The sequence below is a fragment of the Schistosoma haematobium genome, chromosome ZW (assembly GCF_000699445.3).
Source record: "Schistosoma haematobium chromosome ZW, whole genome shotgun sequence".
Lineage (NCBI taxonomy): Eukaryota > Metazoa > Platyhelminthes > Trematoda > Strigeidida > Schistosomatidae > Schistosoma > Schistosoma haematobium.
The window spans coordinates 20756732-20825382 of record NC_067195.1 but is presented as its reverse complement, the minus strand read 5'-3'; the positions used below and the strand labels follow the sequence as shown (position 1 = coordinate 20825382).

The following is a 68651-nucleotide window of genomic DNA, read 5'->3' as shown; positions in this document are numbered from 1 at the left end:
GTTGTGATTTTCTTAACAATCTTATTTATTTATTTATTATTTTCTTGTCAGCTCTGTTGTGTCCGCCGTCTTACTGGTTAGAAACCAGGAACCGTTGTAATCCCCACGAGGCCGATTACAAACACAGAAGATTGGTTCAAATGAAGATGTATTGACTGTTCAAAAACACATACTCAAAATAAGTCATCAACATTGTCGCCATCAAACCAGAACCTACTCATTTATATGCCAATTTTTAAATATAATAATAGCAAACATGGGAAAAAATATAAATTATTTGCACAAACTCACTAAATATAGTTCACATCAAATAATATAGGGTGTATAAATATTGTACTGAGAACTCACACCTGTCAAGCCAGACGACACCCATAATGAAATATAAAATAAATGTGATCTGGATTGACATCGCCTTTTTATTCCATTATATCTTAGTCCATCTGTTGTCAGATCTAAATATTATATCCGTCATTTGAGTTCACTGAAAAATACCTAATTAAATCCAGATTAGCTTATTACTATTTCAAACGACTTATTGACGTCTAACCTCTTTGATAACAACTTAAGCGCAAAGTTGTCATGTATTGAAAAGCGACAGAACTTGTTTCATTAAGAATAAAAGCTACTTTCTAACTTCATAATCTATAAATTACAAAATAAAGAGAAAAACGCATACTGTTATTAACTTATCATGCAGATATTGGCTGGAAAGAAAGATAACAAAATTAGGTTATTGAAAGTTAATGGAACAGCAGAAGGCTGAAAAGATTGCTCATAGTTGTCAATCATTTATAAGATAATTAGATGAATATTTTACGGAAAAATATAACATCTGTGAACCGAATAGTGGTGCTATTCATCAATGCACAAAATTTTAACGTTGTGAATAGGTCGAACCTAATAAAAAACGAATAGAAACGAATTCGCTACATTAATAAATTTATATTATTTTAAAAGGAAATTTTCCCATTTCATTTGTAAATTTTTGAACTTTTCCGTTGTTGTTGTTGTTGTTAAAGACTGCAACTGGTCAATCTCTTTTGAAGTATATACATCCTGTAAGAGTTTTCTCGATATTTCTATTAAGACGGAAAATTTTTCAAACAAAGTTGGGTAGCGGCGCAACATAAATACTACCCAACTTTGCTTAAAAACTTGTTTTGGTTGGGTCTAAACAGGTATACTTTCACCTGAGTGCATTTATTAATGCGAACTGTTCATAAAATTTTACACATCACGAAGAAAAACTGTGTTACCAGTTTCTCTTCACATTTTCATGAATGTGACTCTCAAATATTTTGCAGATTGACAATCAGTGAGTCATGGACAACGTTGCACCTGACGAAAATGTGTGTATGTTTAATTTGCTCAATTCACATTGTTCTAATAACAGAGAAAATCGTGATAATTGCCCCAAATGCCCTGGTTTGGCTGAGAGTGGAGTGGGCTCGCCCTCCCTCTCGAAAAACTCTCACATGGCCACGCGTATGCAGCCTCTGTCAGGGAAGTCCTACTCACTGCCTTCTCGTGGCATTAGTGTTGTTTACGAAAATGAGAGGACGAAAAGCGAATGTCCGGTGCTTTAACCGGATCACAAACCAAATCAGTGGTGCACATGGGCTCCAGTATCCTGCGGGAACAAATAGCGTATGAACCAATCGTTGGTCACCGGCTACCATGGGATTGCATCTCCTCACAATGCTCCACTGCCATGTAGGTTAGACCTTTAGGTCAAATGCTCGGGATGTGGCCCCCTAAGAAAACCACCTGCTTCGGTCTGGGCACCCGGGCAGTATCACAGCCCACATACAAATAAAATGAAAATGACGATATTTACTGAGAATTCTATTCACGCTTCGATTAACAGTCAAACAATTCACATTATTATTATTATTATTATTATTATTATTATTATTATTATTATTATACCACGTCACTTATTCACTCTCTTTTATTCCTACTCTGTCTATGCTTATTTTTCGACTTATATAGCAGCTCGCCTATGGTGGAAATTCGACTCTATCTAAACGTTCTCGAGTCACTGTCCGGTTGAAAATTGTATGTTACCACCGAATATGAGTACTGAAGCAGTTTTAATGAAACCACGTGCATCATTCAAACTGGCTGCCTTCAACCTTCGCACACTTATGCAGGTTGGACAACAGATAGGGCTGGCTATGTCCTTAGAAAGTCTTAATATCGATGTCTGCTGTCTATCCGAGACCCGTATTCAAGACTCTGGTGAAGTACTACAAATTCGTTCTACATCTGTCGCTTCAAAAGGCTTGTTTTACGTGCGCTTATCCGGTGACCCTGTGGCATCTTCGTCTGGTGTTGCTGGCATTGGTGTCGGACTAAGCGCTAGAGCTGAGGCAGCACTAATCGATTGGATCCCCATTAACAGTCGGTTATGTGCTGTTAGAGTAGAGAGTTCCATCAAAGTGAGAAGAAATCGGCGTGAAAAACGATGTCTTTTCGTCATCTCCGCCTGTGCCCCAACAGATTGCAGTCCGGATGCAATCAAGGATGAATTCTACCGCCAGTTAGCAGTTCTTCTCCAGAAAGTGCGTTCGACAGATATTGTAGTACTAGCCGGAGACTTGAATGCTCAGGTCGGGCATCTAGGCACAGAAGAGAGTAGTTTAACCGGCCGATGGGAACTTGCTGGTCTCAGGACAGATAACGGGGACCGTCTACTGCAACTGTGCGCAGACCACAACCTGTTTCTAACTAGCACTAACTTTCGGCACAGTCATCGCCGATGTGCCAACCGGCGTCCTCCCTCCGCACCTCAAGCCTGGACTCAGATTGATCACATCGCGATCAGCTACCGCTGGCATGGTTGTGTACAAGACTGCCGCTCCTTTTGGAGTACCTGTCTGGACTCTGAACATGCCTTGGTCTGTGCCAATCTTACCTTTTTCAGTGGCCAACGAAGTGACCGCCTTCAAAGGAATAATGTCAACAAGTTGGTTGTAACTCCTATTGCTAGTAAGTATCGAATCGAGCTAGCTTCTGGGCTGGCCACCATTCCACCAAAAAGTATAGATGAGCATTGGTTGCAATTGCATGACGCCATCAAAATGGCGAGTAAAGTCACTTGTGGGTTCGCGAAACGTCCCGCTTATAAGCACCAGGTTTCTTCTGGTTCCTTACAACTCATTGAAGCCCGTCGGTCTACTCCGGGTGACCGTGAGTTTGACCAAAAACGAAGGATGTTACGTAAGGAAATTGGGAAAAGCTTGCGTAAGGATCGAGAAGTCTGGTGGTCGGAGCGTGCTAATGAGCTGGAAGCAGCAGCTGCATCTGGTAATTGCCGGAAGCTCTTTCAACTTACCCGAGACACTGGTAGCAAGAAGTCTGGTGTGAGCGAAACAATCTGCGAGGATGAGGGGATGTCAACCACTAACATCCATCGACGTCTTGGACGATGGGCTGAATTTTCGAAGGGCAGTTCAACTGGCCTGCTGCTCCGGCAACATCAGTCAGACTGTCCTACTCTCCATGGCCGGTGACGACTGATCCACCAAATGAGGCGGAAGTCCGCAAGGAACTCCAACTCTTGAAGCGTTACAAATCACCTGGCCCAGATGACTTACCTCCGGCTCTTTTTAAAGATGGTGGTGACTTCCTGACAAAGGAATTGACAACGTTGTTTACAAAGGTTTGGGAGCTAGAGAGTGTGCCGTCATGGAATAAATCGGTAGTTGTCCCTATCTTTAAAAAGGGTTCACGTCGTTCCTGTAACATCTATCGGGGGATAAGTTTACTTCCGATTGCGTCCAAGCTATTGGCTTCCGTCATTCTTCGTAGGCTGTTCAAAACGCGAGAAAGATTGACTCGCGAGGAGCAGGCTGGGTTTCGTTCCGGTCGAGGATGTATTGATCATATCTTCACCCTCCGCCAAATGTTAGAACACCGCCATACTTATCAAAGGCCAACAATCGTAGTGTTTCTTGACATTAGGGCTGCCTTCGATTCGTTGGACAGGACTGTTCTCTGGGATTTTCTGTTGAAGAAGGGTGTGCCTGAGAAGTTTATTAACATCCTAAAGGCCCTATATACAAACACCTCAGGCAGAGTGAGGGCATACAACCACCTCTCTCCATTGTTCCATTCGAGCAATGGGCTTAGGCAGGGTTGCCCAATCTCACCATTCCTCTTCAACTTTGCCATCGTTGACATTCTGGAAACAGCTCTGATGAATGTAAGTAATGGGGGTGTGGATCTGTTGCCTGGAGAAAGACCTCTCGACCTTGAGTGTGCGGATGATAATGTTTTACTCTGCGATAATGCCCAAGGCATGCAATCCGCACTTAATCAGTTGGCAATCAGTGTCCGTAGGTATGGTATGTGCTTTGCACCTTCCAAGTGCAAAGTACTTCTACAAGACTGGCAGGATTCTACTCCTGTACTGACCCTGGATGGTGAGCAAATAGAAGTTCGTGTATCTGGGTAGCTGCATAAGTGCTGGTGATGGCGTGAGTGATGAGATCAATGCACGAATAGTGAAAGCCAGAGCGGCTTATGCCAATCTGGGCCATCTTTGGCGCCTTCGTGATGTTAGTATGGCTGTAAAAGGTCGGATCTACAACGCGTCGGTGAGAGCAGTTCTGCTCTATGCTTGTGAAACCTGGTCTCTCCGAGTTGAGAATGTTAGACGACTCTGTGTTCGATCATCGTTGTCTCCGAAGGATTGCTGACATTTAGTGGCAACACCATATTACGATAGAACAATAAGAAGACGGAGTTGATCTGAAAAATGTGATGTATTTGCGCTATACATTTCGAACAATCTGGTCACACATATACTTGTCAAGGCATTTTTATATGAAAATTAATTGAGACGGGACACAAAATTAACATTAATACAGCATTTAGAACGTTGTATAGAAATTGTCTAGGTCGAATTCTTAAATTTATTGAAGCCTTAGCTATTCGTAAATTCAAACCCCCCTTATGTGTACAAAAACAATTTGTCGTAACCTTGAATTTACCTTGGTAATCCTTAAGTCATTCTATGGCCTAGGATAACGCGACAAATTCCTATTCTTTCTCCCTCCTTAGTTATCTTAATTGTACTTTTATTTGTTTGACCTTTATTAATTTTCATATAAAAATGCCTTGACACGTATATGTGTGACCAGATTGTTCGAAATGTATAGCGCAAATACATCACATTTTTCAGATCAACTCCGTCTTCTTATTGTTCTATCGAAATTTATAAAAGGGACTAATTGCTTTAAACACCATATTAGTAATGCAGAGGTTCGGCATCGCGTGTTCGGGCACAGAAATGATAATGCAATTGGTGTCACCATCTTGAAACACCGACTTCGGTGGCTTGGACATGTTCTCCGAATGTCGTCCCAGAGAATTCCACGTCGTGCATTATTTGCCAACTCTGGGACTGGTTGTAAAAAGCGGAGAGGTGGTCAGTACATGACATGGTGTCGTGGTATGAAAGAAAGCTGCAAAGGACTGGCTTGTGTCGGTCCTTCACGACTCCCTGGCTGGGGTCCGAGAGACGGTGCTACACAGTGGCTAGAGACGTTATCAGATATGGCTCAGAATAGAAGCCAGTGGCGATCCTGCTGTAACCTTATTTTACTTTCTTCGTAAAAAGTGGTTGTATCTTCCTTAACTGAAGGATTTCTTCTGATTGTACTTTCCGTTCCCCCATTATTACTATTATTATTGTTACACTACCTTATACCAATCTTTTCGTTACCGTTCTCCTTTTTTTACGCTCCCTACCTTTCTTCTTTTTCCTTCTCGTTGTTTTGTGTGGCGCATATATATTGGCGCTCTCTTGTACCAATATTTGTGTTCAGATAAATAAATAAATATTTTATATCCCTAAAATAGATGTAGTGTACCCAACACTAGTCGCTTTTCCTATAGGAAGCGAAATAAATTTATTAAGAGAGCAGATATGACAAGTCTATGAGTTAACTGAAATAAATTTCCCATTAAAATTTAGTGTAAATGGATGTATGTACATGTAAATAGTAGTAGGATATTTCACTAACAAATGAACGCAACCGCTTAGTCTTTATCCATTAATTTCTGTGCGATCTAATCTCACATCTTTAGCTGATGTGCTTAACAGCTACAAATTGTAGCATTGGTTAGATTACAATTAATTCATAAATAATTTATATGAATATTCATAATCTTATTCAAGTTGTACAATTGCAAAATATCGTAATTTCAACTGCCTTGTATAAAGTAAACATTGTATTACAGATTGCTATCCTCAACTCTTCGTTCTCTCACATAATGCTAATAACCTACTAGGTCTTTAAAATACCTGTTGTACACATTTTACTTAGGAACTCATATTATTCTGGTTGATTGATCGTCACAATATTCAAGTGTGCACATTGATTTAGATCTAATATTATTTGCATAAAAATATGCGGAGTAACAGTGCCTTACAAACACGCAGATGATTACTACCTGTAAGTAATATTTGTACTGGTTTCAGTTAGCAGATTGTAGATTGGATTAAAGCACATTCCGCGCAAAATTGTGTTGTGGAAGGCTGAGTGGTCATTTCCAGCTCAATCAGCACTAGCAGATAATTAGAGAAGACTCAAAAATCTCGTGTAGAATCACAAATAACGTTTCCCTTGGTGTGAACACTACTTCCATCCAACCTTGTTTATTTGGAATATAATTTCTGTTCATCCGTGTTTATTTTTGTGACTAGTCGAGTGAATACCAAGCAACAAGAGTAGCTGCGTTGTAAAAAGGAAGATGTTAACAGTTTCAATAAAGCTCATTCTCAGTAATGGAGTTATTATTTTGCAGACTTGGTTTTAGACTTCCAAAACACTAAGTGCTGAGCCTTGAACTTCTTTAGCTTAGGTTGATACTATTTATGTATTATATCGCAGATTCTGACCCCACCTTTACAAACAATACTGACAACTCAGAAAAAAACCGTTTAGAAAGGTGCTAAAATTGAGGTGTCATATCTTTCCAAAATATAAATACAATGAACTCACAATCCCTAGTTTTTTCTAATCAAGTCGTATACTAATTATCATTGTAGTGTTTGAATAAGACACTTATCTGAAAGGCTTATACATTAATTCTTAAATAGTTATGTACAGAATACCAGGTCAGCCAGTTGAAATTCACGTGTACATTTAGAAGTGAGATCATGTATGTAAATGTCGCTAAGCATAACTACTCAATTAACTAGATATTGTCATATGAGCACAACTACGCCAGTTTTAGACCAACGAATACGTGTGAAATGATAGTAAGCTTAGGTGTTCAAGATTCTGGGAGTTTTTCATGAACTACACCGTCCTTAACGTTCATCGGAATATTTCCATCTTACATAAACTTGAGGAAGTCATAATATTAGATAAAGATATAACGAGTTGTGTTCAGTGAATCTCATGTAGCAAGAATTCACCTTTTCATATAAAAAAGATGTGAATTCAAGAGAAAATACAGGATTTAGATGTTTTCAACAACTTTTAAATATTTGTACGGAAATACGATACAATCAAAGAGAGCTTTAGATAGTTAAAAACCTAACATGTGAAATGGCAAGATTTGGCTAGAATCTAAAACTATAATCAAGTCATCAGAAACAGTAGTAAGGAATAAACATTACTGTCAAAATGACAAACGAACATTACTACTTACAACCACAAAGTATGATGTCTACAATTAATACAGAGCCACCAGGAACAAAACCAATTCTGAACAATACCCTACAACCTTCAATGTATGATTTAGAGGAACCCAAGCTCATGTGATTCTAGCTCACCAGCTTTCTCATCTAGTCACTTTACATACCTTATAAAGTCTCCGACTATTATGGAATAATCTGTAGAAGGAAATGCACTCGAAACTAAACCTCACTTGAATGGTTGTATATATCTGATAAATTTACGGGAACTGACAAGTAAGCAAAGAGATAAACGGAAGGGTTACATCCTACACGAACAATCTACTAAAAGATCTTAGGGAAGAACACGCAACGGAAATAAGTAACTTAGCTTCACAAACATGCTTATCAGTCACGAATAACTGTAGGAAATGCGACGAACCACCCAATAATAAAGCTATGGCAAGGCTGTTATTCCTTCACTTTAAGGCACCACAGACACCGAAAAATTTTGGATTCAGTAATCTCTCACGAACACGCATATCTTTGGTGAAACCTGTAGACCAAAAATAACTTGTATATTCGTATAATTTGTCTCCTCAGCCACTAACGAAACCAAATTAAATCACATTCGAATATTCAAGTCACTGATGTTAACCTATTGTCAAATGGTCGACATTCGATTGCCTTTGTCAGATAATAGAACATGGCTTTATTAGATCCATGCAGACCAATCGACCAAGCAGTCTCGACGAAAACACTGTAGCATTTATGGAACATTTGAATCCTAGGATACGACGTTCGGGGAATCAATCTAACAATACGCCAAAATAAAAAATAGAAGGGTTAGACAACTGCAGCAAATATTGCATTATTTCTTCACACCATAAATAACAATGCGCACACTGTCTATAATAGCAATAAAAAGAAACTGAATAGTTTTAAACCCGCCGTTTACCCAACATGCATTCTGAGTCATAATATAAGCCGGAAAGCATGGGGAACCTACCCTACAAAACATGTCTAGGTAATCTCAGACCATTCAAATCTCCTGAAAAAAACAAACTGATGACTTGTGAGAAAATGAGCACGACCATTGTTTTGGGGTACGGAAGCATCATAAATAAGGTAGATAAAAGTATCAACTGCGTCGGTTGAAAGCATCTCGCTGCACAAAATCTAAGCCCCCGCACGTTTTCACACAAGTTGTCTTCTCGGCAGTTTTTCTACATATTTGAACTACATTTAAAGGCATTTTGTTGTACATGTGGACTAGTAAACCCATATAGCACTCAACAGTCACATGACACTACTTGTTCTCGACTAACTCAACTAACTAATCGTCAAAATAGCGTATTGTCTATCACTTTTACAACCTACACAAACGTACGACAATTAAAAGAAATACAGACCATTAACAATTATATTTGATTTAAGCAATGAGTTCATACGGTAACGGATGGACAGTGACAACTGGATTATTTTTGGTCTTTACGAAGTGAGCTATCCTTGGCTGGGCAGGCTAAGACAAATATGATAAACGAAAATGGGACAATTTACCTGTCGCTTCAGTTGGACAAACACATTTCTTTCTTTTGCTTCCCGTCTTTTTACGTCATTCTCTTTCACACGACGGAGGAAATCTTCTCTGCACTTACTGGGCTTCACATGTTCAATCCTTACATTTATTCGTTTAGGAATTATACGATTACTGTAAATGAAATTTAGTAAGCCAAAACAATTTACCCGACACGTTTATTGACGATTATTCCAACAGCATGTGGAGTGACGTTATAGACGCGACCAGTTCGACCATGATATGACTTGTGGGGCATACCCTTTTGGACACCACCATCACCCTTTATATCTACGATATCACCACGTCGATACACTCGCATATAAACCGAAGACGGCAGAGGTCCATGGTGCCTGAATTTTCGAGAGAATAAGTATCTTGTGCCTCGACGATAACCTTTGGTGTTTGTCATTGTGTCACCTCGTGATCAGAAGTTCGCCAAACGCGGCCCCGCTCCTTGAATGTAGAAAAACAAGACACATTATTCAGTAGCATCCAATATTCAATAGACAGAATACGAATATTACGAGTTTGCAAAATATGGTTGATTTCCATGAGCTTCATTATTGCTACTTCTGTTTGGTTACACGTTTTTCCTAACCTCCGATTATTGTTAACTTTGCTATTGAGCTGCACTAATCCTGAACAGTTCGTTAAATGATGTGGGTTTGTATAACTTATGATCTGAATGAGTTCATTTCTCTTAAGAAATTAGGGTTTCTGACACCAACCGTCAACAAATTACCATATAGAAGGTAGATTAGTTGAGACGTAGAAAATCATAGAGGAAATTAAAATGCAGCAGAACTGAGAGCAGACGATCTTCTGAAGGAGTAATTAGATAAATAAATTTATCACTTAGCAATCTGACCGAATTATGAGAATAAAGTGGGGAGCGGAAATTATAATAAATGAACCAAGAATAGAGTAGCATATGTGGTGATTGCAGTGGTAGATGAGTTACGCGACATCAATTTGTTACAACTAGTTCAAAATGGAGATAATAATTCATTACGAAGTACGTAATTATCAGATACCCTCCTCAAGCTCTCTCCATCGAGGCCTGTGTCTGCTTCGACTAGAGGAGAATTTCAGGTGGAGGTTATTCACTTGGGTATTCTTACCAGGATGTGTAATTTTTCGAAAGTCACCTCATGAAGCACTCTGGTGATTTCTGATGTGATGGTTGCATTGAGATGACCTACATTAATTAGCATGTTGCGTGGCATTACCAGACCACCTCCTCTCGTAGTAGAGTGAAAATGATCGCAAGCCTTGAGATCTATCGCCGTACAGTCTGTTTCTCATTCTCGTCACCTACTTCTTTTCCCGTCCATATATTCGCACTAAGAGATTTACGCCTCCTTTGAGGATAGATAGTGTGACAATGTTCTGATCGTCCTGTTTAGACCGTGAGTACGTGTCAAAGCGATTCAAAAAGAGTTCTCGAGAGATCACGCCGAGTTTTCATCTCATAAAGTGAATGGCTACATTTTCAGTGATAGCATCATCAATGTAGTTTTAGCTTGTGTTCAAGCTCTCTATGGTTGATAGTCATCATGAGGCAAAACGTTCAGGATATGACATTTTATAAGGTTGAATTGTAACCAAATGTTCATCCCGATTCCTGGTTGTTGTCAAGCAATCCGGAGGTCTGCATGAATTCTTATCGCTTCTTATGGACCCCCATATTCCGACGTCATGGGAATCAACGAGATTTACGTTAAGGCACATAAAGCACATTGTTTTTATTCATGTATTCCCTCATTCAGTCACTGACAAGTACTTCCATTCACCTCGATACCACTGGGAGTGATGCAACAGGTCTGTGTCAGGTTAGATCCTTTTTCTCCTATTCTGAGGCCTGCAGAGGGCGTATCCTGTTCTCATTCAGCGCTATTTCCAAGTTTAGTTCTCGATGTGGTTGTGTATACATGAAAATAATCTTCATCAAACTCATAAACCGTCGTTCCTGACACTCACTATGTTCCAATCTCTATGTCCGACACTTCATCGTGGTTAAACGTCGTCAATAGACCCTGATTTACCAATACTCTCAGTTTATTGTGAGTCAGAAAGAAATTCATAGGTGCTTCGTCGATAATGTCATCTAAATTTGCTGTTTCTCTGTCCATGTCGATAAACTCTTACGTCTTATTAAACTACGTAACCAAAAATTCCACGTCGGCTTGAAATGAACATCCATCGGCATCCTTCGTCACGTCGTCCAGGAGCAGCTTCAGGTACTAAACAATGTATGGAAGTACGTTTACATGGCTGATTGTCCTGATCCTCCACTACCACTTAAGACTAACTTTCATAATTAAATTGACAACATATGTGTGCATTCTCCTTCTATGGTCGACGTTTGGAAACAGTCGCCTTGACTGCTTCATTACGGTTTGTGCCAATTAGCTTTCAATTTCCATTAAAGTGCACTGATTGTTTTGATACATATATTATTGATTGACACGCAACATTCCACCACATCTGCAAATTTAAGGCTGGTGGCGATGTTCCAGTGTTTAACTTTTTGTCCTAGTAAAATTCGGATCCGATTTATCCGTGGGTGAGACTGTATTTTCGTCCTTGGAAGTGTATAGGGAGTGAACGGTCGAGTTCCCTTGTCGTATAACTGAAGATTGTGAGTCCCTGATTCTTCCATTTATTCGTAACAATTGATTTCCTAGTTGAAGTTCCAGAACAGACCTCCAAGATCTCTGCCATCCATATGTTAGGATGGGCAAAGTCATCTTCTTGTTACGCTAATGCAGAGATGAACTAGGATGTGGCGACTCCTCTCCACTGCAGAGAGTCAACTTTTTCACTAACATCACCCTGGCGAAAGAAGCCTAATGTGGTGTGATCTCTAATGCGATGGCCAAAGTAATGTGCATATATCCCATTCAACTTACAAAATGGTTTCATCATACTCTTCCCAACTACCACTCTTGTTTATTCGCTTATGTAGGATACACTTTTTATTTACTTGGCCTATCTTTCTAACATTTATGAAATAATGGTCCATGTAATGCATTGTGCTTAAACAATTTTTCAAATGAGAGTATGAACCAGCAATGTAAGATGTAATTCGTAGCATTGTGTTGATATGCTTGCGGGTTTGATTCTATACGTTAAGAGGAAATGTGTATTCTTACAAGCAGAGGGATTTAAATACACCAATAACATATCTAGTAGCTCGTATGTGTTTGTTTGTCCAACAATTTGAACTGCTCATAACGAGTTTTTTTTCAGGAATTTAGCTGGTAGGCTATTTGAAATAACAGAAAAGTATGTACGTAAGAAGATGTTTCAAAATATCTTAAACCTAAAATGTTGTAGTTCAACTAAACTTGTGTGACTTATTTTATAATGGGGCGGTTCAGTAGGATTCAGAGAATATGGTAACTGGTATACAAGCGTGATGCAATAAGTAAGGTTGAATCTAGCTCATCTTCTTCAAAGAGGTTACAGTCCTAGTGTGTCAAATCATATAAATCAACTCTTAACACAATCCATTCTCGAAGACTTCTTTGTAATTTGCTGCTGTGTTCCTTCGACACTCAACCTGCAGCGTATATGGGGGTTGCTGGGGTTAAGTGAATAATGTTGGAGCACCGAATAGACGCAGACTTAGCGTAGGACTAGCTCAGGCTCATACTTATTGAAGTAATAAATTACAGAACCCATAAGTTTGAATTCTTTCGCACTAATCGAGGCTATTTGCTCGGAAAGTGATAGATCATTCGGGCATTTTTAGCAATGGCCTCCGTATCACGTACATGTATTGGCCTTCCGCACAATTCAAAGTCTGGTCCATATTGCTGCTTCTGACACCAACCCAGCTACTTTTGTTATATCCAAACTGGAGTTAGTAATTTGTAAACCATACTTTTATCCTGTTTGATTCCTGTAAAATAAACTTGATTGTTTCATTTATTCTGTTTTGGTGGCATGTGTAGAATACTTGCAGTTCGCCAGTGTATAGTAAATTTTTCTCTTAGTCAAGGCAATTACGAGTGCTAAAAACGTTCATTACGAACGAAAGAGTCCATAGTATACTTTCTTCTACAACTTAACTACTTACACACGTGCTGATGTTCATATTTAACTTCGGTAATTTGGTACCGACCATTTATATTTGCCGAAGTTACGAGTTATAACTGTAGAATCCAAACTACGGTTTGGATAGAAGAATAGCCGACCGGGGAATTTAGACACGCGCCCTTTCCCGTCGAAATCAAAACAAGTAATCGGGTAAATAGCGGTTCTAAACAAATATTACCACCCGGCTATTCAACCAATAATTGTTCAATCAATCAAATCAGTCACAACAAATGAACGTTATTCTATCCTGACTGGATAGAACACACACAAAAGGAGGAGCAAATCAATATGGCTACCGCCAAGAACAAGTGTCAAGTAAAACAACACAGATGCAGTTCGGGAAGAAACACAAACTTAGTGAATGCGTAAGAAAAACAAAAACTGTAATGAAAAATACAAGTATTAACAATTCAATGTAATCAAAAGACAACGATGTACAACTAAGGGGATCAATAGGAACAAAGTACAAGTATATACATGGAGGGATTTTCACCAACACAAAACATTCACAATGGATTTTACAATAACTATCCTACTTGATTCACAACACTCAGTTTAGTGATCGTAGAGCTAGAAGCCACATTATACGCGACCTCAGTTATGTGAACTCATGCAGCGATTTAGAAGTAAGTATTGACTTAGCAAGTAGTCAAGGGTAATTCTCCACAGTCTTCGGCTTGTTTTGTCAAATAACAAGAGTGGCGTTTTTGAATATTAGTCTTTAACTTCCCCCATGTATTTCTTACATATGTGTCCTCTGCGAAAACGTTTCTAGCTACTTGTTCTAGTGCTACATTTATTTGCCTTAAACTCTTCTTTACATTCGTTTCGAGTACCTAGTTGCCAAGCAGATTCATAAGCAACTAACTTTGTATGCAAGAACTAGATGTCATTAGAAATATAGTATTTAGAAAAAATTATACAGGAGGGCTTGAGGCATTTGGCCGATTGAAAACCTTTAACCCGAATATTAGTAATTTCACTGTTTTTGGATGTATTTGTTCTACTCAGCCTCTTTGTCTTCGAGAATTTTGTTTTCTCTTTGTCTTTGGTTTGGTATTTGAAAGATTTTGCTCCAGGAACATGAAAAATTGAAGGTTTGTATTGTAAATGTTATTATTATTAGTAGAATGATAGTTGGGCTGGCTATTTTTAAATTTGAGAATAAACTTTGGTGCTTACATTAGAATTTGGTTCTGTTGTTAATCTGGATTCGTTAGTCACAACTAGATCGACATACTGTGCTTCAATAACGGAATAGAGCAAAAATTTGAACGTAACAAAAAGCCTTCTTATTTTTGCATGGTATTTACGTTAGAAGAATCACTTATTGTGATGAGTCTAAAGAATAATACAGGAGCTAACGTATTCAAATACGACAACATAGACCTATAGTTTACAATATCTTCTGATACTGGCTGTAAAAATCATAATAATTGAGTGGATGTTGACGGTAATCTAACAGGCAACGTCAACTGAAGTGTAAACATTCATATTATTACACCACAGTGTCAACACTGTTACAAATTGATAATAAGCATGTTCAAATGACTCCATAAGCAATGGTCGCTCAAGATCTAAATCTATGGTGAATGATAATAATTGTAAATCAACAAGACTAAGACGTTCCAACCCTACAAAAATTCGAAAAAGAACACTGATTAGCAAGTGATACACAGAAATGCAACCAAGGTATATCTATAAAAATGTTTTCAGAGAGATGTCTTACAAAACTCTCTGATTCAGATCTGGGTGGGATCAATCAGAAATAAATATGGGTCGTAGTCAATGTAAGCAGATTTAAGTCTACTTTTTAAACGTTAAGCTTAAATTTGGCAAGCGCAAAACTACGCTAAAACCATCTGAAGGCCTGAGAAAGAAGCATTATATGGATACGTAGTCATTGGATATTATCTGAACGAGTACAATACTGTCTGAATGTTATTATAGTGAGTTTGACGAAATTTTATGAGTGAATCGGAAAATAAAAAGTCGTTTTAGTGCTGGACATTATTATAGATAGCTAAGATAGAGTATTTAACATGTGTACCAAAAACCGTAATTGCTGTGCATAAAACTAGTGTGTTATTCTGCAATGTTAAGGATGGGATTGCCAACTGTTTAGGTGTGGATTGCTTTGCTTGAGCATCATCTCATAGTAAGAAAATGTAATCCGAATACTCAAGATTGAAAGATCTTTCTCCAGTAAAAAGATCCACGCAACTATTACTTTTTCCATAAGAGCAGTTTCCAGCATATCATCGATGGGAAAGTTAAAGAGCAACGACGATATTGTCTAACCCTACCTAACCCCGCTGCTTGAATGGGACAATGAGGAGAGATAGTTATATACTCTCATTCTGTCTGAGGTGTTTGTATGTGAGAAATTCAGGATGTTACTAAACTCAGGTACACCTATCCAGCAGACAATACCAGAGCACAGTACTGCCTAGCAATTCGAAGACGGCTCTGATATCGAGGAAAAGAACAACTGTTGGCCAGTAATAATTATCGGGTTGTTCTAAATTCTGGTGGAGGTTGAAAACATGATCAATACATCCTCAACAAGGATGAGAACCATCCTGCTCCTCGTGAGTCAATCTTCAGTGGATTTCGGACGATCTACGAGATATGGTGAAAGCCGAAAACTCGGACGCATCCGGAAATAGATGTATCCCTCGTTAGTTGCTGCATAGGTGACGCGAGCGTTTTTAAATGTAAGGACGACTGTCTCTTGATTCCTGGATGTTGCAACAGTCTCTATTTGCCAATCGTTTTCAAGTAGCTCAGTTTCCTAAACAGAAGTTCACTTCCGTCCTTGTAAAGACCTTGAAATAAGTAATTTGAGACTGGTGATTTATATCACCTGAGTTATTGGAGGTTCTTGAGAACTTGCACCTCATCAAGTGGATCATTTATGTTCGGCTGCTAAAAAAGACAGTACAGACGACATCGTCGAGGCATCAGACTGGCCCAACTACTCCTCCAAAATTATGTTCATCATCCAAGACATCGAATAATTTTATTGGTTGTGGTTCAATCAACTTTGAGATTTATTCTTACTATTAGTTGCTGGGATGATTCGGCCTCCTTCTCCAAATCGTTGACGCACTCCAACAACCAGGTTCTCGGTATACATACAAGCATTACACAACCATTCTACGCCGTTAGAGGGAGTAAACCGACATGCTTCATGTTGTAAAGTGTTTGAATAAGCCTAGTGCATATGCTCAGTATGTTTCAAGGAGACACAAGTGACTTCAATATTCATTTTTGTGGCATTATGAAGATCCAGCTAGTGCTCAACTACATCCAGACCCGAACATATCTTGGCCTACAATCTATTTGCAACACAAGCTGTAGCCAAGTTGATCACATTACTTTGTTTAGAGTGATAAGCTTTTCGGTCACTGAGACGCCAGATAAGCCTAGTGACAACTAGAACATGATAAGAATCCAGACAAGTAACTCGATAGTATAGGGCATCATGCACACAGCCACAGCGGCGTTAGCTGATGGCCAGGTGTTCAATTTGAGTTAAAGCTTCTGTTGCGGATTAAGGTGCCAGCTCGCACGCTGTTGGCTACTGTACTGTAAGTCGATCTTGACCAGAAACAAGTTGTGGTATGCACAAAGCCGCGTGAGACAATCACCGTCCTTTGACCGAAGAGTCCTCATTGTCCATAAGGACAATGCTCTTTTGTTCTTAGGCCTCTGACCTGTGCATTCAAGCTACTGGTTAGCGTACAAAAGATGTTGAATCTACCTTTCTTAGACTATTTAACATTTGGTTGCATTTGAGTTATAATCTCTCTTGGTGGATAAGCATATAACAGAAAGACATATGTTTACATGAAAGTAGTTCATTTTCATACTGAGATTATTACCACGTCCTACAAACTCTGTAAAAATGCTTTTGACCAAGTCAAAGCATACGTTTTCAACAATAGTAGTTCTTGTAGTGCCTATTCTCTACAAAGTTAGCTTATGAGGACCAAACGAGTGAACAACAAATTGAACGATGACAATATTCCAACGGAATTTATCAAGATTCAGTTCTGTAGTCAACGTTAAACATACTAGTAACATGATGGTCAAAAACAATGTCTTAACCGTTTATAGCACTGTAAGCTCAAAAATCTATTACAGCAAACTCACCAATGTTCACTCGTAAAAATATACGGGTAGTCAAATTCATTTAATGAAAACAACGTCAATTTATAAACGCCGTAATAACAAAACTTTAAGTCACTTAGCATCTAATCATCTTTAATATACCTATCAATTATAACAAGTATGCTAGATAGATCTTCATTCATCATCTCCAGAGTCGGGTTATGAAGGACATTTCTCGACTTTGACCCACGACATTGACTGAACGATGAAATAATTTTAAACGATAAACTGAAGTCCATAACTTGTTCTTGTATATAGCGAGTATTGTGACTTAGAATCCCAATTTGCACTCACCTCCATTTGTCTCTAGTTACCAAATATTTTATAAGCTAAACACCATGAGATGCACTGTCTTATGTAAAATCGCCTTGGTGTATCTAAATACAGGATATCCAATCATGTCTTACATTTACACACGCCAGAAAGATATATAGAGGAAGCTATTGTTTAGGAACGAACAAGCCAATTCAAATTTAGTGAACGGGATGTCTTTGTTTCGCAATGACAGTAAAACAGGAATCGGAGATGGAGTAGACTCACACTTGAGATCCTGCCTGGCGGTACATCAGGCGCACAACCAAGAGTTTACCGATATTCATGAATCCGTATGGTGCTCAGTAAGATTATCTACCACCTCGAGATGTAGTAGTCGTCTTCAGAAAACCCACTGTTGTCATGGAGTATGACAATCGTTTGCTGGAAGGATTTTCCCTCTCTACTCGTCTTGCATTCACTCATATTTTGATTCTAGGGGGCTTCAATCTTCCTAAAGTCAATTTCGCGGAACATAAGTATATTAGAGGTGAAAGATCGCTTCTTCAACTTCGCTGAGGATCTGAGATTATTCAAAAATGTGAAGTCGGCAACTCGTTGGAGAAAAAGTCCGACACTCGCGCTTAGACTGTGTACTTACGAACGAAAAATTCCTGTTCGATAAACTCTCACTCCTTGCTCCTCTGAAGAGAAGCGATCACGCCGTCATAGCCTTCAGTTTTATAAGCAAAGGCATCCCACCAACAAGACGCGCTGGAATTTCAAACGGTTGAATGTATCATCTTTACAGGACAATCTACAACAGGTGGATTGGGAAATTCACACTCAACTTGATGTGGATGCTTATTGCGATTTCTTACTGCACACGATCTTCTGTACTACAAAGCAGTCTGTTCATCAAATGGTCCCCAAAATCTACATCCAACCTAAAGTCATCAAGAACAGCGCTCTTCGTTTGCTAAGCTGTGAAAGGAACTGTTGGGAGCAATACAAACGAACTGATATCAATGGCGTGTACAAGCAATACAAGTATATAAGGAACATATGCACAAAGGCAATAGGAGAGAACAGGATTCAATACCAGATAAAGCTTATCGATAAATTTGTCCCTAATCCGAAAAGCCTATTCCGTTATGCAACCTCTCTTCAACAACCCAAACCTGACGTTTCGCTACTGCTAGGTCCTAATGACCAGACCAATAACGACGGTGAGGCCGCTAACCTTCTGGCTGAACAGCACTCTCGGACATTTCAACCGACCCATATTAAGTATATTGATGAGAGCTTCATCTACAACTGCACATGACTTTCAAAAGTGAACGTGAGCGCTGACTTGGTGTTCCGGAAACGTAAAAAAAGACATTCCTCTTGGTCTGGATATGGTCCATTCTCCTATACTGAGGGAAGCAGCTTCAATCCTGGCAACACCGCTTAGCGTGATGTACTCACACCCGCTAAGCCGATGCAAACTACCGGAAAATTGGAAGCTGGCTCACATCACACCAATTTTCAAAGGAGGTCGATGCAGCGAACCTTCAAGCTACCGACCGATGGCTCTTCCATCTATACCATCAAAAATTATGGAGTCCCTGATATTCCATGGTATACATGACTGTTTACTATCCTTAAACTTCTTTTCACCACAACAGCATGGTTTCAGGAAGGGTCAATCACATATAACCAACTTGATGACTGCGGTGGACAGATAGACAACCATCCTTGATCGCAAGCGGAAGGTTGGAGTCATTTACATTTATTTCTCAAAAGCTTCTGATAGGGTCAACCATATATGTCTTATCAATAAGCTCCAACGATTGGGTATCAAACCACCTCTAATTGATTGGCTCACTTCATGTTTAAAACATCGACGTTTTTAAATCAGGGTAAACTCCTCTTCTCTCGGGCTATGACATGTCCTGTGGGGTACCCCAGGGTTCAGTACTTGGATCCTTCTCTTCCTGATTTATATAAACAATCTTCAACAACAGGTAACATCAAACTTATTACTTTTTGTTGCTGATGTGAAACTTTGGATAGAAATACACAAACAAGACGATATACAGGCACTTTAGTAGGATCTGACTCGACTTCAAAGTTATGCAGATGACAATGGACGTACCTTTGACACTTCCAAGTGTAAAGTTGTTCATCTGAGACATGTTGGTGACTACATTTACAAATTAGGAACTCCTCTTTAGAAGTATACCAAGTTGATAAAGGTTTAAGAGTGCTGGTACTTTGCCATTTGAAATATTACGCTATCTGTAGCAAACCTTGCACTGGTAACATTGGTAATCTTTTTGGCCAGTTTGACGGTAGAACTTTCCACATGATCTTCAAGTTTTATTCTTCCTCATTTAGAGTACGGAAACATAGTATTTCCTCCTCCACTCCAAAAGGCTAAGGACACTGTGGATCGTGTCCACGAAATCAGTTCGTGGACTCAGATTCAAACCTTATGAAGGACGCCTTTAGTCACTAAACCTTTACCCATTAGAGTACATGCGTCTTAGATGTGAATTTCTAGTGGCTTACAGCATCCTAAATACTTCTGGACATCTCCTTAAAGATTAATTAAGCTTAGTCCCAACACAAACCCAAGGTGTAACACCCAGAAACTAGAGACACAACACAGCAGGACGGACTGCAGATACATCTTCTACTCCTTGAGAAGTGTCAAGTGATGGAATTCGCTGCCGGCCTAGCTAGTCTATGAGACTTCTCAGGAGTCCCTTAAGAGGATTCCTGACCTATTCTTATGGACTAATGATAGTATCTTTCTATGATTTACCAATTGCTTTTTCTTCTTTTATTATTTTGTATATCTAGGTTCCTGCCTGTATGTATTGGTGATCCATTACTATTAGACAAGAAAGCCCGCTAAACGAAAATTTCTATCCCGCCCACAACCATTTGAACCACGTAATAAGATACGTTAGCATGGGCCTGTAATGCATATTTTCTCATTTCACATGTGTGTAGAATTAAGCACTTTTCCTCCACATTATAAGTGAATAATGCATGTGACAGTATAGGTTTGTCATGCGATTCTCCACAAGCAGGTGATTTCAGTCCCTCAGTTCCACTTTATTTACTTCTTCGTTCTGAGAAAAGGAGTGCGCTGTAACGGTGTTCGTAGAAGGACTGTATCTACATGTGGATGACACAAATGAAAAACTATACAGTTTAATATGGCACTGAACACAAATATGTTTGACAGTCTCACTTTCAGTTTGGAAAAGAAAGGAGGCTTGATGGCCTATGTTAGTATCGGCAATGGTGGTCTCTCAGTTGATCCAACTTTCTTTTGAAAAAAAATCGATGGATGGAGCCTCAATCACGTGCTGAGGTAATGAATTCTACTCGTTGATGATTCGGTGGGCAAGTCGATAATCGACTGACAAGTGATTTGTCCTGGGCTTGTGAACTTTGTTGGTGTCCTCGTAAATTCTCTGTTTTGGAAGACATGAAAGATGAGGGCACATCAGGTGCTAATTTATCACTAAGCAATTTGAAAACTACAATCAAGGCGCCTCTATTTCTTCGATATGACAACGGGAAAAGGTTTAGCTTGGCCAGTCAAACATCGTACGGGAGCTTTGCTATTCCGGGAATCAGCTTAATTGCTGTTGTCTGAACTTTTTACAGAAGTCCACTGTCTTTTTAGTCAGGGGCTAGCCGCTTGTATGCAGTACCTACGTTTAGGACGTACGCACACAGTATAAAAGTCAAAAACCTTTCAATGTTGACATGACAAAAGCACTTCGTATTGACCATAGAGGTCTAAAACATTTGGCGGCAATGGTCTTTAAGTCTTGGCTAACGATGGCCCCCAATTCAGTGTCCGGACAACAGGTAGCTCAGCGTTATTTATCGTGTATGAATCTGTACTTCGATGAACGATGTGCATCACAATACACTTGAAAATATTTATTGACAACTGCCAGGTTTGAGGTTTTTCAGATAATTTCCCTAAGTGCTTTTGGAGCTCTGTGCTATCACCCTCACTTCGTATCGTCCTCCATATCTTGACATCGTCAGCATATAGCAAGACCGATGATAATATTAGGCGAGGAAGGTCATTTACGTACAAGGGGAATAACTCTAGCCCCAAGACTGTACCCTGTGACACTCCACTAAGCACAGTTTCCCAGCTAAATAACTTTGAGTTCACCCGTACTCTTTGTTGGCGCCCAACTAAGAAGTCTTTTATCCACATCAATCGATTGCCTCCAATTCTGACATTTCTTGGCTTATATAACAGGTGGTTGTGTGGAACTTTGTCAAAAGCTTTTCTGAAGTCAATGCAGACTACGTCTACAGGTAACTTCTGGTCCTTAAGAGCGCACCAGCTTTCACGAGCGACTAACTTGTTAGTGAAACAAGAATAACCTATTCTTAAACCATGCTGCTTTTCCGAAAGGATCCGGTTTTCATCGAGAAACTTAAACAAACCCTCCTGAATAATCTTTTCTACGATTTTAAAAATCACACTAGTTAGGCTAACGGGTCGGTAATTCTCAGGTTTATGTTTCGTAAATGACTCTGAGTTGCAGATAGATTGATTCATATACTTAAAGGGTTCGCAACGAAGTTAGCTAAATCCTTTAGTAGCCTAGGATGCAATTCATAGGGTCCCGTTGACTTACCTATGTCAAGCTTATTTAGCAGACCAAAGACATCGAGTTCTTTAATAGTCACACTGTCCAGTGTTTGTGTGGAGGGATTTGTATGGACTGACGAGAAGGGTGTTTCTATAGTATATATATTGCTAAAGTAGTTTGGGAATACCGTTTCTATTGAACATTGAAATAAGCTAGTCACTGTCACTCGGTTTTTATTAAGAATAACCTCATATTTAAGATAAGAGTCCTTAAAACATATTCGAATCAAAATTCTTTCAGTGATAAGTCGTTCACTTTGGGCACCTGTTTGACCGAAACTATTAAATGTGAAGGTTGTTTAGACTTATAGGTTAACGACATCCCGAAGTCGTTTCGGAACTCATATTATGTTTGAACTTACTAATGTTAGTCAAATGGTGTTTTATGTATCCAGATAGCCACTTTGTTTGCTCTTATACATTTTTACGCTTCATATGTCGAATTCTCGTTTTTACCTGTTATTCAAGGGGATATAACACTCAGGACGTGATTATCTTTCTTAAAATATAACTTTAAGGTTTTTAAAGCTCACCCTCCTATCGTTCTGATTGTTGTCAACTGGTTTTATTCTGGAGCCCTATCAACCAACAAAGGGGAAGTGGCGTTGGAAAATAAACGGGAAACGCGTCAAAACGTCTACTTTTTCGCCTGTCCTGGGGAAATGATGCGGATTTACCCCTTTTTGTCGCTCTGTCGCTCAAATGTCGCTGAATTGTGTCCTTTTCGTCTAAATATCCGCTGAATTGTTTAATATTCACCTAAATATCTGATGAATTGTCTACTTTTCGCCTAAATGCACACCGAATTATCTACTTTTGCTCCAACTTTTAAAACACCATTGGCATAACCCCATAGGTCTCCTATGTTCGCCTTTATCCCAACAACAAACCACACTGCAATCCACGGGTAAAATGACATGTTTAGATAAATTTATTGAAAAGGAAAAGCGTATTGTTGTGCAACATTATAACAGAAGTTCGAGCATCAAGCGTTATACATTTTCATTGTAATTCCCGATTCATTGTTATTTGAAAATATCTGCAAAAGAAGATACAGGTGATGTATTATTATTAAGGCATGTGTATTTAATAGCAAGTTCACTGAAAATCAAACGCACTTTCTCAACACTTAAATAGTTCCCCATGTAGGTAAGAAAGTAAGCTCATTTACAAAATAATGTTTATTGAAAAATAAGTAGAACATAAAAAACATTTCACGGATTACTTCCTTTAACCACGCATGTTCGGCTATTGAGAATAAAAATAATCTTCCTGTGAAATCTGAAGTGTAAAGAACGAAAGAAATTACAACGATGTATGAATGACATGCTTTGGCACAGCCAGATACTTGAAGCTTCAATTACGGTTATGTTCGTTAACACTTGACAATAACTATATAGTAGTAGCGAAGTTATCACTTTAAATTAGTACATACCTGTCCTTGTTTCCTCCTATTACGCTTTATCAATTTGTCTCAGACGTCGTGAAAATAAACTTGTGTAGCGATATCGTACAGCTTCGCAAGGTCTTTTTCATTGACAGATGATGACAAAAAGCGATTGGTCAAAGCACCTGAAGTTTAAATAATAGATATAGGTTACTTCGTATGTAGCCATAAAACCGGCATTTCTGAAGTGCCAAGTAGCGTAAAATTACTGGCGACCTCAGGTGTCATGAGGTACGACAAAACATATCGCATTGAGGTCTTAGGATCATTATCCATTAACCTCGTTACCATGGCCATCTGTGATACGAACAAATTATAAAATTAATGTTGTTGACTTACAAATCTGTCCCTGGTTTCTTTCTGTTGCAAACCAGTGTCCAGAATCTGCAGTTCCTCTTCAGATGACAAAGGGAACTGCTGACTTGATAGTCCGCAGTCGAATTGATGCGGATATTCGCGTTCACTGAACTTCGCTAGTAGCAGCTTTACATTTATACTCAAGTCATTTACAGTCAATGTCCTTAACCGATACCCATGTGTGTTCATGGCTAACTACGGAGCACATAAATATTCCTATATCACTGGATGGGAAAGGATCTTCGAAGTAATTGCGTGGGTCAGTGAAAGACCTAAATTTTAGTAGTCCATCCTCCCCTATATCAGTGACTAAACCAGGCTGTTCGTTTACTACTACAACATTATCAGGCTTAAATGAAGTTAGTTTACTATTCTTAAACATAATTACTTGTTTATTGCAGACCTCCTTAGCGGCTATTGGGGTAGTATTAGTTGAATGGCTAACTTGAAGCCTATCGCAGAATGACATTTTCTCAGCATAACGCTGAGCTGCTTGCTTTGTAACAACATACCCATTATGCACAAATTTTTGTATTTGTCTCATATAAGACTCGGATGGAAAACCTGGAAAACTATCTAAAGGTCCATGTGCACGAACGTCGTCAGGAGGGTGCTGTAAGAAATGTACATTGTAAACTAAGTTTTCAGACCCATAACACCATTCGTATTCCTTAAGAAAGTTTCGTAAGTCCATTTTGACAGATTCTACAACTGTATCATGTAATTTAGGATGTGCAATCAGATAAATGGATAACGCTAAACACCGGAAATTAAGATACAGAGGTTGGGGCAATGATTTTGCAGAATCACTGGGTCTAAATATAGAAGGAACAACCTACATTCAGAAGTTTTCCATACCGATACGAAGTCCAATGTACGGCATTTACGCTGAAAGTCGGAGGGAGTACTTGTCACGCAACCAGATATTAAATTATTTATGTCCCTAATTGCACATGAGTTCAAGTTAAGCAATCTTCTATGTGAGAATTCTACCCAAAGATTAGCTAGCTTTTTGGTGACACCTAGGTACACCATGTGCATAGGATCTAAAGGAAAAGTTATGCTAGCATAAGTTTTACATGTGCGCTTTTCGCTCCTTTATTTGATTGCTTTCTCGGCGTTTAGATTGTTATCACCTGACTCAAATGGTTTTTATTCGCATTTTATCATTATCAGTGAACATACAGGCTAAACGGAAATCTAGTGTTCGAATATTGATGACCAATACTTACTATAATGAGGTATATAATAGTTTTTGTCCTTGTAAAAGTGATAACTCAGTTTATAACCCATCATCTTTATAATCTTGTACTTCTAAGATTGTTGGGGCCTTGTTATACTGTTTGCTTTCATAAGGACTTACCAACTTGTATTTCTTCACTGAATATAGATACATGAATACATATACCTCGTTAAGAGAAAATACATTTCCGTTTTTTATTTACCAAGTAGCGGTCCTGAAGTTCACACCTACATTAATACGACATAAATGCAAAAGCCCTTTGCTGTAACACATAGTGATCTTCAGGATATTCTGCAAGAATTTATTGATGAGTTAGTTGACTCATGTTTGATGGATGGAATTTTAACAATGCATCGTGCAATAAAATTAGGATATTTCCATATTATTGCTCCTGAACAAAATACAAACTTGTCGGATAATCTTGGCAATGGTTCTTCGAATTCAGGCTCTGGCAGAGACCCTAGCAAAACTGCTAGTTGCTGTCGATGTGGGAAGTGTAATTGTAAGGTTGCTGCTACACGTTATGCTGTCCACTTATCTAATTGTATGGGATTAGGAAGAAACAGTTCAAGAAGAGCCAACAAGTAAGTGGGACACTTCTGTATTGATGTTTTATTGAAACTTCGTTCTTGCTAAAGTTATTTTCATGGGTCAATCATTCGTATCTTTGTTTCTGTTATGAAGTCTACCGTAATAAAGTTTATTGAGACAAACCAACAAATTATTGTCTCCCTTTCGAAATATGTCACCCAAAATATCAGCGTAATTCATTTCTTGCAGTATTGCCAGGTTCTTTGTTGACAATAGATTTTAGAACCGAAACCTTGAACTGTTTAGATTGACAGATAGCATGTGCAGTCGTACCTCACACCACCGTTGCACGCTTAATAGTCCTAATTTTATTCTTAGTGTAACTTTGGATCTAAATAGAATTTGTGGCAAACTCAATGTGGATTTCCCTTACGTTTAAAATGCCAGTTATTATTTTTTATATGCATGGAATAAAGTGGTATTTGAGGATGTCGAGAGTAATATGGAGTTGGGAGAAATACTATTCTCAAGTGTGAACATATTAAGTGTAGTAGTTATATCTTTCGAAATTATCGATGGTTTACATTTAGGGTATCACACAATATTCCGTACTGGTAAAACCTAAAGTGCGAATGCACTGACAATAATTATAGATATTTGGGGACCCGTATTTCCACTCTACCATTATAAGAAACAAAAACAGCTACTTACATTAGTCAGGGTAGTGGTGTTATATCATCAACTTAAACTCGAATACAAGAGTTGGTAATTAAGAAATAGTGTTTTTGTACTTTTAGGCGCATAGCAGAACAACAACGTTTAGAAGATGATGATACCGAAACCGAGGAGAATTTTTTGGAGTCATCTTCGGGAGACATGATCTCGTATAAGAACTCAGCAACCTCATCTGACCAACTGGAATGCAAATATTCTAACGGAACAGCTAATAATCATCGATCACCCTTAAAACTGACAATCTCTTTGGTACCGGGTTCTGGGAAGCTAGATCACTCTTCCAAACATTCAAATAGACAACTTGACCCAACGGCTGGTGGTAATGAATACAGCTGTCTGGATGGAAATAATTCATTAAAAACTTCCCAGAGCTCACATCTTAAATCAAGCTTACCGACTGTAGTTAGTGAATCCAGCACTTGATAGGAAGTTGGAACGACTCTCTGTCTATTAGATGAAATTTATGTGAAGCATCAAGATCATTACCTTTTGACTACATTTTACAATATGAAGTTTGTAAATAAAAAGTATTCTGTGATTTTATCCTGAAGTCTTCCTATAACTTTTTGAGTGATTTTTTATGATATGAACTTATTATTTAAAGAAAATTAGACACTTAGTTACATTTCCCTGTTTCAAAGCCTGTTTATATTCCCCAAAAAACCACATTGAACGTATATATGTGGATAAGGTTATTCAGATGGTAAAATAACACAACGTTGGTACGATTTACTAGCAACATCTCGCTTTATGGGTTATGTAAACTAACATAGCAAATACACCCACATTTGCGTATGAGTTCTTAGAAGAAACAGATATTTTAATAGCCAATCGTCTTGTTTGATTGCATGAATTACGGTATGCCAAATGGAATAAAATTTGTGATTGGGTTTCAGGTATCAAACATCGCTAAGCTACAAACATATACTACGGTTCATCACAGGGGAGTTTCTTCTTTCCACAGTAGGAAGATCATAAGGTCGCTGCCATAAATAAACTGAATTAGGATATAATTTGAAGACACTCGTCTCACTGTGTTCGACAAGTACAGTCTCTATATCTAGTGTCTCACAGATAGGAATATTGTAAAGATAACATTAGGAACAGCAAAATATTAGGGGTAGTTAAAAAGTGTGGGGATCCTGTTTAAAAAAATTACGCCATAAACTATTAGGAGCCCACAGTATGGTCGCATCATTGGGACCATTGTGAGATGAAATGGGCCTATAACTAAATACTACACGAATGTAACATTTGAAATATCTTGCAATGACTTGTTAATTATTGGGAGGAGTTTCGTAACATTCACGGCAGGTGAGTGACTACAAAAAGAAACCAGGGCTACTCAACAAACCGAAGGACTAGTGCAGTTTTTGACTGAAAGGAAATTAGGAAATCTATAGGATCAGTGACTGAATAGCTATACATATAGAAGCAATGTGTTTGACTATTACGGCGACAAGTGTTTAATTCGTTTCTGCCCATTCTGATTATTTGTGGAAATGGTTGGTTTTAAAATCAGTGCGAATGTTGTTTGTTTAAATGAACTTATAAGAAGATATAAAGACTTTGTTGTCTTCTTAAATCCACCGGTATCGTATCCCCGTTTGTGATTTCGGTTATTAGTTTGGAAGATCTCACTCACTAACAATGACCTACAATGAAACTAAATTATCTGGTTTCAGTATATATGGTCCGAATAATGAAAACAGTGTAGGAATACAACGAATTTGTTTTTGTCAAATGGCACACGTTTAGATCTTAAAATAGTAATTTTTATTGACAACCAGCTTGGGTATGGAGAGTTGTTTGTTTGCATGTATTTATGTAGCCAGGTGCTCTTCACGGTAAGATCACTAGAAATAGAACGCACGGTCGGGGTTACATTGAAATCTTTAAGATTGTAGGACGTTGTAGATAATAGATTCATCATGCCACTGTAGTCGTTCCTGAATTCTGCATAGACATGATCTTCAAGAGCTGACTTATATAATTACATGAGGGCCATTGAAGTATGTTCAAACGTCTAAGTGCAATAAAATATTATTAATAATTGATGTAGGGCTTCTCACTAACACATATGAAACTCCCTTTATGCATGTTCCATAGCTACCAGCACGTAATGAAAAAAATCAATATAATTAGTCTATTGACCAAAATAGGTTAAGCTGCTAACTTTGTCTTATATTCTATGTAACCCAAACGACTCTGATCTATATGTTCACATAAAACCCATATTTTACATCCACAAGCGACCATCGTTTTACTTCCACTGTTATATATCCATAGATCAAAAATGTATGTTGCTGAGCGATATAGTTTTTCGAGTGCAATTTTTTATATTAATGTTAAAATCGATTTAGTAGTTACATTACTCATCATATTTGTTTGTATTGCTTTTCTTAATGTACATAATCTAGAGGAATAATCGCTTTTAAATGATATACAGCGTCACTATTACATATAAAGAGAAAAGTTAATTTTCTGAAGTTTATTAATCAAGAAATGCAGAAATGGCAATATTTTGTACAGGCAGTTAACCAGGAGACAAAAGACTTTAATAAGCTAATTACTCATTTTAATCCATGATGGGAGTTTATGTGTATTTAATGTCAATGCACTATTCCATAGAGGATATTTTTGTAATAATCTATACAGTTTATGATTAGCCTTAGAGAAATACAATTCCATTAAGTTTGGCAATAAAATATTGCGATCTAATTGTTCATAGGTTCTTCCTTTACTTCGACCCAAGCAACCATTATTCCAATTAAATGCGTTTCTAGTAACCACACAAAAGAATCCTTTTTTACGATTGAAGCTAAATACAAATAGTAAGAAAAAAGGGTGTTGTGTTTTTTAATTTAATTGAAGTCATGTCATAGATCTTTTAACATATAGAATAATTTAAAGTTAAATAGTATTAGATAGTTGCTTGAAATTGGTGATGGATAACAGTGAATTTAGAATACACGTTTAGCATATTTGAAACCCACCAACTACAGTGACTTAGATCTCTCTCAGTTGAACGTCTTATAGGAACCCATCCTCCACGTATTGACTTGCAATGGTTACCTGTTATTCAGTGACTTTAAGTTGGTATTAGAGCTCTTATTAATTTTCTTACAACTGAATCAACCAACATCTTTTAACGATCCAGGTTGGTATATAAATTATTTGGTAATTTTTTGCCGTTATATTTTGAATAAGTTTAATATTAGCTGAAAATCAGCCTCAAAACGAATTCAAACGTCTCAATGCTGAGTATGAAGTCGACTGAAAATACGTTAGAATAGTCAGCTTCCTGATGAAAAGTTATGGCTTCGGAGGTAAGACTAACTATGAAATAACAATAATAAATACATAAGTACGATTCCTTTTAGTCCTCAGGAATATTGAGTTCAACCTAGATACTAAAAGTTGGAAAACTGGAGAAAAATTTACAGACATAGATAGGTACTACTGAGTGATCTTAAAATAAAGCATTCAATTGAAACTAAATCTCTTTCCTTGATATTTTTTCCCCAATTTCTAGATTAACTTAATTTTACAACACGTGAAATATTAATTTATTTAATTAATATTGTAAGTAGATGACTTGATATCTTTTCGGTTATGAATTACTTAATATTGGAATGGTGGTAATCTTTTTGTAAGTTCGTGCAGAATTTTAAGTACAACTACTTAAAATATTGATTCTTATAATACTTTCATTTTTTTGAGAGCAATAACAATTGCATCTTCCATATATCTACTGTAAGCAACCTCACTATGATTTAAGGAGAAGCTTTCGATCAAATTCAACTCTTCTAAATAAGTAAGCATAAATGAATAGCAAAAAATAATCATAGGTTTTAAGGTGTGCATATCAGTTCGGATATATACCGTTTTGCTGCTTGTTCCATGAGTAATTTGCGACGACGAGTATAATTTTCTGAAATACAGGTACATGTAAAGAAAAGGTATTCTCACTAAATACAAAAGCAATATTACCATCCAATATTAAGATCACAATGATGACTTGAGAAAATTACTGATTGTGCTACTACTCTGTTACATGTATTTTTGCATTTAGTTATAAAATTAGCTATAAATCACTATTGTATAGTAAATAGTGTGAAATAATGTGTACTCATGATTGGCCATTGAACTAAAACGAAACAGTCGTCCAATACTCTAGTTCAATGGTTGTTATCAGTTAACGACCGGAGTCATTATGAAACTATAAAAGGTAAAATACGTAGAAATATATCTGTGAAATATGCCTTCATACTTACTGTAAGTATTGTGAATAATCTAACTGCCTACGAACTAATATAAATTGCTGCACAATCTTCATGATAGGCACCGGGTTTCGAGAAAATCTATCGGCGTCTAAAAGTAAGAGCTGAAAAGAAGTTTGTTAAAAAAAGAAAAGATCAAATATTTGGATAAATTATTGCAGAAACAACACATGATATACATAAAATTGGAACTAAAGAAAGTAATATCCATATATATTTTTTAAGTTATATGATAATAGCTCAGATTAGTTGTAGATTCTGATAACAGAAATGTATTCATTTATTATGTTCTTTTAAAGTTAACATATTACTGTTGGTATATTTACCTGTTTCCTAATCTTCTAATTACATCCAATAACTTCCTCAGTACTCCTAAAGTTTGATTTGAGGAGAAACTCAGCCATTGTGATCGGTTCCTACCACTATGCTACCTAAACAGCCAGAGAAGCTACATTTTATCAAGTTATTGAAATACGATTGAATTAGCTACAACTATTATTTATTTATTATTTATTATTACTTATGTAACATAAAATTTAACCAAATGCCCATTCATCATAGTCTGTTTAAATTTGTATTTCATTTACTATACAACCTTGGCTAGAGAAAATTGTCTGATTTAACTAATGCTTCACTGATCCACTTTCACATTACATCTTTCAATAATGGCATCTACAGAATAACAGTTGATAACGATAGAAATAAAATGAACATTATTGAAGAATTGAAAAAAATCAACCAGTCAACTAGTTAAATAAATTAGCGTGACAGTGACATAATGATGCACTGAATGGAATCCTCCAAATCTAAACGCTGATGGGGTGCAAAAATCAAGGTTTATATACTTGGTGATACTTAGTATTGTTATATCTAGAGGTTAGATTCTTATTATACTGCGTACAATTTAAGCACTCTAACGCTAGAACCCTCAAAGTCGCAAATGAGAAGACAAGTGAAAGGAATGCTATGTCAAACAGTGTCAAATATGATATAAAACTACCAGGTATTTATAGTTTTTTAGTAAAAACGAAATCATCATTATAGTCATCCAATCCGAGTACAAGGGGTTCTGGAGTATCCTTCCTAAAGATGATTGGATGGAATATCTTCGGCTGTTTCTGAGCTTCATAGAGCTTCCCGGAGTTCAGCCGTGAGCTGTTCTCACAAGTATAAAAAAAAGCAAAAGTAAACCTGGAAAAATTCACAGGTTATTTAAATCAGTAGATTTTTTACATATTCAAAATCTGTGGATTCAATTTTCTACAGAATCATAACTCATACACGATTTGATAAATATATGGTGCTATGAAGTACCAGGAAGCCTGTGTATCACTCTTTGTTATCAATTGAAAAATTATTGTAATACACTTAGACTGTTCAGAATACGTATAAAACTCATCAGAAGATTACCTTATGATAAACGCTTTATACGCAGACGGCAAGACATTTTTGTTGCAGTTTTACGCTATACAAACAAGATAAATGATTACGTGATGTATCCAGTGATCAAAATAAACCCATTTAACTTGGAAGAAATAGGGATAAATCGGTTTAGCCTTTTTCCCAATAATGTTTGTAAATTGTAGTAGACGAAAATGGATGTTAAACATGTTTCATCTTTAAAAAAGTAAACTAGCAAATGAACAAAGTGAATAAGTACCTGTGAGGCCGGAAAATATGTCAGCCAGTTACGTAAATATTGTTCGTAATTCCCTGGACCAGTGCATCGAGACCATAAGTGGTTAATGCTTGAAACAAGTTGTCGCATTAAACTTGAATTATTAATGTCGATAGAAAGGTTAGAAAATCTATCAGTTGGTACAATACTAAGTAGAGTAGCCTCAGTTAGATTATGACCATACTGCATCAGATCAACAAAGGACAACAACTGTGGAGCAATATCTCTGTGGGCTAAACGATGCTGTATGGAAAAAACATAAATAAAAGTAATGTTTACAGTGAGAAATACGATTGGTAGATATATACTGTAAGTTAATCATACTCATGGCAATGTAAAACAGTAATCGCGGTGTTGATTTATATCAAGAGCTGATAAATCTTAAAGTAAAGGCTACGACTCTTAGGTTACATTACGAGTACGCTGCTCTTGGAAGTGATCAACCTAAAATTCTCTAAACGTAATCTCCAGTTGAACTAATTCATATTCACTCTTACACGATAACTAATAATTCGAAAATCAGTAGAAATAGCAAATATGCAAACTAATCAATCATAGCAAGATTGTAACTAGATAAAGAAGGAACTCGAACAATAGTGTATTTCTTAAAATTTAAAATACTTCAAAATAAAAAAGTAAATAGACAAGATTATTCAAATAGATTAACAGAGTTAGTAAAAAAAGCGTAAATGTTAGCGCACAGAAAATCACTGGATATTATAACGTATATTTTTAAAATGAACAACTCTAAGGACAAACTTAACAGTGAGAGAAATGCATAAATCTCTATATGTATGTAGTAGACATATAGATTTGGATTAGATTGACATAGAATAACAAAAATTCTTTAAGCTTACTTGATACCATGAATAAGCTCGTTCAATTGGATTGCGTAGAAGAACAATCAATTTCACCTTGGGCATTAAAGCATAAATTCGTGCTGGAGATTTAGGATTATCAAAGTACGTAGCTGATTTTTCAAATCGTATTTGTTCAGCAGCATAGCTTTTTAAATAATTAGATCTATTATTGTTAAAATTATAAGCATGCGTTGGAGATATAATTGAATTATTCGGAAACTGGTTCATATACCAATGTACACCACGTGAATAAATATCATCAGAACTGAAAAATTGTAACTCCTCAAAAGTAGAATCATGTTGGAATCTATTAGACATTAATTCAGGATTTAATAAAAGAAAATGTAATAAAGCTGTAGAACCTATATAAAAATTTGACAAAAACAAAACAAGAAAATGAAATTGCACCATATATATAGGCTACAATTAACTAAACATTTTAAATTTTCTTCAATTAATTGTAATTTCAATACAGTTATGACATGTTAATTAGTAAAATTATCTTAAATATTCTAGAACTATCAGCCCAAGCAATTATAAAAGCCTTATTAAACTTTAGTGCTTAAATCCTTTCACATTGTGAACGGATTATTTGTTAATAACTGACAATTCATTTTCCAACAGTAACAGTTTAAAGTTGAACACTGGTATCGTTGGATTACCAAACCAGTGGTTTAGAGGTTAGGCGTCCATGTACGAGACCGAAGGTCCTAGGCTCAATTCTTGCGCGCGGGATGGTGGGTGCACACTACCGAGGAATACCATACTAGGATGAAGAGGTCGTTCAGTGCTTTCAGGTTTCCAATAGTTGTCTAACATTGTTTGGTATATAATTTAATTGAAATAAAAATCTTGTTTACATTCATCAAATTGAACTATTAGCTGAATCATTACCCATTAGTAGTTATTTTCTTAACAATTTTGTTTCATTCCTCCAATAAACCTTGATTTCAAAAACTGGTATATATATATATATATATATATATATATATATATATATCCGAGTACTTTGTAATATGGGAGCTTTTCAAAAATTATGTTAAGAATTAGAAATATTTAAATATTTTATTTTGTGTGTAGCTGAAGAGAAAAACATTTCACTAAATTCGATAAAATAAATTTTCAAAAAATATATATACAAAATAAAGAGAACTTGTGAAAAACTAAACAGTTGTAAATTTAGAACAAACCAGTTTTTTGAGGTCCAATAATAATAAAACTAGGTAAATGATCTGATCCACACGGCCAATCACTTGGCCATAACTCATGAAGATGTGAATTAAGACAAGGATCTGAATACAAAGGAAGTTCATTGACACCGTATAATTTGAAACGTTCGGAGTAGATATTAGCTAATTCCGAAGGAGGTGATGTAATTAGCTTAATATTCGTCCAATTTGTCATGAATTCAAAAATAGCATTAAATAAATAAAGAGCTACTCGGTCATTTCCATAATTGACAAGATGTGTCATAAAGATGGACACCTGAGTAATAAAGATAAATAATAAGTATTATGATCAATATTATGCAATATTACTATATTTACAATAGAAGTAATCGGACAATACAAAACATTTTATTAATAGGAATTATAATTTATCGTTATTTAATCTATCACCAATTCATAAATTACCGAGGGCCTGGAACATATAGGCATCAGACTGGAAGAAAGTGAGCAAGTAGTAATGATAATATAAACGGTAGTAGAAGTTAAATAAGTACAGAAAATATAATTCGGAAAGAATGAAATTGAGTGACAGAAAAATTTAAAAGAATATTAGCATCCAACAAATAGGGTGGTGGGTTTATGCTGTTGAAGTTTAGTTTGAACTACATGACGATCATCCCGCGAAACTACATCAGAGTTCATATTCTTCTAGATAGGTCAGACCAACAATAAATAACTTCATAGACTAGTGCTACCTTGGTTTGATTACTTCTAACAATGATAATTAATGTCATTAGTAAGGAAAAACGGTAGCTGGATGAGAATAACAAGTGACCGAAACACCTCATTACTATTATTCATACGTATTAGATTAAATTGATGAAGTATAACTAGAATATGAGCTTTCTGTCTGAATATTTGATGTTGACAGCATATTAATATACCATACAGTGCATAATAGGTTTTATGACATACATGTTGGTTCTGTATAAATTTGTCAAAAGTACGAGTATAATACACACTGCCGATTTAATTGAAACCAGATCACAACTGTTTTGGTTGTTGTTTAAACCCAATGTTTTAGTAGGTAATAGTTTCATAAGGATGATGTAAGTTATTTGTCTATAAAGTTTATCATATATTAATAATCATCAATGATCATTCTCTTTATGCTTGATTTTTAAAGATTTCCTCAATATTCAGTTCATATTGAGATTTATAAGCACGTTTCAAGTATTGTTCACGTGTAGTAGTATAGTGAACGATAACACAAGTGGGGACAACCAAACGTATTTGAATACAAAATTACACAATTTCTTAGTAAAATCTGAGAACCATACAGTAAACACTTCATTTGCAAAATGCCAATCAATTGTCTCAGAATTGATTGTTTCCTTGTTTCCACACCAAGCACTCTCTGTTCTCATTCTCTTCGATCTCCTTAACCTTCTGCCGCCATGCATTTCACTTTGGGTTGGTGATACATACATGTTTGTCAATATCAGTAGCACACACCACAGTAAGACTAATTGATGAGATATGTTAAATTTAAAAGTCAGATCTAAAGAAATTAATGTTAATAAACTGATTTCCTTTCTTTTCAGATTTGATTTCATTATTTACCAGTAGTTCACTTAATTTATTACTACTCTGCAGTTGTGAAGTGCTCTACAAGTTTCCAGACAGTTTTTTATCTCCTTGTAATGTAACAATTTAATCGACCAAATTAGTCAACTTGATTCAGAACTAGCTAAACAGATTTCGAGCAACACTAGCAATTAAAACACATATGAACTTGTATGGTATAGTGTACTAATAGAATCTCAAAGAGATAATCGAATGACATTAATAATGAACGTACCGGATTGAACAGAAACGTGCTAAATAGTGTCCCGCCGAAAATATATTCATTTAACTGTTTTATTCCGCCTCGTATATCCTCGGAATGAGGTGTATGAGTGTAAATTCCACAGGTTTGACGAGGAAGAACCTACAATGACACGATAATATTGGTTAGGTCTTTGAGCGAATTATTTTAAAATTTTAACCATATACTTATAAAGCTGAGCATTATTAATTTGGCCACCTTTGATTTGAATAAATAAGATTTTAGGTGATCTACCATTGAAAAATGATTAGTTTTTAAAACTAGGGATATTTACATATTGTTGAACGTTTTACACTGGTATAAACATTATAGTATTACCATCGAACAAGTGAGTAAAGTGTTAATCATCAATTAGTCAAGTGACTGGTTATTGTACTTGAGAGATTTATCAGTCAGTTACTTAGTGGTCTCAAGTTTAATATTTTACAAGATCAATATGCCAGTTACAAATACAATGGACCAATTAAGGTAGCTGCAAAACTCAAACATCCATTTTCAATCTCTTAGATAGGTATATCCATACAGTTAATATATTAGGTTACTAAAGTCAGTTTAGTTTATAGAGTTGACTACACTTCACTAGCATATAAGACATAGATATAATAATGCCATCATATCTAGATTTAAGTTTCGAAACCCAAATCGAATTTGGCCACACATACTTGAAAATTTCGGAATACTGTATACCATAATATTCAGTTAGACTAACAGCTATGATAAAATTCCCTAAATATTAAAACACTTGTGGGCCCTCAAGATTTAATAGAGTGAGCGAGCGGCAACCGTCAATCAGCCTAAGGAACGAGATGGAATTGTTAATTCCTCTATGATAAATGTGACTCGAAACTTAACATAGAAGTTTAAATTATTACCGATATGATATCTGTATATTTACTATTGTCAATTAAGACAATATAATATTCAGCAAGTATTAACCTGTCGTACCCTCAAACAGGTAGCCCGACCATTCGCTCTAAATTCCACTGAATATATTGGGTGTACACGTCCTAAATTAGTTAGATTCTTTAATTACTCTTGAAGCTGCAGACTGATTAACATTTGTGAAGATTTATTGAGTTAATAATATGTTTGGTGCGAATTAGATACTGAACATAGGTTCATTAGAAAAGAAACTTTGAGTTACGCTTGTTATTCGATTGTTAGAAATATTAACTTGCTGACAAACCGAAATTCTAACCTGAAATATTATGGCTAAAAATCAACTTCTCAAACCAAATAAAATACAGATGAACTAGTGAATTCACAGATTTAAACAGCCGAACAAACCATATATTTTATTTCCAACTAAAACGCATTCTTATTCCGAATAGGAGTTTAGTATATAAATCTCAATAGTTATTTAATTGTATAAACTTCTACCCACCGTATATACAGCAGAAACTGATATATTTGAACAGTATAGAAGAATATTTTGTAGCAATCAAAAACATGAGTACATTACATCGACTTCTCAAGAAATGTTACCTGAATATTATTGTAACGGAAACCCAAACGAAAATCAGATGATCTGCCATAAGGATAATGTATCGTAGATGTAACATTTACATTTGACACAGTACGCCATGCTTCATAAAGGTCAGGATATACAGGATAAACTCCAGAATGACGAGGCGCAACAGAATAACCAATTTGAACTGGAATATCATGTTCCTAAAATGAACCATTGGAATAGACCAACAGTATTTCATTAAAAACCATGAAGCTGTAATAATTAGCGATAATGAACATAAAACTTAGTGACCAAGAGTAAATTTATAAGCGGGTCACATATCACATATACTGCGTGACATTAGTTAAATGTTACAAAGTGGTATATGGGGCAAGATTAAAATAACTAACTCAAGTCGATGGAGCAAACCAGTAAATTGGTACTCCTAAACCAGTTTTAGGACTATTATAGAACTATATAAATAACACGACAAAAAGATATCGAACGGTTATTTAGCTCGTATTTCAAGTTATTCATCAATAAAGATTTCTAACTCTGTTTGTGATCTCACGACGACGAGTTCGTCATTAAAAGTGTGAGAAGTTTTGAAAAGCACACTTCTAATATGAAATATTTGCACATTGCTTATTATGAATACAAGTTTATAGCTAAGGTTATTGGTTTTGTCATTAAAAATTCAAATGATCCCATTTCTTACCTTGGCGAATACTTGATTGCGTTCTATATCTTGTTGAATAAATGTTTTATTCATCATATGGGGTCTACCATGATGCCATAAATGACTAAACCACCAAAATTTATGGCGATTTTCTGGCGGAAAAAAAAGTAGTCACATTTAAAATACAGAGAAATCGCATTGTTGCTAATATCGTTGATCTTAAAGTTTGGTTTCTTCAAAATGAGCGTTTTATTGTTAATCTAGATGATTAAGGTTCATGCACTTTTTCTAAAAATAAATAAATCTTGAAGGATGAAAGATCTCAACGTGAAAAGAAAATGCAAAATTAGTCGATTTTTAGTAAAAATCAGGTAAAATTCTGAAGTTTTCAAAACTTTTTGAGAGATGAATATGAACATTAATTGATCCACTATTAAAATATAATAGAAGTTAGCAGGATGAAAAAGTTGTAAACATCTTTATTTTAAAATAATGAGATCACGGACTAATTTCATTTAGGCTACCATTAAAAAACGCCTGTAGATCTTAAAGGGTTACTGCCGGTCCCAAGCCCGAGTAAAGTAGGAGGGTCTGGCATGGGGTCAGCCACTTCGCTCCATAGAAGACAACATTACTAAAACACTCTAACCAGAAAACATAATTCAAACCATTTGAAGTCTATCCTGGCAGTTGAAGAATCTTCATTTAGGAGAATCATGACGTCTCGTGGTGAAAGCTGATATTCCTCTGGATTCACGAGACCGATATCTCTCCTAACGACCAAGCAACAATTAATATAGATACATGGGATGTCCGGACAATCTTGGAGACCGGGAGGACCAATCAAACAGCCACAGAAATGAAGAGATACAACTTGGCGGTTCTCGGAATAAGTGAAACCCATTGGACCCATGCTGGATAGAAAAGATTAGCTTTGAGAGAAGTGTTATTGTACTCTGGTCACCAAGAAGAAAATGCTCCACACACGGAGTTGCTCTGATGCTGTCCAAAGAAGCACGTAAAGCACTCATAGGATGGGAATATCATCATTCCAGGATCATCAAGGCACCATTCAAAACAAAGGAGGGGATCACAATGAATGTTATCCAGTGTTATGCACCCACAAATGATAGCAGCGACGACGATAAAGATCCGTTTTACGAGGCTTCAGTCGATCATGGCGAAGTGCTCAGGAAAGGATCTAATCACCCTGGTGGGAGATCTAAACACCAAATTCGGAATGGAAAACACCGAATATGAAGATATCATGGGACGACATAGACTAGGAGAAAGAGACGAGAATAATGAGATTTGCAAATCTATGTCTATTCAACAAAATGGTTATAGGCGGCACAATATTCTTCCATAAAGGCATACACAAATCTACATGGGTCTCACTGGATCACACTAAGGAGAATCAGACCAATCATATTTGCTTCCCTTTGGCGAACGTAAGAGTAAGTGCAGGATGAGAATTTCGAAATTGAAAGTCACCACTGTATATGTCACACCTCAAACGTTGGAAATGAAGTGAAATATATGAGCTGGTCCATACAGTAAAAAACAAGATAAAACTTTAGATCTTACATCCTTATCATAGTTTACCGACGGTCTGATCATTCAAGAGAAAATTGATGACTCGAATAGTTTGACAGAAAATACATTGGTAGACTAAAAAATTATGTTTCTAATCTAATTTAAAGTATGCGTTTTATAAACGTTTTACGCAAACACTAATAGTATGTCCAGAAAGCAAACATTTCTGAACTAACGTGTTGTCAATTTCTGAATTACTTAGGTAATCAAATACGATCTCAAAAACTTACTCATCATATCAGGATTAATATCAATTATTTAGAGCGAAGTAATATAAAGGCTCTTTTGACGAAATATGAAAGAAAAACCTGAAAAATTTGCGGGACCTAGTCAGTTTTATGAAAGAGTAGGAATGTAAGATGGGATGGAGTAATCCATTTTGACCACAATGAATGCAATTTTTCAAGATAATTGAGACAACATAAATATACTTACGTAAAATGTAATTGTAAACAATTTTATCTGACCAACGTGATTTACTGAGAAATGCACCACAGAATCCCAGATTAAATGTAAATCCTGGTATAAAAGTGCGCCAGTAATTTTGCGCTTTGATCATAGCCTTTTAGAATAGACACATATGAATAATTGGTTGCAAATATAGTAAATCAATTTATTTGCATACAATACTCGTAAATAGAATAAAGTATAGTGCCTTTTTTAAGAACCCAAACATACCATTCTATAAGATAAGCAATAAAGTAGTATTTAGAATAACTTAAAGATGACAAAGAAAGAGGGTAAACACGAATGATCACTAGGTTACTAAATTAATGCTCTGATGTGACAAGCAGACTTAACCGATTGGGGTGCGAATGACTTATGAAATTGATTTTTCCCAGTCGTCTGTCACGTGTAATCATACTTTGAGAAACAGCAACTACATAACTTTGTCAGTTATTTTATTTATTTATTTTAACACATAGACATTGGTACAAGGAGGCACCAAATACATATGCGCCACACAAATCTCATTCGATATGTGTGAGGGCTGTGATACTGCCCGGGTGCCCAAACCGAAACAGGTGGTTTTCTTAGGGGGCCACACCCCGAGCCTTCGAACTGAAGGTCTGATCCACAAGGCAGTGGAGCATCGTAAGGAGATGCAGTCCCATGGAAGCCGGTGACCAATAATTGGTTCATACGCTATTTGTTCCCGCAGGATACTGGAGCCCATATGCACCATTGATTTGGAATCCGGTTAAAGCGCCGGACATTCGCTTTTCGTCCTCTCGTTTTCGTAAACAACACCCCCGCCACGAGAAGGCAGCGAGTAGGACTTCCATGGCAGAGACCATATACGCGTGGCCATGTGAGAGCGGACTCTCCCCACTCTCGGCCGTACCAGGGCATTTGGGGGAACTTTGTCAGTTAGTTATATTTGTTTGATGTTAGATGTTTTACTGTATAATATTTTAAATGTGTTCACATAGTACGTTATTGATTATTTGATGATAAGTACTACTCACTTGAAATTATGCTAATCCGACTGTAAAGAAATCATATAAGAAAGGTGTGTCAAATAAATCCATATAACCAGTCTTTGTGTTCTTATTATGCAACGTCGGATTCGGGATCTCAGTACTAAGTACAAGTTAGTTAAATATTCGGCTGTACCATGGCATTTGGGGGCTATTTAATAGGTGGGTGGTGAATAAATTAGTTTACATATACAGTCTTGTTTTCTCTCTTGAGTCAACAAGGTAGTCTCGTTCCTTTGTAATAAGTAGCAGTTATTCCACAGTCACAGCAAATGGTCGCGCCAGTGGCAGTAAACAGAATTCAGTTCCAAGTCATAACCTCGATAAATCAGTCTTGTTCCCGGACATTACATTAGGGGCAACTCCAAAGTAATATCATATAATTAATGAAGTTCTTTTAGGAATTACTTGGATATAAACTAAAAGAAAGTCCGGTTTTTTTCTTCGTAAAAAACAACTTACATTTATGTCATCAATTGACTGATGCACATTTCGATCTGGAACAAACACATCATCAATATCAACTAGGACCCACCGCAGTAAATCAAGTTCAATTAAAGCTTGAATAAAAATAAAATAATAATTATGAGGGAACAAAATCAAAAGGTACAGATGTACAGTTGAGTTATATAAAAGCGTAAAGTATTATATCTCTGAACAGTTAACTCATTGAGATATATATCTTTTGCACATACGTAAACATTCACTGTCCAACTATGATGTGAATGGCGATGTGATATAGAACAAAGACTAATTTAAAATGAATATAACTATATTAATCTGTAGGGGAAGAACGCCACGAGGAAAAGTTAGGCAGGAAATCCAGGGTAGGTGGTGATTCTTAAAAAAAAATTCCTCCGATGAAAACCTATTTTAATTGTGAACTAGTTATTAATATTGCTTGCGAAGTTCCTATATTGAATCAACCCCTAAAGAATTCAAGGATAGATACAACAGACAATTCCTAGAACAAGAATCTTTACATCTTTTGTCATAAATGCATTATTTAAACAATAATATTTAAATAAACATCAAAGGTAATATGACTATTTAGTCTTCTAATAAATTAATATTTATTTTCCTCAGGAAACTTGATTTGAATAATTACAAAGTATTTAAACAGACCAGATGTAATTATTAATGAGAATATTCTCTCTGAAGAAATTGAAAATGCTCATATTTTTTTAAGAGAATATATAAAATTTATCGAGCATTACAATGATTTTATCCAAGTTTATATCACTTGGAATAAAATGCGTATTTGAAATAAAGGTTCAGAGAAAGGTGAAGTAAAAAAACATTTCAATCGAAGACTAATATTAATACATGGGTTGGTTGGAGTAGAAAAATAGAGCCTAGAAATTGAGATGGTGGAGATTTGTAGCTCAGGTGGATGATTTTGGTGGAGTTTTGTTCTCTGAGCTGGATGGTTTGGTCGTGGAGCTTTCATCGTCCTTCTGAACGACATCATCAGCACAAACTTCAGATAGAAGTGAAGTGTTCGAATTTCTCCATATGTGTTTCACAGCTCGTTCTGTGCACCTCGATGTTGATTGGTTCTTATTGACCTTAAATTTATCATTGTTTACTTCTTTGTTCTGGTTGTTTCTCCCATTGGTTTGGTTTTTGTTCCTATATTTATGCATGATTTTCCTGATTGGTTGATAAATTGGATTGATTTCAATATGTTTGTTGATTGCTGATTGACCTGAGTGCCAGGCTTCTAAAAATTCTCTGGTGTTTTTGGAGTTTCCTCTTTCTAAGATTTCTACATTTTTCCAATCGAATGAGTGTCCGTAGTTATCCACGTGTATTGATATAAGTGACGAGATATCATGGCGTTTGACCGCTAATTGATGTTCATATAGGCGAAGGTGGAGGGGGCGTCCGCTTTGTCCGATGTAGTGTTTGTCGCAGTTGGAAATATTTTGTATAGAAAACAGTGACTGACTGTTATCACAGTGCCCTATTGTGGATGATACGTTGGAAGTTGTTGTTTACAATGTGACAAGTCTGTAGTAAGCGAGCGTATTCTTTTATTTGAAGAACTCAACATTTGCGGAGTAAGATTGAGTTTCCTTATTCTGACTGGTTATCAGAAAATTGCAAAGTTAATTAAGGAGGCATTAGGTAGAATGGATAGATGATATTTCGAGCCACAAATTATATAACTGAAGGGTTATTAGAACCCTTAGACATTTAGAAATTTTAAAACTGAAGCCGAAAATTACAAATCAAATGAAATTTGTTGAGAAAATTACTCGGTTTGCTTCATAAGTTAACTGTTACTAAGTACCATAAAGTTTCTGCAACATAAATAAATAGTGGTTTTATAGGTTTATAACTTGTCAGTTATGAAATAGGTCAAGATGTTTCTATATTTCACATTAACTAGGCTACGATGTTTTACTGTTAAAGGTCATTTTAATCGCGAATAATCACACTATCCTATTCTTAATATAAATAATTAATTGAAGCTGTAACCGTACATAAAGAAAACTGACAAAACCTTATGTCATAAAGATACGAACAAATACTCAAATCTTTGAATTTATACAAAATTAAGACAAAACGTCTGCCACCATCCAAGACTGAAGCAAGCAGCTCATGTATTCTTAAACATAGCTGAATACTAAATACAATGCAGAGTTAGGATATTACACTATTAAGTGTTCTAGCGTAATTCTCAGAACTATAAGAGGCTTATTAACACAATCAACATGTTACTATATATACCTAAGGACGCTTACTTCTTCGATGTTAATGTATTTTCTTCTGTGAATATCACATTGAAATCAGGTGTTTCTTCTTCGATATTTCAGAAACGATCCTGAGACAAATTTACCGTAGGAAGATGATCCATTACTTTCTGTTACATATTACGGAATACCTTTAGGACATTTGGTTTATGTATTGGTTTTCAACACACGAAAATAGAATATACGGATTGTCCAGAACACAAACAAAAATTAACTATCAGTAAAAATATCGTTACATAAATATACTTCAATGGTTTACATTGATCCAACTGTATGAAGAACTGAGAGATAAAACGGGATAATCACTTTGTTAGTTTTCAGACCCGAATGACGAAAGATGTCTAAAATTTGCACTATATTATACACTAAAATAACTATTACCATGTGTTATACTGTCCAACTCTAGAATATAGTAACCTACCAAAGAGGGTAGAAGATGAAACAAAGAGTGTATCATTGTATGAAAAAACGTCAAATATCGAGATGAAAATCCATAAAATAACCAGTTACAAGTAGAATATATTGAACTAAAGTTTTATTTGTTTCAAAAGAAAGAACACTGAAACCAATATGCAATGTCAGACATACATGATGATATGTTCAGTTTTGAGACAATACCACTAAACTGCGAACTGAAAGGATGAGACGATGGTGGAGAAGCGTGGAAAGTACCTTTTGATAGGTAGACAATAGTGTCAAGTAGCAATATCGACGACAACCAAATTCCTCCAGGACGGAAAGCAAAAAGAACACGTTGAATTCCATCAAATAAGCCAACATCTTCTAAAACCAAACTTTGGTAAACTGGAAACGTGCCACTGTGAGACTCTGTGGAGTAATCCTTTAGAGTAATGACACAAAATGTTTTTGTAAAATTTCGTCCAACAGCAAATAAAAGATACATTGAAATTTTTTACAATATAAAATAAAAACACTCGTAAGGCTATTTATACCGGCATAAGATCTACACAAGAGTGAAAATGAAGTACGGAATATAGATCTACAACTTCTTAGAAATTGCCTTAATCCTCATAACAGTTCTAAGGAACGACAGGAAAATCCTGATAGACAAAAACACGCTTAAAATTTGTCGGATTTTCTCCTTTCTTTCAAAATCAACATCGTCAGTAGTAGTTTTAATAATTGCAACGACAACGATTACAATACTTTAAAATTATGGAATTCGTAGTCGATTAGAAAACGGAGAAAACTGTTAAAATGTGGGATTATAATTGTGCATTATGACTGAGAAAATTAGAGTCAAAGCGGTATCATTTTAAGATTACCGAGAAAATTCTAACCGACCATGTTAGGGATTAAATAGACAATGATAGAAATAGGTAGATGATACAAAGAGCAAAACATTACTTAAAATAAACGAATTTTGACCACAACTGAAAATATAATTATTAAATGGGAATTTAAATAATGAAAAACTGTTACCAGGATAATTAGAAGTCAAACAATAAGTTATTCGCAGATCAAATTTCTGGCTTAAACCTAATTGAAATGACCTCCGTAAGCCAAGGTAAACTTGAATTGAATTATCAACCGATTTTACTTAAGAGATATTTGATGTAAATATCGTTCCCAATGTCCCATAGATGACAAGCTACTGTACTATTGATGACACTTGATTTTAGATCGTATCCGCTTACTGCTCTACTTTGAGCATTATGATTTAACATTGGTAAACATGATTTTGATCGACGTTTTCGGTTATCGATTGATATCTGACAATATCTACTTTATTATTATAGCTACAACTTCTTCGTTTCGATCTAGTATTTTAGAATGGAGTGCATTTTCGACCTAACTATAAACCTAAGCAGAAATTGTGTCCTCCAATCTCAAATAATTAAAGTTGTGAAACCCCATTATTAGCGAATCAACTGGTAATCACATCATCATCAAAATGAACCTAAAAATTAGACACGATTTATGATATGAAAAATAAAGAAATTTTATTTAGGGTTATTTAAACAAACTCTTGGGTTTTCAGGTTCTACAGAGGTTAAACATTAGTGTTTTTCTAATTAATTCAATGTGATATCTGTGAAATACATATACAAACTAGATTTTTTGTACTTCCATACAAATTGAATCTCCCTACAATTTTAGATTTTAACTACCATAAAACGCAGGGGAGACGGGACAGTCCAACGTTCAGTTTATAGGGAAAGTAATTGGAATGGCCTCTACCTGAATTTCAATAGTTTTTGCCCAATTAGTTACAAGAAGGCATTGGTTAAAACACTATTTTACAGGGTAGAAAAGATATGTACCACCGACAAACTGGAAGGACAATTAATGAACGTAGAAAAATGTCTAAAAGACAACTTTTATCCACAAAAGTTTATTAACAAATATAGAAAGCCCAAAGAAAACAAGACGGAAATAACTACGGTCAATAAAAAAACCAGTATATATAAATCTTAACTTTAAAGGTGATAACTTCGCACAAATAATCAACAGGAGACTGGACACTGCTCTATCCAGAACTTATCCGGCTGCTAAACTTTTGACCCTCTATAAAACATGTTCAATAACCCAATCAAAGATCGACAAGCAACCCTTTCATGTTACCGCCAACTGTATTTAGAAATTTACATGTACCTGCTAAAGCAGCTACATCGGCCGAACTGAAAGGAGAGCATATCTTAGATTTTTTGAACATGTTCCAAAAAGTCTTAGAACAAGGGAAAGAAAGACTCTGAACAGTGCAATCACCAAACATCTCCTTGATACAGGACATCAGGTACAATCCTTTAGGGTGATTATTAAGCAGCCAAACTCCAGTCTTCTGAAGTTTGCTGAAGCCATTGCCATCAGGCGTCAAAAACGTGACCTATGTATTCAAAAGGAGACGGTGGTTAATCTTTCACTGCCCTAGTGACAAATATTCCTTCACTGCACCTTAAAAAATTTTTCTTTTTTTCTTTTGTATTTACTACGTCATTGATTTTATTTTATTTTTTCAACTATCTTTCAAATTATTAATCTTTCAACTAAACTCTACTCACTATATTCCTATCAACGTTTATTCATTATGTAATCAGTTATTTCTAACCTACTTTTGAACTGTTGTCACAATCAATGTTGTAGAATATTCTTTCACATGAGGTATATATTTACAATATTCAGTAAGCAATTTAAACCCATTATGTAATTATGATTTTTAAATATCACAGTTTGTAAGCAGCTGACGAGAACCTACGAAATAAAATGAATTCATGCTATTCTGCTAGAATCTTTGTTCTTGCTCTTTTCATAATTAAAGTTTTTGAACAGCTAAGTGGATACGTATATGATCAACAAGGTGACCTGAAAGCTATTTACCCAAGTTTTGAGACATAGTTGTATAAAGATATATCTCAAAATTTGTGGCATGGAGTTGCGAACCATAATAATAAATTAATAAATAAAGTGTTGAGAATAAACTAAGGCATATATGACATGAAAAACAAGCACTCAGTTTGAGTCGTAAACAAAGTAGTTCGATTTTCACATTGAATTATTCTATTTTCATCCTAATTTACTTAAGCATATAAAGCTTAATGTAATCAGAACCCAAGAGACATTCTGTACTAGTTGAAATGACAAATGCTTGCAAATAAACTAAAAATAAACCATATAACTTCGATAAATGCATCAATAAAAGCCATCCAAAGCAAGTTAAAATTGGAACACTTAACTATCGATTCACAGGGTGAAATAAAACCAAAACAGGATGGCTGGTGACTTCGGTTTTAGGTCACTTCTGATAACATTTGTATATACCTAAGCTGTTCTATCTTTGTGTCCCCACTCACAGTTATGGAGGGTCAGCGATTCCCAGCCAAACACTAGTATAATTCATTCCAAATTATCGTAACATGCCTCTACCGTTGCTTTACTTTTTCCACTCAATTTGAGCATTAGAACCTAGTTCTCAGTATGAAAATAAATGAGATTTCATCCGTGAAATGCATTCTAGTAACAAAAGCCAATGATTCAAAATGAATTTAATGATAGGATGACAGTCTATGTAATGTTTATATAAATGTTTTTGGACCGTGAAATTGAAAACATCATGTCTTCCTCGAGTCTTAATAATAATCAATAGAAGTGAGTGAAGAAAAAAACTCATGCTAAACTTGTAAAGATACCTTATACTTCTATAATTCTCAGCACATACTATGACTATAATTGCCAATCTGAAAAAATATTAGAAATCTGTAATGAACATTATTTACTTTTATTCCCCTCATTAAAATCAACTTACAGCACAACTCTCCACATCAACCGGTAATGAGTCATAAGTTCGTATTCGTTTAGAATATTCCCCAGTTTTAGTAAATGCGATGGTGCTGTAGAACTGTTTGTTGTTCGTAAAAGGAACCAACGTTGCCATGCAACAAACAGTTTGAGTTTGTGATTGGTTTCCAGCTCCGTTAATCTGTTTTTCAATCTCAAGTGTGTCAGGATTCATGCGACCGGAACGAGTGACCCTAAGTATTGATGCATTCAGAGATGTATAGAATCCTTGTGGAGGTTTTCTTAATCGATGGATGTAGAGTGGCAATTCACCAATCTTAAAGTAAGAATACATAATTATAAAGTCAATAGTAAGAATTGTTGGCACAAATATGTGCTGAGCTCAAAAACTGTTGAAATAAGTTTACATATTAAATCTACATCAGAAAGAGACAAAGACAAACTAACAGGTACTAGGAAGTTCCACGTAATAGTTTCGCCATAAGGGATTGTTCAGAAAAATTCATCTATAATTTTTCATGTGGATACTTTTCATGAAATCTGATACCCTCTAAGCACATAGCTCATGTAGATCACAAAATATCTTGTTTGAATAAATGTTTCGAGTTCTAAGTGAAGCATATCTCCTAAAATTTTTACAGAAGTGACGAAGAAGCAACTTTTAAACTGGTAACGTTCACATTTATGCTTAATACTGAAAACTGTTCAGACTAAATAGTATAAAGTGTTAAAGTCAGTACTTAACTTTGGTTAAAATAGTACAGCTAATCAAATAAAACTTATCCCTCGACTAATGTACATCTAGAAATATTCCAGACCTTTCCGTGGACAAGGACAAAGTCAGTTAGTATAATTGCAAAACATAACTACTTTTAGAAGCTTATGACTAATTTTCGCAAGCGGATCACAGTGCATCCTGACCGGATTTGATGGCATAATAAAAGTTTGTCAAATGAATAGCAATTTCTTCAGTAACATGAAGTATTATGATGAAAACAAGTTGGTAGCCGCTTTTTGTGAAAGTTGGTCTAACTAAAACGAGATTGTGCACTTTATAAGGTTTAAACAGTTCATTACACGATACCTTCAATAACTAATAATTTAATTTTGCCGAAAGTTTTGAAAGGATAGATATCATTAGCCTAATGGTAGGACACATGAAGAGCACCACATGTTTTAGTTACAACTTCATAGGACATTTTGATGCGAACAAGAACAATTTCATGATTTTTCTGAAGTTTCCAAGCCTTTAGAAAATTTATTAATTCAACAACAGCCTTACTTTCAGGGTTTTAGACGAATATCTTTAAGAGGTTGTACCTTAAGGATAACTGTGACCTAAAATTCCACTACACAACAGCACTATGCAGTAACTTCAAATAAATTTGTGTACTGGACCAAACCGACTGTGTAAGCATTAACATTATCGTTATTACGACAATTTATATCGGCATGTGAGGAAAATTAAAGTGGTCACTATGATACCAACATCAATGCAAAACTAAACGTAAGGACAAAGTTAAAAAAGAGTGAATGGAACTTTGGAATGACGAGTGGAATAGTATTATGTTCAATATTTATAGGGAAAAAATGAATGTATCTGGGCCGCCATAGCTAATTTCGAATCACTCAACCCCAGTTTACTAACCACAAATTATGGTATTAACCGGTAAATCTGCAACCCTTCAACAAAACCGTCAACCTAATTAACAGATTTATTTTGTTTATTTGGTACTTAAAGTCTAAATTTAGCATCAATTATTCAGCGGTCACACAATACATGAATAATGATATGAAAAAATCCCTGATTAAGTGCTAACAATTCACACAACGTTTGACTCTATGGCTCCTTTATTACAATGACATAGTGAACCGCTGTACTTAATAATCACTTTCTAGAAGACGAACGGGTGTTTTAAACTCGAGCTTTGATAGAGAAAAGTGATGCACGCTTCTCCTATACATGACAATATAAGTACAATAACTTTGACCACTCCTAAAAGTTCATTAAAATTGATTATTAAACACAATTCTGACTTAAGGTAACGTAGTTGGACTGATGAACATGCATGTAACACAGATAAAGAAACTTTTAGTGGAACTTTAGATAGTAGAAAAGGTAGGGTAACTTTTATATGGCCGCCAGCTACTCGACGTCAACTGTTTAACCTGTTCACAGTTTAATAAAAATATCTCGTGAATTACCTTAGTCATTCAACATCAACATAATGCTTAGTGTTGCGTTAGTTGGACCCAGTACACCCAGATACCGAAGTATAAGTAGAAGCATAACAGCATAACAGTGATCGTTTGTAATAGCCTATTTTAAATCGATGGCGTGATAAATCAGTTGCATTATTTAATCACAAAAATGAGGATAACTAACCTTAGACCACGTGCCACCTTCAGTAGTGAAACCTTCACCATCGAACAGAAACCCGACCACCCCAATATTGTAGTTTTTGCAGAGAGTGTCAAGTTGTAATTTTTGTAGTGGTGGTAAGTTTGTATAAAGTGCGAAATTTTCGAATATTATTATCCTAATTTGTTCGTTTTGTAAAATCGAATGCAGAAGATCTGAAATATTACTTAGTTGAGCATGGTTTATTGAAATAACATGATGTGGGATCAGTAAGACCTTTATAATATGAACCAAATATCTGCTTGTAAATGAGGATTTCGAAAGTGTGAAAACTACTATGGAACTTTGACAGCTAATACAAGAATTTGACTGATGACGGACTTTAGTATATATGTTAATTTGAGTTTGAAATACACTTATGTTATGAGAGTCACATTGATACCCAACAGATTTAATCAAAATTGGCTTAAGCTTATCAGATTCCCTTTTAAATGTCCATGTTCCTAGTAACTCGGTATATTTCAGCTCTTGAAATCTCCAAATAAATGCAATTGAAAAAGATAGTACCAGAAATATTGTTATTAAAAAACGAATCCTGAGTTTTAGGTGCATTCTTGTTACGAAGTAGGAACAGGATTCTTTAGGGCATTTCTATATCCTGGTATTAAACACCCAGCAATCCAAGCTAATAGAAACTCGACTACAGAAGTAACCTAAAACACAAAACGCATAACATCAGCGAAGAAACGGTGGTTTAAATTTAAGAAAATGGATCCAGAACCAGAGAAATTCATCTAAAGTAACAACATGAAAGGCAGAGAGCAAGCAAACTTGAATTGCATATACTAAATTGATTTCGTATCTAGAATGTTGTATCAACATATAAAACACCGCAAACTATTAATAATGACAGCAATAATTGATGGAATAATCCTACTACCGAGGGTTAATAGGAATTCATAGTGACTATGTAAATATGTTTTATTTGATAGGGTGTAGCGAACTGTTGCCATGATATGCTCCAAGGCATTACTACTTAAACATCAGTGTCTGATTTTCATGAACGCGTGGTTACAACGTTACTAGCTTTTTATTACCTATAGTAAATCATTAAGTTATGCAGATACTGTGTGGAATGTGTACATCCATTAAGCAATGAACAACTTTCTGAAATGAGCATTTAATAGAATAAATTTTCATTGAAGTTTAGTTCCATCACCTAAATAAACCCAAAAAGTTGTTGTATTCCCGTAAAGTTTAAAAAACATGAAGCTATAAGTTCTTTATGGTTATATGATGACCTGAAAACCATTTAAAACACTTCCAGAAACCTTCCAAAGTTTAGGACTAGGTGTTAAAAGCAAGACTGGAGTTTTGAGTTTTAAGAAATTAATTTTGACTTCAGTTATAATCCGATGCCTTGCCACATTTCTGTTTGCAAACTAAATAAACTTGGGGCTGTGACTCAGAGGAGCTAGGAAGGGAGAATACTAAATGTGGTATCACGACTACGCGTTAAAATATAGCCTTTTCAGGAGCGATCTGTCATAGGAACTAGTAATTTTCACTTGTCTGGTTAAGCACTACTATAAACTAACTTTCTGGATGCTCAATAAATATTTTATTGATCCCTAGCATTTTAATCATCAGTTACCCTCAGTTCTCATCTAGTTAATAAAATATGAATTTTTATCACTGTAATGTCCAACTCGGTCAGTTGGCTAGAACTGTCACTGGAGAACATCTCTCGATGAGATGCACAAATTCTCGGACCAATTAGCATCCAACTAACTGCATCTCACAAGTTGAAGGTATTGACCTAACCGGTCAATTGTTCAGTAGGTTTAAATTAGAATTCATGTCTATCTTACCGTGTTACAATATTTGGACTGTACCGAAGCAATAAGAAGCGAGTGTAGAAAAATCGACCGGTTTATGGGAACTCGTGACAAAGATATTGGTAATACGGGAGACAATTTTGAATGTCGCGCAGTATTTAAGGAATTATCTTATTTCTGATTGGCTCATTTAAGGCCGTCAATATATCATAACTTTTCCGTTTTAAGATGATAAACACACTTATAAATGCTAAATATCGATAATTTAGGCTAAAGAACAAATAACTCTAATCCGGCTATGAATGTACAGGATGATTGTGACGTTGACTTAACCAACCAAATTCAGTGTAACGACTAATGTATATCGCCGAAAATCCTAAGTTCAGTGCTAGATAAGTTGTATGCTATTATCAAGTAATTGAGTATTTACAGCCATTAAATTTGAATCTACTTACAACAGAGTTTGAAATTTAGTTATTCAAAGCCGTCTGTGTAGTGAAGTTTTGTCGCTAAAAAAAATCAGATTAACACGGTATAGCAAGAAAGTGGCGAAGTTACGAAAATTCTGCACACATTATGCAGTCACTAAAAACAGTATGCAGAAATCTCTAAAAATCATTCTAAGTATTCCCTAGTACCATTTGGAGATAGTACCCAGTATTTTCAATATTTTCACCCAGACTACTGATAAAGCACTTGAAGGTCAAACTGTCGCAAAATGATTGGTGCGTCACATCGACAATTCGTGAAAATTTTCAGAAGCGGTCAAATCAAGACATTTTTAGATTATTTTTAAAGAAGATTAATAAAAATGAAAGAAAACATAAACTAGAAAGTGTACGAAAAGAATGGAAGTACACCGTAGTCATACCTTACCGTAGTAAAACATCAGAAGAAATCAAACGGATTCTAAACAAACATGATATAAGAGTATATTTTAGAGCGAATAACACATTAAGATCGACATTAGTGAAAGTTAAGGACAAATTAGCAAAGGAAGAACAACAGAACATTGTGTATGAGATTCGCTGTCATGACTGTAATGCTACCTATGTTGGAGAAACATCCAGGCAACTGAATGTAAGATTGAAGGAACACAAACAATGCTTGAAAAATGTTCCAAAATCCTCGGTCGATTTAAAGAAACTTGAAAATAAGTCAGCGATAGCGTTACATGCGTTAGAAACAGGGCACAAGATTAATTTCGAAGGGACCAAAATACTTCAGAAAGGTTTTAACACCCATAAAGAAAGATTGACAGCAGAAGCGCTGCATATATGGGCGAACAAGAACAGCCTGAACCGAAAAGATGGTATTCAACTGGCAACTACATGGCGAATTTCGTTTGACAAGTAAATTTGGAACCTATCTCTTGTTTAAACCTGTTTTTTAATATCACATGCATCGTTATTATTTTTGGAATGAATCCAATGAGTTTTTGAAACAATACAATTTATGTTTTGACATGTACATCGATGTTTCATTATCAAAAAATTTTTTCCACCTTGAACTTGAACGTAAACGCAGTTCGTCAGAGTCAGATGCTTGCGTTCAGGATGTAGATGATGATAGTAATAATCATTCTTCTGAAGAGCATACAACTTCTTACTCGCCAACACAACCTAGGCAAAGGAGACGACGTCGGTCATGTACGTATGCCTTAGTTCAAATGAATTTATCCTTCAGGTCGAAATATTGCCATTGTCAATCAGGATTATGGGTCCGGGCAGTAAATGGTGAGTTGAAACTCACCTCTATTAAAACCGTGCACAACCATCCTTGCACAGAAGGATATATTCCTGTCGATCCATCGAAACGACAGTTGACGTCAAGTGAACGCTTGTATTTAAGAACGTTTCTACTGAGTAATACACCAACTCGTAGCTTAAGGTATCTGGTTTCTTGGGAGTTCAATAAACAGCTTACCAAGGACGATATCGCCAGAATGCGTTCACAGTTGTACCCAGGTTGTTGAACTCACATGTAATTAATTGAGTTTAGACACTAAAAATATCAATGACATTTTACAGCGAGTTCAAGCAAATACTGAAGTTAAAGTATTCAATGAAAATGGGAACATGTCTATGAATTGCTTCAGCCGCAGAGAGCAAATAGCTGTTTACCACGCGTTTTGGAGGTAATATGTATTGATTCGGTTTATCAGACCAATAAAGTCGGGTAAGTAACGATTAGTAATAAATTTATCTGAAAGTTTTTCACTGTCCAGCTAGTGGTGATTGATAGTCTTGGGCAAGGGCACGCTGTTATGTATGCTCTTTGCAGTCAAGAACGACACGATGTTGAAGAACTATTGGAATGTTTTAAAGAGATAATGTGCGGTACTTATGCTACACGCACTTTCATTATGGATTCGGCAGCGACCGAAATTTCAGCTGTGCAGTCTACGCACAGTCATTCTAACATAATACTTTGTTCATTCCATGTCCTGAGAGCATTTTTCAGGAAGGTATGTGTTAGCTGTACAAATTATTTTCTGTAGTTCCGAAATCCTGATGTGCGCAAATGCTTGGAACACCTTGTGAAGACTAGACGGTCTGATATGTGAGCTTCGCTTTTCATAACGCATTATATTCAGATTTACTCAGAAGTACGAACATCTAAGGACGCATTTCCCACGGGCGTGTGATTACATAAAAGATTACTGGATCGCCAGGATGTCAATGTGGATTCTCTGTTACCGGCGACATGTATTAAGCCTGGGCAACCACACAAACAACCGTGTCGAAAGTGCTCACAAACATCTAAAAGAATGTCTCAGAAGAGGTGATTCCCTGCTATTGACGTTCTGGAAATTTTGGAGTAAAACAGACACTGACCTACGTGTGCGTCCATATGACGCTGTAAAGGATCTTCAACGTTTTCCAATTCTTCAGGTAAGAAATATAGTTAAATGTATCATTAATTCCAGGTTCCAATGTCATTTCGAACTCTTCTAAATGAGTTCACATCTTTTGCAGCTAAAATTGTAGCTGTAAATTATAAACGTGTTCGGACAATGAGACACGAATTTATGGAGAAGGAGAATACATCCGGTGCTACGACAAGGGTATGATGTATGTTGTTGATACTTCACGTGCACGATGTGCTTGTGAGCGTTTCAATGACTACATGCTGCTCTGTGGTCATATTTTGTATGCACATTCTAAAGATCTGATTCGTGGAGGTGTGTGTTCCTTTATCTCTATAAGTTTTGTAGACTTATTTCGACATAGCAACCGGTGGACAAGAAAATACATAATGGACATGGTTCTTCGTGCGCTGGACAACATCTCAATCTCTACAGGGAGTGATCTGCTAGAGAAGTTCACTAACAACTACCACTCAATCCATGCTCTTAGTGAACCTTTGGCAAGTAAACTCATCCATTCATGCCTCGAAGCATCGGAAGACATATGCGCATAAGTGATGAGTTCAGTCGGTGCTAATGATGAAGCTACAACGTCAGAATCCATTGTTAATACAGACCATAGCTATGCTTCTTGATAACAAGAAGTTCTAATATTGTAATCCCCTTAGTTTTACATAAATTCATTTATATGGCCATTGACTTATTCTTATAGCGTAACGGCAAGGAGTGTACTGTGCAGTCTTATCTGGCTGTGAGACAGGGATGTTGTTTCGCGTTCTTGTGTAATAGTTACCAGTTTGGCGCACACGCGATTAGTCATACATACCGTTTACCAAATACTGCTACCTTAAACATGGTGTACCATACTAGTAGTTCGAATTTCGACCTGTCATGATAGATAAGAATTGCCGTAATTAAAAGACTGGTGCGTTATAAATGAAAACGCTTATTAAAGTTTGAATCTAGCACAAATGATCCATTAATAAATAACTTCTATTTCTTAGGAATTGTTCCCGTTAGGTCTGTGAACACTTGCGAAGCTAGCTGGAAATAAGATAGACAGGAACGTTATTTCAGTATAAATGTTTACCAGAAACTAGTATAAAAACGGAAATCAGTATTCAATTACAGATCGAAAGCGCATTTAGCACACCCTTCCTTTGGATAGTCAATCACGCTTATTTCCTTTATCTCTTGCGTTGCTTAGGAAAGTATGGGTCACAACATACACGGAATGTATTATTTAATTCTTTGGACAGGTTGCACTTCGGAAACTTAGACGATGAACATATATAAAGACTACTGTGTGAATTTACTTTGAATCGTCCTGTGTAACCCGCAATTCTTAATGCATATTCTACTTTAGTCCCACGTAAGTTATGAGTAATTGTCATTTACGGCATCAGCACGTAAGCTAGACAGGCCTTGGTTGATTTCCGAAGATCATCACATAGGATCTCACACAATCTGGTCACCTTAGATCAAGATATCTCGACTATCGAATTGTACTTTTCAGTGCTTTCTCGTGACGGCTTTATATCAGTATTTATTTATGCTATTAGGTATTTTTGCAATAATACCGGCAGCCAAAACATTGTAGCTCCACACAAGAGGTAGTAAAGCTATCTTAGCTTGATCTCTGGTTAAATATTCACATAATTACACCTCTTCCGCATGATTATGATTTATTTCCTGTAATATAATCATTTGGTGGCTAATACATCTAACTGTAGAAAGTGATATTAACATCTTGGTATGTGTTATTATCATGGATCAAGTCTTTTCTTACGAACAGATATCAAATAACCAAGATTAACTCTAATACATCTACACCTCGACCAATAACCAGTGGTGTTGTGCAGGGTAGTGTCTTGGGTCCATTGCTCTTTATAATCTACATCAACAATATATGCAAGTGTTTTAGCACAGGTAAGACCTACCTCTATGCCGATGACTTAAATGTCATCTATAAAACTGACATTTGCGATTTACGCAGTACTATGCAAACAATCCAACATGAACTCAACATGGTAGATGACTGGTGCGAACGCTGGAGGTTAGAGCTCAACATAGAGAAATGCGGCTGGTTATGTATAGGAGACACGTCTCTTAAAATGAAACTAACACTTAGCAATCACACACTGCCTAGACTGGCATCAGTAACTGACCTAGGGGTACATTACTCACACAGTCTTAATTTCTCTGAACACATCTCAGCCAAAGCATCCGAAATGAGGAAATTGTTTGGCTTCATTCTCCGTAATTTCTATCAAAATGAATCTAAAATCCTTCTTTACAAAGTTTGTGTAAGACCTATCGTTGAATACTGCTCGTTCTTATTTTCCAACCTACGCCTATCTGATATACTAAAGGTGGAAGGAATACAACGAGACTTCACCCGCAAAGTACTTAAGACTGACTCGGTCATTGACTACAGTTCTCGATGCCAAATCTTAGGAATAGCACCCCTTTGGGAGAGAAGGCTTAGGTCTAATTTGATTCTCTACTTCAAACTACTCAAAAACCTTACTTATTCAACATGTAAGATAATTCTTGCCCGAGATTCACATGAATACGGACTTCGAAACAAAGTATCTACGGTTAAAGTTGAGAAATACAGATCAAAAACTCGGGAAAACTTCTTCCTCACCAAGTATGCAATAATATGGAACAGTCTTCCCTCCGAGACTCGCATGGCAGATGAACTACATACGTTTGTGAAACTGCTTGATCAAGCCCTCACTCGCACTGATCTTGCACGTACGAACACATCTGCGCCCCACTCAGACATCATAGGCTCTCTCCATGTCTAGACCAAAATGGACTTCAAGTTCAGTTTGCCTTATTTTTCCTACTTTGTAGTTGTATTAATTACTTTTTCCACCCTATTTCTTCACTTGAAGTAGACAGGTAACTCACTGGACCTATCATTACTGTTAAACTAAACTCGGTCGATAAGGGACACTCACTACCACCCTAAAAAGTCAAGAGGACCGCACAATCGGCTGCCTACTACCAGTGGTCTTGCATCTATGGAACCTGTTACCAATCAACTGGTTAAGACAACAGAAAATAACATCAGCACCAAGTTACTGTGAGTTCCTTCCTGTTTATCCTGTATTAACATTTTACTCTTCTGTACACTATGTTGACTAGCAATTAATATTATTTCTCCACTCGTTCCCTTATCCACAACTCATACTTCTATACTTTCCGCCTGCTTAAATAAACAACTACCCTACAATATACCCTTCTTAACACTTATACTCTGATTGGCAAACTATACTTTATACTATAGTCAACAGAGGCACTGCATCGATGCTTTACCCGCAGTCCATAGCTTGTAACTGCCTGATAAGCTTGTAAAATGGTACTTATAGAAATAGTGCTTTCCAACAAGTTGTGAAACAGAGGATTGTGTGAGGTATGACGTGTATACAAAAAATAAGCCTAAATGAGCCTAACATCACAAAAGGAGGGAGGGTGGAGTTACTGACCAGCAAGCATTGATGGTGAGGGCGATAACTTCAATCCACCCGTGTTTGTGGGGACAGAGCATTTTGTATGTACCAGGCTCTTTATAATTGAGAATAAGACAGTCAATCTGAGATATAGATTGTCTTCTTACGCTCACCACTCAGACTCATGTTTCCAATATTATGCTGGATTAGCTATTCTACTAAGACAACCTATAACATGCTAACTCGGACTTTTACACTAGGATTGCGTGGCCGACATCGGATGGACAAAAAAAGAAAAAAGACAATAAAAGATATAGTCACTAGTATTAACACTACACCCTCTATATACACACCCTTCTAATAAACCGCTTCCCTTGTACCGACCTTGACTTCCTTTCCTTCATGTGAGCTTACTCCAACTTGTTAAACATCACAACTCATTGTTCTTTATTAGTACATTCTCTAATATGGAGCCTCGGACTTCACTTCACTCTAACAAGACATAATATGAATTTATTCTAATTTATTCTACCTCTGTCCGTACTACTACACAATGTTAAGCAACCTTTGGCGTTCATATCCAAGTGCCTTGCTGCCCTTCTGTTTCTCTTTTTTCCTTTTTCAGAATCTTGCTCTGAGAGCACAGCTATGAAACTTCTGACGTTTGGAGCAAACTTGACGTACGCGTCCGCTCAAGGTCATAGTTTACAGCAAGCGCTCTACGATTTCACTTTATAACAACTATAAACTTAATAAGTTGGGAAGCATTTTGCGAACCAACAAATGTTGTAATTTATAGATCATGCCTGTAAAAACGGTGTGTACCTGCACATGCAGAAATATATTATTATTATTATCTTTAGCATTTATATAACATTTACAACACTCAGTACACCTAATGTTTTCACTATAAACCTATTCCTGCCATAAAAGTCGAATAAAACAGTGAAAATCAGCCAAAATTGTGATAAAGAAGGGAAAAACAATAAATCTTATCATGGTTTAGCGGTAAATAAATCCCCAAAATAAATAGCCCTGCAAGTTTTCGACATTGGATGCTGACCATATGTTTTAGTGGACTCATCTAGCTGAAGGCGCTCGGTCAGGCATCCGCACCAGATCACGTGTGGTAACGCCGTGCTCAACATCAACCGCAATCGCTAGCCACATTAGATCAGAGAATTCCGATATTTTGGTTATCGCCAAATACACTCTTCCGATCTCCTCGACTCTGTCTTTTGATTTCTCTGGGTGGGAACGAATTATATTAGGTGTTACTGATAGAGGCGTTGTCAAACACTGAATACCTGCATCATCTTCATTGGTGAGACCGATGTGATCTGGTGCACCTAATTGCAGCTGTGAGTCTGTTCCTTTTTGGAATTTTTATATATTATTGCCTTATTTCTTATTTTTTATACATTGTGATATTTTTTTCGTGTTTTTTCTTGGATATATATATTTTTTTCCTCGTTCATTAGCGTACTTCATATTTCATCATGACCGAACAGACTCCTAAAGTATTTAGGATTAAGACCATGTCCCCAACTTCGTTTCAACTCATGCCTTTCTGGCCCGACAACATCGAAGCCTGGTTCTGCTACGCAGAAGCCGACTTCCACGGGCACGGCGGGAACGACACACGTGCACAATTCCTCGCAGTAGTCAAGGCACTACCGCGGGAATTCAACAGGTACATGTTTCTGAACCTTACGAAACCTTAAAACGTTCGATTCTTAAACGAAGAGACCTAACCGATCGACAAAGGTTAGATCAACTCTTTAATAACATAGACCTGCAGCACGGTTCTGCGAAGGGGATGTTACAAAGGATGAGAGAGGTTATAGGCCCAAGAACTTTCGATGAAGGTCTATTCAAACAACTTTTCTTGTCAAAGCTTCCCCAACAGATGCAAGCGGTTCTAGTCTCGTTTCATAACAACGCCTTAGACGAACTGGCTGCATCTGCCGATCGTATCTTAGAGATTACGAAATCTACCGAGGCTTTTACAGTCAATGAAAAGCCTCAAACGACTCAGAATGATATAACCGAGTTATGTCATACACTCACGCGTTATCTTAATCTTCGTAACGACCATAAGCGATCACATACCCCACGTAGAAGCACTTCACGTAAGCGATCTGTCTCCAGACCACGAGAGACGGATGACCCAGACTGGTGCTGGTATCATAACCTGTATGGAAAGTCTTCCAGAAATTGCAGAAAACCCTGCAATTTTCCCAACTCAAAACCGACCGACTCGAAAAACAACTCGGGATACTTCCAAGCCGGCACGCGTTAACGGCAACCGTAGCTGGCAAACATAGCCGTCTGTTATACGTCACAGATGTGACAACGAGATTTCGCTACCTCGTCGACATTGGCGCAAAAGTTAGCGTTCTCCCAGCGAATTCTGACGACCGACTTCACGAATCGGCTCTAAACTTACCGGCGGCAAACGGAAAAACCTATCGCTAGGTATGGCAAAAGGTACGTTTACCTGAACGTGGGTTTACGCAAACCCACTCACTGGATCTTCGTTGTTGCAGATGTTTCTGTGCCAATCATTGGTATGGACCTTCTACAACACCATAATCTAATCATCAACACGCGCAAATGGAGGCTAGTAGACGGAAACACTAAATTATCCGTTTGCGTAACTTCTTTTCCTGGCTGCGTATTATCATAGTCACAATTGAACATACGATAGACCCACTTTATCAACCACTACTCGATAAGTATCCTGGGATTCATCAAACGCAACTGAAACTACCGTGTGTAACCATCACATCACGACTACAGGACCACCTGTATTCTCTGAAGCACGACGACTAGCCCCTGAAAAGCTAAGGTTGGTGAAGAACGAGTTCGATGACATGATGGACTTAGGAATCATACGACCGTCAAATAGCCCATATGCATCTCCGTTGCACATGGTCCCTAAAAAGGACAGAAACGATTGGCGTCCAACTGGAGACTATCGGCGATCGAATGCAAAAACCATTCCCGACCGTTACCCGTTGCCTCACATTCACGATTTGACAGATACCTTGAAAGGTACAACTGTCTTTCCGAAAATCGACTTGGTTAGATCGAAACCGACTCATTAGACTTTCTAGGACATACTATCGATGCTCAAGGAATCCGACTCCTTAGAGCCAAAGTGGCGGCCATTCTGGATTATCGAGAGCCGACCACGATCAAGCAATTACGCCCGTTTAACGGGCTTGTAAGTTTCTATAGACGTTTCATACCGAAATGCGCATTACTTATGAAACCTCTTACCGACCGACTTCATGGAAATGCGAAATCCATCAGTCTGGACGACACCGCACGAAAAGCATTCTCCACAGTTAAGGAACTGATTGGTAAGACAACAATGCTCGCACATCAGGACACCGAAGCACCCATTAGTATCGCAGTAGACGCATCCGACTCAGCAATGGGGGGAGTATTACAACAATGGGTTAACAACTCCTGGCAACCTTTGGCATTTTTCTCTAGACGGTTGCTAGACACCGAATCGAGGTACAGTACATTTGGTAGGAAACTCCTAGTTATGTATTGTGCTGTACGGCATTTCCAACACTATATCGAAGGCCGTGAATTCACTCTTTTCACCGACCATAAACCGCTCACTTTCTCGTTAAGCTCTCCTTCTGACAAGTACTCACCTCGTGAGTCTCGACAACTGGACTACATTTCGCAGTTTACTTCAGATATTCAACACATCTCTGGAGCAAACAATGTAATCGCAGAGGCCTTATCTCGAATAACTTCCTTGCACAGTTTCCAAGGAATCGACCTTCTTAAACTCGCCGAAATTCAAAAAGAAGACACTGATCTTCAGCACGAGTTATCGTCTACAACCCTTGAACTACGCATCAAACAGATGGGAACAGGTAAGGAAACCTTACCTTGTGACATGTCTACAAGTAGGGATCGCCCAATCGCGCCGAAACATTATCGACACAACGTCTTTAATACGTTGCACAAAGTTTCTCATCCAGGTGTTCGTGCAGCCATCAAGCTTAGAGCAGAACGGTTTTGCTGGCCTGGTACGAATGAAGACGTGAGGGATTAGATACGCCCCTGTGTAAGCTGCCAAAAATTTAAGGTTATCAGACACAATAAATGTCCCTTAGGCTCATTTAAAACTCCCGATGCTCGTTTCGACCATGTTCATCTGGATTTGGTAGGACCTTTACCAGATTCAAATGGATACTCTTATCTCTTAACCTGCGTAGACCGTTTCACTCGATGGCCAGAAGCAGTATATATCAGGGACATCACTGCTGAAACAGTGGCCCGCGCCTTCGTCGAACGATGGGTAGCAAACCTCGGCTGCCCTTCAACCATCACTACAGATCGCGGACGTCAGTTTGAGTCTGAACTTTTCCGTTGTCTGACCACACTTCTAGGAATCACTCGCTTCCGACCGACCGCCTACCACCCACAAGCAAACGAGTTGGTAGGACGCTTTCACCGACAACTAAAAGCTTCACTATCAGCTGCAAACGTTTCACAGTCGACCGACGATCTTCCACTCGTCTTACTAGGTATTCGCAATGCAGTGAAAGCTGACATTGGATACACTGCATCTCAACTCGTTTATGGAACGACACTTCGACTTCCAGGAGAATTCGTGGATCCTTCATCCTCTTTAATGAGCATGGATCTAACCTGCTACATGAACAGGCCTACAAACGTAATGCGTTCAGTTAAACCTGTTTCCACTCGACCACAATCAACTGATGTTTTCGTTCAACCTGACTTACAATATAGTACACACGTTTTCATTTGTCGAGACTCGCATCGACGACCATTCGAATCAGCATACGAAGGACCCTTCAAAGTTCTTCAACGCGAACCGAAGTACTATCTAATCGATAAGAACGGAACCAACGATAGCATCAGCATCGATCGCCTCAAAGCAGCGTATTTAGAAGGAAATCCTATCTACGTCGATTTTCCTTCGGTACAATCGAACGACACGACTCCACTCATAATTCCTCAACCGACAACCAACACACACGGTGATACTCCGAATGTATCTGAAAATAAACTTAAAACAACGCGTTCTGGAAGAAGAGTAAGATTTCCAGAACATTTAAACGACTATTGCACGTAAGGCAGTACTAGACATTTAATATTATCTCGATCTTTCTTTTTACGATATATAATATATTTTTTAAAAAAACGATTTTAATATGCTTATATATTTTTATTTTTATTCCAAGAAAACATTATAAATTGTTTTTAACGACATTACGTGTAAATTAGTTTATATTCCAATTTTTTCGCCGACATTGTGTTTCTACGCGCATACGAGTATATTTTGACACGCACTTACATTTTCTTTTTTCTTTTCCAGGACGGCTGGAAAAGAACGATACAGTTTACGAGGAGCCGAAATTTTCATTGTACATTTTCTTTTTTTACTATGTTGTACCACGGTCCCATATAGTAAGGAAAGACGACCAGACGCTGCTAAACCTAGTGAGCTATCAGAAGAGTGTTTACCAAGGACAGACTCGTTGGGTTTAAACTTCTATCTGGCCACGTCTTAGGGTCATCACTGTCCCACTAGGGGGGGAGTGATCTGTAGCGGTAAATAAATCCCCAAAATAAATAGCCCTGCAAGTTTTCGACATTGGATGCTGACCATATGTTTTAGTGGACTCATCTAGCTGAAGGTGCTCGGTCAGGCATCCACGCCAGATCACGTGTGGTAACGCCGTGCTCAACATCAACCGCAATGGGTAGCCAGATTAAATCAGAGAATTCCGATATTTTGGTTATCGCCAAATACACTCTTCCGATCTCCTCGACTCTGTCTTTTGATTTCTCTGGGTGGGAACGAATTATATTAGGTGTTACTGATAGAGGCGTTGTCAAACACTGAATACCTGCATCATCTTCAATGGTATCGTTACTTTTAGCGCAATTTTGGTAGCCTTGACGGCAATACAATTTTTATGACGATATATGCCTGTATCATGCTATTTCATATAAAAAATGATTTGTCTACCATCAGTGTATACCTTAGTAGAAATAATTGCTGGTCTGCGATGCAAATACGAAAAAAACTATTATAGCAGCACCTGAATAATGAATTTTTAAGGACTTCGCGATACCATGTAACGCAAAATGGAAAAATCCCTTTTTACCTAATTATGAAAACGGAAAATAGACTTTCAAATTTATTCATGATTAATTTCGAATTTTGGTTGTGCACAAAGCAGAAATGAAAAAGTAACGCATAAAAGTGTCGCGATACCCGCGGAGCGCTGCCAATATATGTAAAGTAACCCGTTTGAATATGTCGCTCTCTTCACGGACATCCTCGTGATCCTCTTCAAAATAACGTATTGTTAAATAACAGTTGAGAACAGTTATCGTTATTACATGTTCAAATATGCAAACAGGGGGGACTTCCTGAGATGTATATATCCGAACTTTTTTGTTTGTTTAACCTAACTGTCCGAACATGCTTGATGGAAATCACAAATAGCTTACGACATTCGGGCAAGTAGCATGTTCTCTTTATCCGTGTTCGTTATCACCAATTACTTCGTCTGTCCTTTAAGATGAATTCAGCAAAAAGTCTGTGAGAGTGTTCGTAGACGTAGGGCAACAATGCAGATGTCACAGATCTACATAAAACTGAATGTGGGCGACATTCATAAAAACACATAACTCGCTCCCGTTTAGCCAACTTGTTAATGAAAGCATGATCAATGGTAATTGGCTTTATCAGTTATTTATATCACCTTATCATCGGTCAATACCGAGTTTAATTGTAATCAGAATCTGTCAACTGTGATAACATTCGGTAGCCGCAACAATGAAAGGAGACTGAATTAAAATGGCACGTGAAAAAGTGAGTCCGTTCATTTATTTCGTGTAGAATGTGATGACACTCGCTTTTGCTTACAAACGTCTTTAACACGGAAAGAACAGATCAACGTGACATTGATGAATTTGATGAAAAACAGCTATCTGAGCATCAGAGATGCTGATCACCCGCACAAGGACTTAACCGGAGTTAATCAGCAGTGGGATTCACTACTAACTCGGGTTGAAAATAATCCGCTATGTTTAACTTTGGTTGTGTACTTTTGATTTCGATATGTTGAGTTAGCACATCAAAGTAGATGGACTTTCTGTTTCAAGGAGCTTCAGTCAACAGATATGGTCTACATCAGGACGCATCTTTTCCCCTCGGTTTAGTGACGGGTTCATAATAGGTATACATGGAGGAAGCACTTAGCCGGCAGAATTCGACGAAATACCTTTAATCACTACTTCGGAACTGGAAGATTTGATGGACATGAGTCTGCCAAGTGTTAAGTTCAACAAATACATAGCTATTAAACTGATAGCTGTAATTTATGATGAGCCTACTCGCCCAGATGTTAGATACATTGTTAATCACAATGGTGAAACAAGATGTGATAGGTTTGTTATGGTGGGTCGTCGTCTTGACGGAAAGAGGATCTCTCCAAATGGTAAATGTACATTGAGAACTGATGATAACTTAGTAGATTCAACATCAAGGCCATTATGATGTGAAAACGCTTGACATTATTATGATCCCGACTTTTCCTTTAAATCCATGTAATACTTAGGTGTGGTGAAGAAACTAAACAATCTACGTGTAGGTTTATTTCACAAAATACTAAGAAATATAAACAAATATGTAATTCGCGATACAAATAAGTTAAGATCAAGTTGTGAACTAAGTACTCCTTCCGACTTTCAGTGTAAATGTCGAAACATTAGACTTCATCTCAGTGTGTAAAGAGACAGACTGTCAACTGTTCCTTTTGTAATTACGCCCAATAATTCCTCAACAGTGTGAGCCACAACCGCTGTACACTAATTTTAAACTCTCAGCATCATCGACTTGTTTGTTGGCGCATCCAAGGTTACGTAAATGCTCAACGAAGTCGGTTAGAATCGATTTACTTAACATTCTTAAGAGATATTAGCGGTGTTGCGGACAGGGAAACTTAGTTTTGTTGAAGACCTACCCGATGACGTTAGTTCACACGGATCTTAAGACATTTTGTCTCTCTTCCCATTCAAGTCTTATATGAGGCATATTACATGGTACTAACCTAAGAGTTAGACGAATATTTGCCAGCTCACCATTTGTCACTGGATTTGATGAGTGATCCGCATCTGAAATTTCCCGGTTTAATTGATCGACGGAGTTGGTGTCGAGGACATTCAGATCTGTATGTCTGCGATCCAGGACACTCTGTGTACAAACATCATTGGTAGGACGCGACTTACCGATAAACTGGTATTTGTGTTCAAGGTGACTACCATATTCGAGTATATGGTTGCGGCTATGTTACATAAATTGAGTATGCTGATGAGAATTGGTATGACTGTTTTCAGTGGAACCAGACGTTAAAAAATTGCATTTGAATTCTGAGTCGCCGGTTTTAAGCAGCTATGGGCATGTGATACATGTATCGCCATTGTTCTCATTTCCCTAAACAGATGGCGTTACGGTGAGTTTAGGGTGGCCTTTTATCGTAGTTTTTTTCTCGTTTGCCAGGCTTTCTAGAAGCAGTAATCTGGGTTGGAGTGTAATATGGATACTTAACAGGAGACTCGGTTTCAATGTTTCGGTCGTGTAGTCCGTGTTGTACACATCCCTCCAAGGTTCGTTATTTAATGCTCTCTTGGATTTGCTCATAACCCTGTCGCTGGATACAGGGACTTACATTAGCTCTATATTAAGACCTTAATTTACCGAAAATGTAGTTATAATCTAAGTGCTAGTGGAAACGCTAATAGCGTGTGTGCTACTCAATTGATCACATGATCTGATGTAAGGCAATTCAAACAGGAAGTAAACCTTCCGGAAAATCTCCTGAAGATAAACGTTCGTGGCAGTCGTAGCCAGTGAATTTAACCGTCCTTCATACACCACAAATGTGGTGACGAAGAATAGCTAGGCCGTCGAAACTGTCTCAGAAGTCCCTATGAAGAGAGAGAATCAACCGTGTCCGATAGGTTTTTAATAATTTCCTCTTTATTACTCATGGTGAGGACGAAGAATCGAACCGTATACTTTAATGAGCATTGTTTTTCATCATCAATCCTTAGAGTAAAAAAAGGCGAACAGGCGCTGATAGACTTAGCAATTAAACCGTGAAACTAACCATATGATATATAGCTTACTATGCAACACAAAATGTCTGTCAAACAACATCAATCATTTTTGTTTTTCATGCTTGATATTTGGCGTAGTATCCAGATG

At 36.8% G+C, this 68651-nt stretch overlaps 4 protein-coding genes across 4 annotated transcripts; 2 read left to right on the top strand and 2 right to left on the bottom strand.

Annotated features, from left to right (window-relative positions):
• Positions 1 to 8506: 8506 nt before the first annotated feature.
• Positions 8507 to 9621, bottom strand: RPL21_2 (60S ribosomal protein L21; the record flags this gene model as incomplete). Its single annotated transcript, XM_012942332.2, has 3 exons — positions 8507 to 9155; positions 9194 to 9344; positions 9380 to 9621. 3 exons carry the CDS (start codon positions 9619 to 9621, stop codon positions 9066 to 9068), a joined length of 483 nt encoding a protein of 160 aa, XP_012797786.1. The 3' UTR covers positions 8507 to 9065.
• Positions 9622 to 22634: 13013 nt separating this feature from the next.
• SGF11 (SAGA-associated factor) lies at positions 22635 to 27292 on the top strand. Its single transcript, XM_051210673.1, has 3 exons — positions 22635 to 23577; positions 25685 to 26059; positions 26804 to 27292. Exons 2-3 carry the CDS (start codon positions 25722 to 25724, stop codon positions 27162 to 27164), a joined length of 699 nt encoding a protein of 232 aa, XP_051070689.1. The 5' UTR covers positions 22635 to 23577; positions 25685 to 25721; the 3' UTR covers positions 27165 to 27292.
• Positions 27293 to 29225: 1933 nt separating this feature from the next.
• NDST2 (Bifunctional heparan sulfate N-deacetylase/N-sulfotransferase 2) lies at positions 29226 to 53204 on the bottom strand. The gene is made up of 14 exons (XM_012942334.3): positions 53075 to 53204; positions 51228 to 51916; positions 48849 to 49157; positions 45173 to 45425; positions 42288 to 42385; positions 40780 to 40906; positions 38788 to 38900; positions 38105 to 38290; positions 36593 to 36721; positions 34753 to 35047; positions 33560 to 33924; positions 32685 to 32945; positions 31019 to 31128; positions 29226 to 29562 (listed from the first exon to the last, which is right to left on the bottom strand). Exons 2-14 carry the CDS (start codon positions 51813 to 51815, stop codon positions 29307 to 29309), a joined length of 3090 nt encoding a protein of 1029 aa, XP_012797788.2. The 5' UTR covers positions 51816 to 51916; positions 53075 to 53204; the 3' UTR covers positions 29226 to 29306.
• A 1302-nt stretch (positions 53205 to 54506) lies between these two features.
• Positions 54507 to 57003, top strand: MS3_00001107 (uncharacterized protein; the record flags this gene model as incomplete). The annotated part of the gene is made up of 2 exons (XM_051208614.1): positions 54507 to 55508; positions 55542 to 57003. The coding sequence occupies one exon, from the start codon at positions 54507 to 54509 to the stop codon at positions 55014 to 55016; it is 510 nt and encodes a 169-aa protein (XP_051070688.1). The 3' UTR covers positions 55017 to 55508; positions 55542 to 57003.
• Positions 57004 to 68651: the final 11648 nt, after the last annotated feature.

Excerpts from the sequence above, each read along its gene's own strand:
- SGF11 (XM_051210673.1), top strand. The coding sequence starts at position 25,722 with ATGCAAAAGCCCTTTGCTGTAACACATAGTGATCTTCAGGATATTCTG. Across the intron at positions 26,060-26,803 it reads AGTTCAAGAAGAGCCAACAA|GCGCATAGCAGAACAACAAC; the intron begins GTAAGTGGGACA and ends TTGTACTTTTAG.
- NDST2 (XM_012942334.3), bottom strand. The coding sequence starts at position 51,815 with ATGCACCTAAAACTCAGGATTCGTTTTTTAATAACAATATTTCTGGTA. Across the intron at positions 40,907-42,287 it reads AGTCAATTGATGACATAAAT|GCTATGATCAAAGCGCAAAA; the intron begins GTAAGTTGTTTT and ends CTATTCTAAAAG. Across the intron at positions 36,722-38,104 it reads TCCGTTACAATAATATTCAG|GTTCTTCCTCGTCAAACCTG; the intron begins GTAACATTTCTT and ends GTGTCATTGTAG.